We start from the raw sequence: 71,355 nt of genomic DNA on the forward strand, positions 1-71,355 counted from the left end.
AGTTATAAATTGAGTTGTGCTTGTCAATTATTAGACTGATGATAGTTATTTACATTATATTCACAGTCTAATTTTAAAATAAACACCTACATTCTCCATCTTACTAATAGAATAACATTTACATTCCTTATTTTATTTATATTTACTCTTTTTTTTAAGTGCTTCGTAAAATATAATAATTTATTAATAAATAGAACCATATATTTTAAAATATTTATTTATCTTGATATTAAAATAACATCTTAACAGTATACAATTCTTTTATATGTTTATAAAGACAACTTATAATTGGGTGACAGTATTTTTTTATATTATTAAAATATGTTGATTAATTAAATAGTTATTTTCTTTTTATAAAATTTACTTCAATTTTAATATTTTAAAATTGTAATGTAGAATGTTCACAAGTTTATTTTATTTAAATTTCAGCCAATATTTAATTAAAATAAAGGCGTGTTACTTTATTTAAACATAAAAAATATAGTTGTTCTTTTAAAAAGGGGAATATTATTTAACAAGATTTCAAAAGAGATAAATGTAATTTCTATTTTAATATAAATTAATAAAAGTATCATATTATGTCTTTTAAGGTACAAAAATTATGAAAAGTGGTTAAATGATCCACATATTATTATCATATATGATTTCTCATTTATTTATTTATTTTTAAATTAAAACCATCATTTTCCTAAAAAACAATTATCATTTAATCTAATATTTTTAATTCACCTTTTCCTAGTTTTGATGGCTGCCTCTGTGGACGACTCCGAATTTCATAGCAATTAAAATTAGTTTATTTTATCATAGTTTAAATTAATGAAAAATAGTTTAACTTCATTAAAGTTTATCGCTTACAGTCGTGGAGACGAGAGAATGATGTTTGATAAGAATGAAAGATAATTTTTTTTAAAAAAAAGTGAGACATCTGTATTCTTTTTTGTCATTCTTACTTATTATTTTTATTTTGTTCACTATTAAACTAATCAAATTATATAGTTTCAAATTAAGTTATTTTTCTATCTTTATCAAACAACTAAATATTTAATTTTTGTGTGTGTATATTTTCAACTTATTTACTCTAATTTTTTTTATTTATTTTCTATTTCACATAGACCATATATAATTAATACACATGAAATACAAAAAAAAAAAAAATATCTTAAGTCAAGCTGACATTGGACTAAATTTTTTACCGTTGTAAATCCAACTGTATGGGGTGTAATTCCGATTTCATATCTTTCGGATATAATTTTCATAAATTAATTAATTTATAAAAATTCCTAATATTTTTTAAATATAATTTTTAATTAATGTATAATTTGATTTTCATATTTTTTTTATTTGGATACATTTAAAAATATCATATTTCTTAATAGTTGAGATTAAATATAGTTTATATATATTTTTCTCTTTTAAATTATTAAAATATATTTTAAAAACATAGTGACAAAACATTAAATTTCATAGCAAATAATACGTCTAATGGATTTTTTCTAAAAATATGGTTCATTCTAATAATAGTGTCTTAATTCTTATAGTGACACTGAAGAAAAAAATAATAGTTGTAAGGCATTATTACGTCCCGTCTATCTTCTTCATATAGGGAATTGGATGGAATGAATAGTTTAATTGTTTTTCATACTTAATTTATTTAGACAGTTTGGAATGATGATGATAATAATAACTCTTATTTTACAAAAGTAGACATATGTCTTTCTTTGCATGTAAATTTAGAATAAATAATTCATAGAGTTGTGGAAAAAGTTATTATTGAACGAAAACATTTGCAACCCATTATATTTATTAGGTCAGAATTTATCATATAAATCCTAAATTCCAAATTAAATATTTATTGTATATTGCACATGTTAGAATATATTAGTTATATTGGTGTTGTTATTATTATTGATCATGTAATTTAATAGAAACTTAATTATTTTTTAATCTTCATCTTAAACCAAATCGATTATTTATGAAGAAAAAATTATTAAAATAAGAATTTAATTAAAAACTTTAATTAAGGATAAGACATTAAACAAGTTATAGGGATGGACTACAAAAGGATTAGGTCAAAAAAGGATGCATAATATCATTACAAAATTGTATATATATAGATGGCCAAGGGTAGGTAATTGTTAGGTTCAATAACATTTATGACTCATTAATACATTGCACTAATTTAAACATTAGAGTGTTTTTGCAGGTAACTTCCATACTTCCATTTTGTTAAACACTACAAGACTTAGAAGATCAACAATAGAATACTGAGAGTTAAACATCGAGAAAGGAAAGATCGAGAGCGACAAGAACAACACGTGTGTAGGTAGTGGTACTTAAATTTTGATATTGTTAGAATATTTTGGCACTCACCATGGGTCCGAGTGAGATCACAAGAAAAGCACATGATTGCCACAAGAAGAATGACGAGCATAGGAAGACCCCCAATGGTAAGAACCGAAGACAATCACGCAGACCTCACCATGATGATGTTGATGGAACTCTGAAGAGAACTAGAAACTTTGAAGAGAGAAAGTTTTGAAGAAATAAATACTTTGAAAGCCGAAAATGCCCGCATGAAGCAAAAAGTTAAGAACAAAGGAAATACTCCCACTCAACTTGGAACCAAGAGAACCAGTTGGTTAAAGCTGAGCAACTCCCCTGAAAATGTTAGAAATTAACAATTTCGGTGTGTCACAGGAATGACAACTAGTCACCTTCCACACACTTTTCGGAGCATTCAAAGTGACATGGCTTCACTAAAGGGATAATAGAAACGTCACTCCCAACCAACTGGAAAAGTCCAATCTTGAAAAATTACGATGGAACCACCAATCTTAACAAGCACTTAGTCACCTACGTCATCCAGGTTAGCCTATACACATTAGATGGTCATATGTCTTGTGTTTCCCACTCACTAAAATGAGTCATCCTAAGATGGTTTACGTGACTATGAATCCATTTGATAGGTTTCTTTGATACACTCGTAGTAAAGTTCAGGTTCCAATTCGCGACAAGCTGCCCTTTCATCTCACGTCAATAACTTTGGTGAATATTAGGTAGGAGAAAGGTGAATCTTTACGAACCTTCATGGAACGCTTAAAAAATATGGCCCTAAACATACGAAACCTCTGTCTGGATGTCACTATGCATCACATGGTCACCATCTTGAGACTGAGACCTTTCTCGAATAGTTTATGCAAGAAGTTGGAGCGAATTTTGACAAATTATTTCAACAAACCTCCAAAACTGAAGAACTTTCAGAATGACATGACAACCGAGGCTGAGACTGATTTTTTTTAAAATAAAATAAATATGAATTTTATTCATAATAATTATCATATCTAAAGTCAAGTTTTTACCGTAGCCTTATTTTTTTTTAACCATTTTCTCTTTGTCTTTAGCACATGTTCTCATTTTATTATTTTTTTTGCTTTTTTATTTATTTTTATTTTCTATTTTTTGAGGTTAAAATAAAAAACCTTATATATATTTTTTCAATACCTTAAGTTTTTTAGTTTTAAAAGAAAATAATACTACTTCTTAACAAACAATTTTAATGATTTTTATCTTTTATTTTTTATTTCCCAATTTAATTTAATTTAATTTAATTTGTTATTATTTTATATGTTTTAAAATTTTATTATTATTTTTAGTTATCAAATTTTATTTACTCGGACGAAATTGAGTGTTGACAATACCACTTGCAACATTGTAACGATAAGGACATACTCCGGACATGGAATGCGAGTCACTTAAAGTTTTATTTCAGCTAGAGTTGAATTGTAAATCCTTATACAATTTTTTGGCCCAAGATGCTTTTACAAAATGAACCCTCTCGAGAAGACTCAATCTTATACCACTTCTCGGTCTAGAACGTTTTCATGAAAGTGAATCTCCCTCGAGAAGCTCACTCTTATCAATTTTTTCAACTTAGTACATTTAAAAAAAAAAGTGAATCCTTCCTGAGAATCTATATCATATACTACTCCCTGATTCGAAAAAGTTTTTATGAAGTTAACATATAAATATGAACAATTTATTTAACTACCCAATCGATTAGGAAACTTATGCGGAAACCCCTCGAAAATCACATCTCATGATACAAACCATCTCGACAAACAAATGACTAAGGACACAACATACACTTCATAATTAAGTCAGTCATCACAGTATCACAGACAAGGTCCCACCAAACTTTAGAAGGATCTCAACAGAAGAAGAACTGGACATAGGTCAGAGCATCACATGTTCTTTCTTTTGGTATTTTAAAGTCTTTTTAAAAGACAAGTTTATGTAAATAACTTGGGCTCACTTTGGGGGTCCAAATAAAAGAATAAGCTAGAGTAGGGTGTGCTTAATAATTTAAGTAGGGTTTGCTTAGTAATTTGGGTTTGTGTCAAGCCCACCTTTCATGACATGTGCACCTAGGTTTAGGGTATCTTTAACCTACCTTCTAGAAGGTTTCTCACAAATGATGCCCCTACCCCTTTCACTTTTGCTCCTCAAGTCACTCTCTCCTATATAAGGGATGTTGCCTCATGTATTTGGACACATTGAATTTAGAATAGAAAGGAAACTCGACAGGAGTGTTTAGTAGGTTTTGTCTCCTAGAAATTGGGTCTTATCTTGGGTGTTTGTGCACTTCAAGTGGTGGTTCTTCACCACTTATCTTGGAGTCTCTTTCCCCTCCAAGTGGTGTGATTCCTTATTCCATAAGCATCTCACAATCTCTTCACCTTTGTGTTTTTCTTTCCTTTTCCTTACGCCATTCTTCCATAATTTTATTCATTTGTGTTTGGCTTTCTTCATCATCTTATGCTTCTTTTCATGTCTTTTATTTCCGCACCTTCATCATCAGAATCACCATATTTGTGTTTTATCTTTTCCTTCTAGAAGTGCACATTCACACTTACTTAACCACTTGGTTAAGTTCGTGTCCAATGAGCATCTTCTTTGGGCCTCTCACCATAATTGTTAATCTCAAAAGCTTAAACAAACGTGAAACCTCTAAAATGTGTCAATCTAAAATCAATTCACATCATGTGGTATTCAGAGCATGGTTTTAATTGTGCTTATCTTTTATGAGTTGATTTTTTGCTTTAAAATTCCAGCACATTTTAATTATGTCTTTATCTTCTAACAATTTAAATTCTACTTTACAATTCAGCACCTTCAATTCAGTCTTTAAATTCCTTGTCATTTACAATTCTGCTTTTTATTCATTAAGCAATTAAGTAATTTAAATTTTGCTTTGAATTATTTGTGTCAATTTTTTTCCTTACCTATTTTACTTGATTCTTATGTTCTTAGTGTTCTAGGAGTCTTTAAATCCATTCTGCTTATTTTGCTTTTAATTTTGAAGAACTAAAAGTAATTAAAGTTTGTTTAAGTGGTAGTTGATTTAGTTCCAAACAAAGAATACAAGTGATCATATGAATTGAATCCCAATCTATTTGTATTGAAAGTGAATTAAAATATGCATGCCAAGATCATTTTGAATCCACGAAAGAAAAGCAAAGACAAAAAACAAAGTTAGTGCAATTCACTTTTCAAATTCAAAATTACTAAAATAAGAGGATTCTTTTTATGTGACAAATTGTTTTCATATTTGTGATATTTTATCCTTTTTGCTTTTACAATTTTTAAAAGTAAAAAACTTCATAGTTAAAAGTTTAACTAAATTTTTTTGAGTTTTCAAAAGTGCTTTTCTTGTTTGTCTTGTTTAAGTTTTGTTATCATCTTACTTTCTTTTTGGTTTAACTTTCTTTCTTTTAACTTTTCTTGCTTGTCTTTAAAGTCTCTTAAAGTTTTGTTGGAGATTCTTTGTATGAGCAAGTGATAAGAGCTTTGACCTCTTTCACTTGAAGTGTTGCTACCAAGTGTAGATCCTCTGGCGTTTTTTAAAACCTTTCTTAAGTGAGTGTTCTACCTTTTTCATTCATCCTTTACTAAATAGCCGAGTGATACATGTGAGTGAGTGCATTATTTGTTGTTAAATACAAATTGTTTAATTTTTGTTGTTCACAATTATACACAATTTATCTTCAGGGGAATCTTCCAAACCACAATCTCTTCAAAAGGAACGTCTTTTGGGGGAGCTTGAGGATACCAAGAGAAGCTTGACCCACAAGGAAGAGGAAATGCGACAACTAATGGAAATGATGCAAAGGCTAGATGATACACAAGCGAGACAAAACCGCGAGAGGAGATGGGAGCCTAGAAGAGATACAAGACATTACATGCACTATGGAAGTCAAGAAGAAGAAGATTAGAGAGTGCAAAATTATGAAGCTAGGCGCCATCATCAACAACCAAAGAAGACTTTACCTTTTGTAAAATTACCTAGTTTGAATGGGGATAGTGACCCAAATGTATATCTAGAATGGGAAGCTAAGGTATAACAAACTTTTAATGTGTATGAGGTCGAAGATGACCAAAAGGTTAAGTTAGCTTCCATAGAATTTAAGGACTATGCCATGCAATGGTGGCGTCAAACTGTAATGGACATTTGGCTAAACAAGAGGTCAACCATGGTCTCTTGGAGTGATTTAATGTTATGCATGCGCACGCAGTTTATTTCTCTTCATTATAGGAATGAACTCTTGTTGAAACTCTAACGAATTCATCAAAGATCTAGGAGTGTAGACGAGTATTTTAAAGATTTGGAAGTAACTTTGACTAAAATTAATATGCATGAAAGTGAAAAGTCAATGATTGTTAGATTTGTGAGTGAATTACGACAAGAAATACAAGATGTTGTAGAAATATATAATTATACTTCTTTGGAAAAATTGGTTCACCTAGCCATCAAGGTTGAATCAAAAGTTTTGGAGAAAAATTCTTTTAAAAATACTCATAATGATGGCTTTTACAAATCATCTTGGAAGGGCAAAAACAAATTTTAAAACCAAAACTCTCCTTCCCATTTCTCAAAAGAAACCACCCCACATCATAAAGATTCTAGAGATAAATCTTCTACTCCTAAATCATCCACCAAAATCTCAAGTAAAAAATGTTTTAAATGTCTAGGTTTTGGGCACATTTCTGCCAATTTCCCGAGTAAAAGAATAATGATGGTTAAAGGGGGATAGTCGTGAGTGATCATAGTTCCCAATCATCTAGAGCTAGTTCCACTTCCTCTTCAAAAACCCCAAGTGAGGACGAGTGTGAGATACCTTGTGAAGGTGACTTATTGGTGGTAAGGGGAATGTTGGGTACTATTCAAAAACCTTTTGATAACACTCAAAGAGAAAATATTTTTCACACTCGATGCCTTATCAACAACAAGTTATGTTCCATGATCATAGATGTGGGGTAGTTGTGCTAATGTGGCAAGTACAAAAGTAGTGGAGAAGCTTAGATTACCCACTATCTCTCATACAAAGCCCTATAAACTACAATGGCTTAGTGAAGAAGACAAAATTATGGATAATAAACAAGTCCTCATAAGTTTTGTTATAGGAAAGTATAAAGATGAGGTTTTATGTGATATTGTGCCAATGGAAGCAACACATATTCTATTGGAAAGACCTTGGCAATATGATAGAAAAAATTTACATGATGGCCATACCAATAAGATTTCTTTCAACTTCCAAGGGCATAAGGTTATCTTAAAACCCCTCTCTCCCAAAGAAGTTAATAAGGATCAATTAAAAATGAAAAACAAAAAAGAAAATAAAAAGATGAAGACAGAAAAGATAAAACGGGTATGATATGAGTTGGATTGAACATAGGCACTTTTAAACTCTTGAACACAACATTATATGAGAAGGAAAACAACAATTCAAGGATCAAAGAGTGCTTAAACAAAGAAAACGAAATTACATCAACAAAATAACAAGCTGAAAACATAAATGGAATCAAGGAAGCTTAAGGAGTCATCAATGGAGACATAGCCTTCCAAAATGATGATCCAAACTCAATAAGAGTGTTATCTCCTTGTGAACATCCATATAACAAGATATTAAACACAATTGAATTAAGAACAGCAAGGTACCGAACAAAAAATGAAGAACAACACAAGGAATACAAAACCAATCGGTTGAAAAGATGAAGAACACTAAGGAGAAGCTAACTACCGAATGAAATTGCAAAAGAAGATGAAAGGAATGACACTTATGGAGTGAAGCTCGGCTGGAATGAGAATTTGGAACTGCATCACGCCACTTGGAGTCCTTGTCCAAGATAAGTGAAGAGAAGCCGCCACTTGAAGCTCTCCAATGGCACACAAGATAAGACTATGGAAGAAGGAGAAACCAAAACTCACAATTCTCTCTCAATTTGAGTAGAGTTTCTCTATATCCAATTTCCAATTCTGAATTTTACAAGAGCTCACACCTCTATTTATAGTGTGAGGATGCTGAAAAATAGGTGGGAAAATTCAAATGAAACTCATTAGAAATTCCCACAAAAAACAAGTCACATGGGAGGTGTGACCTTTTTCTACTATGACACCTCCTAAAAACTACACATACACCTACTCTCCTAAGTCACATGGACAATGTGACTTTATTTTCACATATTCACACTCCTTTATTTAATATCCAGACCTCCTACAACTATACAAGAGTAATTCAAATGATGCTCTTTTATTTAATGCTTGGGCTTGGCCTTCTTGGGCTTTGGCCTTCTTGGGCTTGGGCTTTGGGCTTAGGCCTCATCCTTTGAAAAGACTAATAAGAAGAACTTTAAATGATTTGGCCCTTGTCCATTCTTCCTATTAACAACATCCTTTTGATTCTCATCAGGGTATCATCACTTCACCTTACACCGTAAAAACAATAATGTTCACCCGTGCAAAAATACAAATTGCACCTCAAATGTGTTCTTTTTATTTATCTTTTTCATTACCTAAATATTTAAATACTTGACATCGATAAAGAAGTTTAAGGGTGATATTCAAAGACCTCCTAAGGTCTCACCCTCTAAGAGGATACTCACCAAAAAGTCAGTTCATCCCCAATTATTCTTTCCAAATATGGCCTGTATATAGATCGCACCCATATGAACTCCCAAAGCTTAATGAACATAAGTTAGCTTCACATCCCAAATCTAGAAATATTTATATCTTATCATCCCAAATTTAGAAATGTTTATATCTTCTTTGTGAACGAACTAACTATGTTATTTACTGAAGTTCTAAATCCGAGGTCGAATTTTTTCCAACTTGGGGGGCATGATACAAACCCTCTTCAACCGACATTTGGGAAACCTTTTTTCCTAGCGCCTTCTTCTCGACCTCACACCGGGAGAGAGCATCATTTGAATACTTTAGATGGATACCCAAAGAAGCATTAGCATTTAGGGCAGCCTGGAAGGAATAACCCGAGTCAGCAAGCTCCTTCTTAAGTTTCTTTACCTTGGCAAGAGAGACATCTTTGTCGAACTCTTCTCTCAATTTCTTGCGCAACAAGATCGTTTGGGCCTGCGAGCTCATTCAACGTCAGCCAAGGCACTTGGAAAGGCCGATTGATACAACTGCCATTCGGAGTTGTTCACGCTGAATGATAACTTCTCTGACAACTTCGTCTCAGTGTCAAAGAAGCCTTACCATGCCTACTCTTTTTTGGTGAACAAGTAGATGGGGATTTCTTTTTCAAGAGATCAACGATAAGATTTTTTTTCTCTCTCTTTTGTGCTTCTTATGCATGTCGAGAGGATGAAGGTTGTCGGCCATTGACTCCAAGAGATGGACATGTGTATGAGCATCGACTACCTCCTTAAATTTCTCGGGCGCTAACCCTCGTCTCTTTAGGTAAAGGACATATAAGTATGTCTTTCCTTTGGATCATTGGAAGCCATGATATCTGCATTAGAAGAAAAAAAATCAGCAAAGTTAAAATCTGCAAAGAAATGAAAAAACTACCAAAAACTATTTGTACTGTATAAATCACTCCATCAACACAGAGACAAGTAGACATGTAAGATTTTTCGAGGTAGCTGATCAAGGACTGATAGAGTTTTAGGTCCTCAACATTCATAATAGATCGAGGCCACAAGTTTTACCTCAATGGGTTTCTTGTCCAGTGAAAAGGAGCTAGTAGCCTTTTCTTAGGCTCTAACTCTCCTCAACCATCTTGGTTGCCTCTTCAACTGCAAGGTCAGGGTGTCATTGACCCGCTCAGGAGGACTTGCAATGTCTTCCACTCGCTCGTTCAGAATAGATGGAACACTCTGCACTGATATCATATCAAACTTGCATCCGACAATAATATAATTCCTGTATCGAAGTCTTGATAACTCTCTCTCAGAAACCCCAACCCCTTGAAAATAGAAACGAGGTTAAAGAAAGACACTGTTACCTTAAATCATAAAACTTCTTGACAACTTGGAAGACAAATGTCAGATAAGAGTGGACTAAGTGTTGATCTCACTCGTTATTTATAGGCTCAAGTCTTAGCAAGGTGGACCAACTGTCGTGAACCCCCAACTGTTAAATCTCTTAGCATCTATCGGTTCAAAAGAATTGACATTTCAAATCTTTTGTAGCACCTATAATTTATTATACACATTGCTCAAGGAAGATACATATCTTAGAAAATGACATGACTTCTTGTTGCTCGAGCCTAGGGGTATACCTGATGCTCGAAATTGAGAAGATCTCAAACCGCCAGCAATTCCAAAAGAAATGGACTTTCCTTTCAAACAAATATGTATGCTCTTCGAACATTTGATTTCGGTGGGCAGTGTACCGACCTCTCAGGATGGGTCCCACCAAGAAACCTTGTCATAATACGAATTCTTAGCCTCTAGGTCAAATTGGCTCGATGAACAACCATCAAATCCCCTTTCGTGTCACACCAATCTTAAACTAAATCGATTATTTAAAAAGAGAAAATCATCAAAATAAGAAGTTCTAATTAAAAACCTTAATTATCATATTGCTAAACAAGCCCTAAGCGTGGATTAGCAAGAGGTATTGAGCATGAATAGGATACATGACAACAAATATTCATCACAAAATAGTATGAATATGTGACCAAGAGATATGTAATGATTAGGTTCAAGAACACTTATGGACTCAATAATACATCATACTAACTTGAGCGTCAAAAAGCTTTTGCAGTTATACCTCATCTTGTTAAACACTACGAGATGTAGAATTTGGATTTGAGTTCTTCCCATACTATTTGTACAAATATTTTTCGTAGATAAATTTAATTTTTCTTTGGAATGATACATATATATTGAGAGAGGAGATGAATGAAGTTATCACGAGAATAATTATAATAGAGTTTTCAATATCATTTTTTTAATCTATCTATTATCTATTGCTTGAACACGAGTTATTTACCAATTTAGTGAGAATAAAAAGTGAAAATGGATATTTCTCTAAAGAAATATTTGATATAAGAGATTTTTTTTCATATTAAAAATGAATTTTCAGTGACTAAAATGGTCCATGAGAATATTTCAATAAATTTTTAAGAATAAAAAAAGTAAAATAGCATTTTTTATATTGCCACAAATTTTTCTCTACAAAAAATAAATAATTTTTCACCTCTCCCATATCACAGGTGTGAAGTTTGCTTAATAGTATATATGAGAATGTAGTACCACTATTTGTGAGAGTTAATGCACATTCAAAGCCCAAACAGCAACACTGCATTCAAAACTTAATACTTGCTTTCCCAAGATATTGATTTGATTCCCAACCTCAACAAAGTTGAGTAACTAAACTAACAAGAAATGTATTTTTGTCTCATGAGACCCTTGAAAAGCCATCATAGGAATATTTATTAGCAAAGGAAAAAAATTATAAGTTAGGTTCTTTCCATTCTCTATACATTTTTGAGTTTTAATGGAGAAGGGATCAAATATGGGTAACTTTCTTACTTTTAAATTAGTTCAGAGAAAGTGCTTCTAAGCTTTTCTGATCTGACTGCCACCAATGCATATCTCATAAAGCACTGTTTTGGATGTGAATGAGATTCCCTGTTCTCACTTTTGTTTCTCCCTTCATTTTAATTTCTTTTTAATCTATCTTCTATCTCTAATTACTAATTACTAATCTCAATTTTTAGTCCTTTACTACTATTATTACAAATTTTCACAAAAATATTTAAATATAAACCAATTTTAGAGATAAAAAATATTATTAACTAAATTAAATATTATTTTAAATTAAAAAAATATTAATATCCAAAATATTTTTTATTATTAATAAATAATTTATAATTTAATATTTAATTAACTATCAATTTCTTAGCTACTAATGTTTTAAATTATAAGTTGGTAGTTAAAATTTGATAATTAATTAGATAAAAAATTTAAACTATAACTACTTTAAGTATTAATAATTTTTTTAAAATAATATTTAATTTAATTAATATAATGATTAATTAATTTTTATCTTCAAAATAAATTTATTTAATGATTCTTTAATGTATGTGAGGTGGTGCCACTCACCGGAAGGAACAAACTATGCATGCATTTCTAAAACTATCTTAGTTTGAGAAGATTTCAAAGAATTCACAAAACCTAAATTCAATTCTATAAATGTTGTTTTCTATCAGAGTTAGAGTTTCGTATGATAAAAAAAGCTACATTAAATAATTATATTTATATATACATATATATTAACAAAATAAAATTTCAATTCCAATAGGGAGAACAATTATAGAAACAACTGTATATAATTTTTTTCCCACAGAAAATCACACTAAGCTTCCAAAATGAACAGCATCTCCACTTTGAGCATCTGTGTAGTGACTAAATGCATTAATCTCTTACTTGACTCTTTAGATCCAGATTTAAGAAACAGTGACACTCACATATGCAATGTCTTTGTGTGGATAAAAATGGTTCAACTTATGCAATAGTAGACAGAAAAAATTGCACCTTCTTCTGTTTATTCCAATTAAGAGCAGTGCATATTTGCCAACACTAGATTTTTGTAATTCTGTGATGGAAGTCAAGCCTCTTTAAAAAAAAACAAAATCATTTTAGAGAGAGAATCCTGATTGTGTGAGCTGCATTATTTATAATTGTTTTTGGTTTTTGAGAAATCAAACAAACAATGCATGGATTATTCTTTATTCCAGTTGTTGGAATGAGCAATGCTAAACCACAAATCAGAATGCTCCCATTTCCGAGTGATTAGTATAAGAAATTCCGAAGATCTAGAATGCACAATTGCGTCTATGGGCAAAGATTATGTTAGATTTGCAGGCAAAGATAGAAGCAAAATAAAGATATCGATGTGCATGGAAAAATCTTGATCATGATATGTGCAAAGAATATTATTGATGGTACTTAGGGCACTGTGAAGTTGTAACTCCAATGGAACCTTTTTGGTTGTATAGTACGTAGTTGTAGGAATGTGGTACATATGCACGTGGGAATATGTGAAGTGTTTTGCTACTTAAGGCCTAATAGTCTTCTGTTGCCCACATTACAAGTTTCAGAACATATTTGCTAAAAGCAGAACAAAGTTTTAGGAAGCTTAACTAGCCCATTTGAAACAATCATTACCAACATATATTATGGTCTCCTAAAGGATGATTAAGTAAACAATTTCCTTGCTTTAATGTAGGATTAAACTAGTAATTAATGGTGTTGTTCCCTCTCCTTTTTGTTAGTGCACCCACCAAGGGGCATTCCACATTCAACTCTCTTGCTCCCTATTTAAATTTAGCTGTAGCCCACTCTCCATATCTGTCTCCATCCATTGACTATATGAAAAGTGACGAAGCCCAAATGTGAGGACTAAAAGCACCACCATTCCACCAAAGTGGTGATAGGTACCACGGAAAATTTGAAATATACGACAAGCTTTTAGCAGCTTTCACCACCCAATTCATCTGAATGTGGTGTTCGGCATTTTAAACGATCGAGCTAGGTTATATTAATCCTCAGAATATGAACAGTATATTCATAAGAAAATAGACAAGCACACACGATTAATCATGTGCCAATGGTGCGTCTTAGTGATCATATATAGGGAAAGAAAGTAGAAAAAGTAGAAAGTATTTTTTGGTCAAGAGTTCATCTCTCGAAATTGAAATCTATTTAAGGGAAGTGTGGCGGCTTTGACGTTGTTTCCTCGGATTTAGTATATGCCACTTAAAATACTTGGAGGATTAAGTTAGATATATATGACTAAAAACAATTGGTTCAAGGGAAATGATACGTCATTCTTGAGACCCATTATATAATTGGATTTTGGCAGAAAAGTTACTTGGAGTTTCTATATACATTTTTTTTTATCAGTTCCAAAATCAAATCAAATCTTTAACAACGTGATCGAGAAATAAGATTATAGGATTTAAGTTTCATATATATAATGTAACACCATGCTAAAAAAATATAAGTGTTCTTACCAGTTACTGAGATAAAGTTTCTCTTAGTTGTTGCATATATTCTTTCAATTTTCGATTTTATTGTTCTTTCGACTTTTTTTTAGAAAAGATATTTGTGATGACACTGTAATGTTTAAGTTAATTTTGAGGTTAGAGTTTCATTACTTTTTTTAAGAGATGATTTCTTATTTATAATTATAATTTTGGATCTTGGGTGTTATAGATTGATGCGACCTAATTGAGTCGTTAATCGTAATTTTCATATGATTATCGTGTAATTATATCCGGTGGTTATGTGTATACGTGTGTTTGGCCTTCGGGTATTTAAAGAAGTATGAGCATGAAATAACATTTGGAGAAACATATAAGTATGGTTGACTTGGGGAAAAGGTGGAGAAGCTGATTTTGAGCCATGCAGGGAAATATGTTGGCAATGTGCACATGCAAACAATCACCATCTTTTCTTTGACGCAATTATGTATAGTCTTATAGAATAGTAGAGTTGACTTAAGTGTTGTGCGTTAAAGCCTACAAGTTATTGCATTTCATCATCACCCTGTTGCTATTGGGTGGGGTACACCATCACAACACCTCTCTCGTCGCCAAATTTAAAAAGGGCTCTCCCTGCTTGCATTTCCCTGCCAAGACACGTATATTTCATGTTCTCACTTCCAATCTAACTGCTCATAGCAAGAGGAACCACTCTTTGTACTTGTCATGGCCCTTAAGATCAACACCAGTTCTTTCCTTCTAATTCTTCTCTTGCTCCTCGTTCCCTTATCTTCAGGTGACCTTGTTCTCTATATTTTAATACAATTTCAAACATTTAACTCCTCCTACACACAAACATAACAGCTTTTATTTCCTTATAGGCTTGGCTGATGGCTTCAGGGAAAGCATGCATCCTACTCATGGCTTACCTTCAGAGGTAAACCCTACTGTGTGTTTGTCCTCTTGCTTTAGAATTATGAAGAAATATGAATGGAGCTACATTGAAGGAAACATAGATGTTTGCTTTTGTTTATAATGTGTTTCCACAATGATTTTGCAGTTGTGAAAATTGAAAATGTTGTGTATATAATGCAATATATATAGTTCTTTAAACTAACACGTTGTTTCTTCTGGTATTGGCTTTGAATGAAGGATGGTATGAAGGTGAAGTCGAGGAAGCTATTTGGTCATGATTTTGTGTTGGATTATGATGAGGCAGGACCCAACCCAAGGCACGCTAAGAAACCTGGGAAGGGCCCTTGAACGCACACCTTCAAACCTAACTAATAATGAAATAAATTAACAAATACACTGTCATCTCTCTTCCTACTCAATGTTTTGGTCGTGTATGAGGAGATATGTAAACGAGTTTCTTCATCGGAGCCACTACTTGTGTGTATTATGAGGCAATAAATTAGTATCATACTTTATTTTATGTATGTGCACCAGATGCGTATCAATGGGCTGTGGACCATTAAACCAAGAATATTATAATAAAGTTTTTGCCTTATAATTAGTAATCATGTTCCTGATGTTGGAAGTTGTTATCGTCTCATTATAATCAATCTCCAGGGAAAGAAAAGAAGAAGGTGCATATGGTATTACTAAAAGATATTTTAAATTTACCTCAATCTTATAAAAAGAGTTAATAACATAATATTTACATTCATTTATATATAATAATTATAAAATATCTTTATGGGTTTATTATTATGTACCGAACCTCTTGCGGTAAAAGATTTCAATACGATCTCTCTGTAACTGCAATTGTTTTTAGATTTCAATATTATTTCTGTAAGTGCAATTTAGAGTATTAATATCCATTTTTGAAAATTAGTTATATTAATATTTTAGTTACATTTTTTTATTTTTAAATTGAATTATTAATATTTAGTATTATATTATTGAAAGAAAGTTATCAAATGGGGATTTATTTAATAAAGAGTGTCAAAATATATTTTTTCTTATTTTTAAGTCTTCTTACTCTTATCTTCATTACATCAAATTACATTACCGTATAAATAACACGAAATTAGATATGGTTTCATTTTCAATTCTCTTAGAAGAAATTCATTTATAAGTTATTCTTATGTATTAAAATGGATTGTATCAAATTCATTTAAGTAATAAGTTGTGAGAAGGATTATCCAAAGTTAAAAGAATTATTATTAAGAAATATTTGTAAGTAATATGTGAGACATCCTATAACACTACTTTTATAACTCTATAAATAACCATGTAAATAAATAGTGTATGGATTGACCGAGTTAAAAATTTCACCTAATAATCTAATTATTGATTAACTTTTACCTTTATTCACTAGAAAGTCAAATTAACAGTGCATAGCTAGATATTAAACTTTAACAGGGAAGATAAAATAATTTATAAACTAAGAGCATCTTTAATAAAAGTGTATTGGTTAAAAAGTAATTGTGTATAAAGAACTGATTTACGTAACTAAAAGTGTTTTTTAAAATTTTAGCTGCTTCTATAAAGAATAATGTTTAACATGAAATTATAATACTTAAATTATTTGTTTAAGTTATTAAAAGGTAAAGTATAAATAAAAATTATAAAAAAATTATCTATATAATATATAAAGAATTTAAATATATAAAAAAACACATGAATAATTTAGGTGATGTGATATTGTTTTTGCTTAAGTTATGTTCACAAGTTAGAGAAAAGTTATGCAAATTAACTCTTGTTATTTAATGAAAGGTCATAATTAATGCATTCTATTTTTTCAATATATAATTTTTTTAACGTTGAAAAGAATTTTTTCTTTGCAATCTATTACTTATCAAAAAATTATAATTTTTTAAATTAAATTTGATTTCAAGCATTTAGACTCCATGAAATGAATTTACAATTGAAATTTGCATTTAACTTGTTGAAGTCCAATCAAGGTCACTAAAAAATAAATAATATCTCATATGGAACAAATTTAATATATTAAAAGAAACAAAGAGCAACTTGATGACAATGAGTGTTGGGTGTTTGCATGAATTGACTAAGGTGTTATATAATAAAGTATATGTCTAGTCAAATTGTGAAGAGACAAGGGGACAACCATTAAGGTTGTTGTGATATGGTTATGTTTAAGAGTTTGAGCATTAAAAAGAACTTTGTTATATGAAATTATAAGAGTAAGGCATGACTTTATTTGAACGAGTAACCTTAAAACTAAAAAAATATTTTAGTTTGGGATTAGTAACAACATGGGAAAAATTTGGCAATTTAATATGTACAAGTTTAATGTCATGGAAATAACTAAAATAGGTATAATGTGAGTGAGATGGTTGATGTTGATATCTTGGTTCGCAATGTTGGTGTCTACACTTATGTTATCTGAATTGTCATTTTGAATAGATTGTGATTGACCAACGAAGAAGGTGAAGATTTTGTTAATTTTGTGTAGATGGTTTCCTTTGGATTGTTGCAACAAAGCAAGAAGTTGTTACAATTGTCCAAAATTGAGTCCAACATTTGAAAAAAAAAACACTTATGGAGAAGAGTTGTTGTGAAAATAAATTATCCTAAAAATCATAATATTATTAACATTGGAACTATTTCTTGATTACATATTCCTTTATTTTTATAAAGGTGAATTTCATGCTTATAACAATATTGTGTTATGTGGACAATTACAAAATGTGAAAATAATCTTCCTTGATATGATTTTCGTTTTGCTCTTCCATTATTGAAGTTGTTTACTTTTTCTTGGGATATCTGATTGTGTTATGAGAATGAAAACTATTAGATAAGGCATTTAGTTCAATCAAAACTTTTTTAGTTAATTGTCTTACTTAATAGGCAAATAAAGAGAAAACTAGTTCACAAAAGACAATAATTTATGTTTATAATTTAGGATTTAGAGTTTAAAGTTCTATCAATTTTTGTCTTTCACAATGCAACTAGTGCAAAATAAGACTTTTTATAACAATTCTACATAACTTTTATGACAGATCTTATTGAGACATAAATTTAGGCGACATAGAAACTTTGCATTTTCTATGTAGGTTAAAAAACTATAATAATAAGTTGAATTTATTAGTAATGTTGTATATAAACTGTTAAAATGAGCAAAATATTTGTCATAATATATTTAGATGAAACTTTTTATGATTGATATTTCTAGAACAATCATAGAAAATATGACTTACTATGATGATTCTCATCAAAACTATCATAATAAGTGATTTTTTATGACAAATATAGCTCTAACACTTCTCATAGTAAGTGATTTTCTATAACAAATATTTCTACCACCTATCATAGTAAATTAAATTTTTAAGTCTGCTATTGCGTTTTAAAATGTTGGAGATCTCACATCGACTAGAAATGAGAGTCTTTCATTGTATATAAGTGGGTGCAAATCTCACCTCATTGAATCAGTTTTATAGGGTTGAGTTCTCATTGAGTCGATTTTATGGGGTTGAGTTAGGTCTAAAGTCCACTCCGTAATATACAAAGAAAACGTTTGTTTTATTAATTTTTCGTCATTCATTATAATAACAATAACGTGCATGTGCACAACCCATTAATTTATAATTCAATGTGTTCCAACAAAGTCTTTAAAGCGAGAGAAGAACAATTATTGAATTTTCTCTAGATGAAGATAATAGGCGATGAGGAATTCTAATGCTAACTTACAATTTTTTGCATCTGCATAAAAGTCATTAATTCATTTGTGGTTAAATCATTCATGGTTACAAACTTAAGAAAAAAAAGAAAGAAAGGGTTAGAAGAAGCAGAGCACAGAATATTTAGATTATAGTAGTGTGGAAGCAGAACATGAATTTGTTACAAGAGAGTTTGTATCTCTTTGGACATGTTTCTCAATAAGTCTTCTTTTAAAAGAAAAATAAGAAAAAAAATGTAATTTCTCCACAAAATAAAATTATCTTATACCCAGGTTAAAAATAAAAAAAAAATGAGATGAATTATATAAGAGTTTCTATAAATTAATTTATGCATAAGTTTAATTTTAATTTATAAAAAATATTAATTTTATTTTTCTCTCCTAAAAGAAGTTTCGAAAGAAACTTATCCCAAATACACAAGAGGGATATTTCTAATTACTGAAAAAATTCAAGGGATAATCGAAAATAATAGAAACATTTGTTTAATATCCATCAAGATTTTAAAAAATATATGCAGACCATTTACTAATAAAATTTAAGAATCTCTAATTAAGAACTGAAAAAAAAAAGTTCATATTAACAGCATGTTCAAACTCATATCTGTGTGGAATATGAGTCCACTCATTAAAAAAGTTCTTTGTCATTATGATTAATACATTCTTTTACAAAACTCCAAGTAAAAGTTATAATCGGTCTTCTTTCATAAGAAATAATTAAAAAAATCTCCTGCATTAATTATATTTACAAAAGAAATATCTTTAATTAAAATTATTTCTAAATTGAATAGTGATTTGTGAAATGTTAAGTATTTGTAAGTATTTTGAGAATGTTAGGGATAGTTTGTAAGAAATTATAAATTTATGATAGCTTTGAAATGAGTTCATTAGATGTTATAGAAGAAAAAAAAAGTCCATTAGATGTTATAGAAAAAAAAGAGTTTAACCTTAAAAAAAAATTCAATAAACACTTATTAGAATAGATTCTAATTTAAAATCTATCTCAATCTTATAAATTAACTTGTATATCTAACCAACATAAAATAAAATAGTAAAATATGTGATTAAACAAGGAAGCATGTTAATTGCGATCCATTTTGTTTACTTATTTGAGAAACATCAACGTCAAAGAAAGTGAAGTCTGTGTTTCCAATTCCTGTGGCTGACATAGCGTTTGGAAAAGAACTTGATTCATAGACTAAAACAAGGAAAAAAAGTTAGGTTCCTGATGTTTCTAATTGTGCACCTCCACACACGCATTTTTAGTGGTAAACATTGACAATGACATCACATATTTCTCTTAATTTTTGTCAAATAATAGCCAGTTTAAAAGTTAGTATGTCCTACTTACCCAACACGTTGAAACCCACCATTTCTCTCATAACCCACAAATAGTTAATTTGGACTTTGCATAATGATGTCAATTCCTTCAACAATTTACTCAAAATATCAGAATCCAAAGTTGTGAAAATTAGAACAACCCTTCGAATTGGATCCAGTTAAGAACACACACACAAAAATCTAAATCTAGATTTCTCATATGCATTACAGCCAGGCTTTGTAAATAGGTGAGGCTCTTGGTCATATTGTGTAAGGATGAACATCCAAAATTGTGAAATTAGAACAAAACCCTTTTGCCTATCAAAGTGGATCAAGTTAAAGAACACAAAAGAAACAGCAGCCAAACTTTGTAAATAAGATTTTTGGTCTACAGTGTAAATACTGTAGGATCCTTGTAGAAGTCAAACAGATACTTGTATTACTTTATTTTACATTAAAAAACGATCAAATGTTGAAGAGAATTTTTTTGGGTAAAAAGTTATTTGGGTAATTAATTAATAAACAACCAAAGTGCTTAAACTGTTCGGTTTCAACTTGAAGAAGTCAAACCTCATTCAGATGGTGTAATTAACAATATAATCTTGGTGATTGTGGACCAATTTCAAAGGTCTTAAGAAAATAAGAGAAGTTAGTCAAAGAAGTGTGCTATCAAATTTAGGTGGAAGAAGTAGTTGATCCACTTGCACAGGGGACAAACGGTGCAAAGCAGTAACTGAAATTTAGAATCAGAATAAGATGAATCCTTAAAAAACATTTATTTTAACCATTCCTTGGTGCCCTAAACCAAGTAGATTCTAAGATGTGAGGCATGTACAATTAAGATAAGATTATACAGGCAATAAGTTGAGAAGTATATGGCTGTTATATGTACATGACTGGTGGTATTTTTTGCATCTATAAAGAAAGCTGTGATGAAAACCAGATTCCAAAAGACACAATTCCAATGGTAGCAAGAGCTTGAACCAGCTCAACTATAGAATTTTGTTGCTCCAGTGGCACATTCAGCCAGTCTGTCCGCCTGCAAGCATTCAAAATAAGACACAGCACAATCAATTAGGGGTAAAAAGTCAAATTTGGCTAACAACAAATTTTTATTTTATGTCAGTGATATTTATAAACAAACACCTATGCAACATTTCCATAGTAAAATTGTATTTTAGAAGAAGAAAAAAGGCTCAACTACACTGAATTTTACTGTATGGTAGTCCCAGAGTGCCAGTTCTATTGTGCACCAAAGTGCAAAATCATAAATATATATACATGAGAAAACACATACCCTAAATCGGCAATTATAATGCTGACATTATCCTGTGAACGTCGGTCCTGCAGAGAATATCATTATATTACTAAAAACTTTGAAGTGTGGATATAATAAGTTCAAAGGTGATAAATGCCATGAGATTTGTTAAAACTTACCAAAGCGGCTTCTGCAAGCGATTCACATGCTAGCTGAATTTGAAACAAGAAGAGCAAACAAAATATTATAGCTGCAACTTCGATGGCTTATTGATACTAGCGTTGTGGTTTCAAATATAAAGCATTGTGCATACCTGAATGTTTCCATGTTTTCGTAGTTGATCCCTAACTAAAGAAACTGCTTCTGAGCTGCAATTGTAAGAAGAATGTGTTACAAACCAAAAAATAAAGAAAGGTGTCATAACTGATTCAAGGGATCATGTAATAGACCTGCTGATGTAATCCCATAAGCCATCGGTTGCTAATACTATAAATTCTGCATCAGAGCCAAGAGCTACCTGATAAATATCAGGGTATGCTACAACCAAGTCATTGTTGAGCTGTACACTGTGTCGTGAACCATCCTTACGTTAAAGTTTATAGTTTTGTTATAAAATTACAGAAAGGTCAATTTGAGTGTGACAGTGCAACACAGTCCAAAAATATCATGTCCTCGTTGTATTTTGCATAATCAGGCAGGAGCCAACAAAAAATAGGAGCTTCATTCAGATTTTGATTATGTATTTCAGAAATAATCAGGACCACCAATTCTCTTTCTAGTTCTTAGAATGCAGGTTTAGACTTATTTTAATCCTACAAAACCAACTTTAAGTAAAATTTGATCACTTTTATACACTCTAATTTAGTTATATGTCTATATGAAGTGAAATCTTTAATAAAACATTTAACCTCATGACTGGAGCATGAGATTAAATACTTGTAACAAGTTCTATAAGAACTAGCACAATAGATTCAACAATTCTAGTTAGAATAAACTTTGAAATCATCTTAGAATTTGAAATTAGACTTAAAGTAACCTAAAAAACCAACTTAAAATAGGTTTGTATGTACTCATTTATTTTATCATTTTAACCATATATCTAGACAACATCAAATCTCTAACACTTGTAGTTATTTCTAGCTAGAGATGTGAATCAGGGCAAAACAACTTATCTCCATTCTTTTTACTAAATGCTAATGTAAGACAACCCACATTGGAGAAAATGTAAAGAACTTTAAGACACATAAGATTACCTACCGAGAGATGAACTTTGCTGACCATTTTCCTTCCTGAACTCCTTTTTGCAGCATCCTTTTCACACGCAAAAGGTAGATATCCTTTAGGACACAAAACTAGGAGAAATTTCTTTAGACTGGGAAGAATAGTGAGGAGATTAAGGACCGTACTCATTCTTCTTCGTTTTGAATCGCATGTCCCCAAATGCACGAGATACAGCAATGTCTCCACAAATTCTACCATTGCTAATCTATAGACAGCATATATCTGTGTTATCATTAACCATGTAATGGGCGTTTCTTTATAAAGAATGGTGATAAAGTGCAAAAGGAAAACAATTGAGCCACTTCCAACCCAATTGAAAACAATTTGTTCAATAAAACCATAATTTGAAAATCTTAGCTACAATTGAGCCTGAAAATTAACACTTGAAAACATCAATGATATTCGAAAGTGACAATTTCTTACACATGACATGATATAGTTGGAAGACACTACTACATGTGGTTTCCAACCATAAAACCACCCAACATAAATTATTAAACTAGAAAAAAAAATGGTTATATGCCCCAGAAATCACTACTTAGTTCACATCCTAAGTTGTCAAAATTTTCAAATCAGAACTTCGGTTTTTATTGTATAGAATATTGTCATATTGACTTGGGATGATGGTCAAAAGGTATGTAAAAGATGAAGGAACAAGGAAAACACACCCATCCACCTGCTTCTCTGATTCTTCTAATTTCATTAAGAGAAGTTTTGTTGCTCCCATATGGACGGTGAGGACTAGTCAGAACTTCTGCTTTTCCAGATCTGCATAGAACCTACAAGAATATAACAAGCTTAAACAGAAGTCAGGTAATTTTGAAGACATTCAATCCCCTAGTCTAGATACCCTAAGTGGAAAATGAATATAAGAATAGTCCAAGTGATAGTTTTTTTCTTCATAATTCTAGTACATTTCTTTCATGTACAGAGAAACATGTATAAAGAAGTTCTTTCTATCATCTTGGGACACAACAGGATAAATAATACATACCGCTGAGGAGTCACCGATGTGTGAAATTAGAAGCTCATCACCTCCGATGAAAACGGCAGTTGCTGTAGCACCTGATTCATCCTCCTCTCCATTCATTTCAAGCCTTTAAAAATCAAATTCTACTGTCTAAACCTCTAATATAGTTATACCAAATCTAGAATCATATGAGAACTATTTAACCAGAGAAATTTCATGGAGATTATCCATTGGTGGAGACTAGTGTATTGCCTTACCGTTTTAGTAACCTCGTGTCTGCCTTGAGAAATGCCTCCTGCAATGCTCCTTTAGCGGCTTTGAAATCTTTCTGCACTAATAGTAATCCACCTTGTAAAGCTTCAACACACTCCTTGTACAGCTCATCCCTGTAGTTAGCACTTGGCACACCAAATCAACAATTCAGATTGTGTAAAGAACAACAATTCATTTACCAGACTCCATCCAGAATAAAAGGAAACGATGAGTGCAAGGGCAGATAAACTTCCCAATGTTAGGATTGATGAAAGTGATGGAGTGGAACCTAATGAATTAGTTGAGAAATTTTATCAAAACAAAAAACTTTGCCTCTCACTGTTTGGATTGTTTAACATAAGATTAAATGGAACGGAGCTTGATTGAAATGTAAATGCATTTTATCCCATTCAATCCAACTCCTTTTCTTCCCCCCTGATTCAGAAGGTCGTGAACTGGAACCATTCTCTTCTTTGTTACATTTCATCATAAAAAAAAGCCCAAACAAGATAATAGTAACTTACTCAACTTAATTTCAATTCACTCGATTTCATTCCACCCAATCCACCCCAATAGACACACTTCCACTCACATTCTCCAAATTCACTCATTATGAACATCAACTAGAATCCTGAGCAAGTAATCATATGAAATTATATTGTGCAGCATTTCAATTATCTTCAAGGAAACATATCACAGTAGAACGAAAATAACCATCATTTCACACCCCATTAATGGATATAAAATGAGGAAACAAAAGAAGCAACAAGACATGAAATAGTGCATCAAAGCATGCGTACATGATACAAACAACACCTCAGTTAAAATCAATGTGTTGAAAGACCTGAGGAACTCGACAGAAGAAAACCCTCCATGGCCATCGAAGACAGCCGCGAAAGAGAAGCCCTGAAGGCCATCGGGTCGAACAATGATGTCGTCCTCCATCTCTTCACGAAGACCCTGCAAGGCTATGGACCCCCATCTCACACCGGGCACCTCAGTCAAAGACGATGGAGCATCGATGGCTATGGCAGAGCAGCACCGGCCCCTGGTGGTGGTGGTGAAGGTGTTTTTGTGTGTGGTCTTAGAGGTGGAGCGAGTATGGAGCTTGCATAAGAGGAATCTTTGCATGTGTGGAGTTGACAGGGCCATGATGGAGGATTCGGACAGTGAAGGGAAGGAGGAGAAAGAAAGTGTTTTTGTGTTGAGTTTAGGATAGAGAGATATAGATAAGCGAGAGTTAATAGAAGCCTCTAACTGCTTTAACGGATTGGATTCCACGATGGGATGAGATGAGATTCTTCACAAGCTTCTTCAACGCGTGAAACCTTAAAAATGGGCCCACCCACAACTGACGTGGCAAGACAGGAACGTGGACCATCATGGTCCTGGCCCTACTCATGTAACACAAACACTAATGTTTGGATTTTTTATTGGTCAAACTATAATACCTTGCTTATTTATTTCAACATGATGTGCGGTTGTGGTTAAGATCAGATTAAGTAATGGCTGCTGCTGGAGTCAAGTTGTATTTTTTATTAATTTGGTAAAAAAAATTACCTCTTAATTATTAAAATTTTAAAAAATTATTAAAATGAATAAATCATGTTAAAATGTTACGTGAAGAAATCGTGTTAAGATAAATACAACTTAATTTTAGAATTAAAGTTGTAATTTTAATTAAAAAGTGTCAAAGTATAATCACTTACCTATTTTATTAATTTTAAAAAAAATATTTTAATGATTAAGAGATAAAATTACACTAAATTAATAATTAAGACTTAAGATAATAATTAAGAATAATATTTTATTTTTTCATTTTGAAAATATATATTTTTGAATGAGAGTGTAAATCATATAAGACCCTTCCATCTGATTAAAAATGGTAAGAGAATTTTAAAAATAATGTAGCATAGTAAGATCCACAAAAATTATATTAAAACCTCGATGCTCTCAATAATAATGAGTTTGGATTGAAATATTCAATTATTTTAAGTTTTCATAGAAGATCCTAATAAATATTTGATTTAGTAATTTTTATTTTTAGTAGGGATGATTTAAAAAATAATAAATGTCAAAATTTCAAGTTATGTTTAATAAAATTAGAATTTTAACTTCTTACTATTTTATTTTACAAATTATACAATAGTTTTAAATTTCTTTCTTTCGTATTCTCTTTAAAATTATGACTGTAATCTTTTATTCAATCAAAAGCTACCCTTTAGAAGACAAAAGAGTTTATGGCACTTTGACTCGATCAAATTGTGTATTTTCCTGATTTATCGATTCCTCAAATCTATTTTTGTTTCATGTGTAGATTTTATGCATGTATATGATATTTTAGCTGAATAGATTAATCTCTACCAGTTTTGTAGTCATATGTTCTATTGTGAATCAGGTTGCTTAAAAGCAAATTAGGATTTTCTAACTTTACATAATTTTTTTATTCTTGCTAAGAAGAGAACATGAATAAAGGTAGGAGGAGTTGATAAATTTTCCTCCATTTTAGTTTCGTCGAAATTCGGTATAAAATTCAATCTTTAGTTAAAATTGAATGATAGTTTGGAATGATATCAAATTTGTTTTAGATTCTGATGATTTAAGTAAATAATTAAAAATGATTTAAATATAAATTATATTATTTGTGTAGTATAACTTAATTTTTTATCAGAAAAAAAAAATAAATAAATATGAACTTCAATCCTTATACAGAAGGATAATACATCCTCTATAACTAAACATACAAACCAAAGACACCTAACAACGCCAGTCAACATCTAACCAAGCAACTAAGAAGAAAGTAATACTCAAAAACAACATTAATTCATATTCATGCTAGTTAGAATCCATTTTGAACTTCTTTGAAATGAGTAGAAAAATACCCTTTAATGTTATATTATTTTGGTTTGAATATGGCTCTAATTTGCATACATACAAACAAACAACAGTAGCTAGTTTAGAAGGAAATAGCTTGAGCTAAGTGAAGAAAATAGGTAAATTCCTGTCCCTAGTTTAAGATAGCAGCATAACACTTCTCTGGCACTTAAGTAAATTCTTCCCTCAAATAATGGGGTCCGGGCTTAAAATGATCAGGTTCGTAATATGCCTCTGGCCTGTAAATTCCAGCATCGTTCATTCGGTTGCTCAAAACATGAAGAATGGCTTTCTTCTCACCTCCATACTCATCCCTGTTGTTCTCAACATATTCATTGGCCTCAGCTGCTATCTCATTCACAAATTCAAAACGATTGTCTTCCGATAACAGTAACCTCTCTATGTCCAACGTCAACATCTTTCCCTGTTCCCTAATCTTCCTTACCTGCTCCTCCATGAAAGGAATGCGCTCCATTTTGGGTTCCATATACTCATCCTTTTTTATCTGCAACAAAATGAATTTTTGCTTAGAGTAACATGAGATTAGAGAAGGCTGTGTATCAATAACATTCCCGTTTGGGTAAATAGCTTAGCTAAGCACTTACTGAATAAGTACTTACCGTGTAAGTACTACTTACGTATAAAGAATATTATATGATCAGAGAAAATAAAGTTAAATTATTTTTATCAGATATTATGGAGGGTTTATTGAAATAAGATCAAAACAGTATGAGCATATCATAAATTATTTTCGTAAGTTATCCCAAACACTTACATAATTACTTCAATCAAAAGATAAGTCCAAATAAGCTTTTCCGAACACTGACATAATTACTTTATATCATAAGATATAGGGGTGTTTAGTGGGTCAGATATCCCACTATCCAACTCAACCCAATTAGATTGAGTTTCATTTATGATTGAGTTAAACCTAAATCACTCTTATACGAGTTGGGTGATGAGTTTAGTTTGAGTGAACTCGGACTCACTCTTATACTAGTGTAATGGACAAATTGTGTTATGTTTTTCTTCTTCATGCCTTAAATTAGTTTGGACAAACTTATTATAACTTAACTTATTAATAACTTACTTGAAGCCTTTAATTAATTTTTGTAAAGATTATGTTATTATTTAATTAGGTTGATACTTGAAAATTACAGCTTTAAACAAAAAAAAAAAAAGTTTTCAAAACATTGACCCAATTTAATCCAACCCACTAAAGAGTGGGTTGAGTTTAACATAAAAAAATGTAGAAACCCAACCCACCTCATTCTTTTAGTGGGTTGGATAATGGGTTTGCCCAAAATCTTACCCAACCGGTGAGACAAGTTCAAATAAGCTTAGCTAAGCACTAATGAGACAAGTTCAAATAAGCTTTTCCAAATGCATCAATTACAAGTACTAATGTTCACCACTATGGCAAACATAAAAATCATTGAAGAAGCTACATGTGCACCAAGATCGATCAGAAGATGAGCATGCATCGAGAGTAGAGACTAATGTAACAATATAGGAAGATGTGCAAGGAAACCAAGATACAAAGAAGCAAAGACATGGATTAAATTAAATTAAATTGGCTTATATTTATCTCAGGAGATGAAAAAAAACAGTTATCTTTTGCAAACAATTATGTTCTTAAATAGTAATATACGTGTAAATGTCATAGCATTGACATCAAGCAATCATATGCAATGCATAAAAATCTAGATTGCTAATTCTATTTCACTTTTCCAATCAGTCTACTTTCAAATCCTACAATGCAATAAATCAGTCTATGATAACCTCAACTCTCTCATCCATCTAACTTACAAAAAGTTTCGAATGGTTATACTAAAATCCTTATTTTATAGCAAATGAACAACCATGGGTAAATATTTAGTGGGAAATACCCATCTCCCGACTCATCATGTTGCACTTAAAAGCAATACCTCTTCCAATTGAGGTTGGTGGCCAAGAAAACCAAAAATACAAATTAATCTCACTCTAATATCCTAACTAACCCTTTAGGCTAGATAAATTCAAACATCTAACTAACACTTAGCACAACAATACTCCCACAACTAAGACTTTACATATTGAAAAAGCTTTCTAAACTGGGAAACAAGTACAAATACACAAGCAAACCCCTTCATTTTCACCTCTTTCAATTTGGGAATTTAGACAAACAGGTAAGAGGCAAGGGTGGAAAGCAGTAATTGTAAGAAAGAGAAATCGGGAGCAAAGATACCAATTTTCTTCGCCTCCACACTCGTCGTCCACGACCCTCCTTTCGCATTTGATGCATCATCTTGCAAATCGAATGAACCCATAAACAAGTTCAGTTGAGCACAAACAAAAATTTAAACTTTTCGAATTTCTTTTACCTGCGAGCAAACCCAGAGTCCCGAATTTCCACCTCTTAACTCCATCTTCTGCAAACAAAAATAATTATAGTGAATTTGAATTTCAGAAAATAAATTGAATTATAATATTAGTGGCAAGAGAAATAAGAAATTACAGGTAAAGTGGAAGAGAGAGTAAACGAGTTCATAGGGAGAGCCATGGATGAGTGTTCCACTTATCTGAAAACTAACAAAAATATTTTATAAGACAAAACTGTACTTTTCTTCAAACATTACAAATAAATTTTTTTACAGACTTAAATATTTTTTCTCTATTTAAAATATATTGTTAAATTAATTGATATTTTATTTTCTCTAAAATCTCAAATTAATAATCTCTTTAGTCTTTAGCTTATGTTTAGACTTTAAGTAAACAATGTAGTTAATTATTTATGAGTTTGATTTGTATGTATTTTTAATGTTTATAAATTGAGTTAATTAGAAATTATAATTAATAAGATTTTTAATATAAGTAAAATTATTAGTTTGCTATAGATGATAATTTATGATTAATAGTAATATAAAAATATTTTAGTCTGACAATTATACATATAACATTGAATTAATTAATTTCCATTATATGAGGATTTGTAGTATAAATTTAATTAATTTTTTTTAAAGAAATTAAGAAATATTTTAAAGATTTTCAGGAAAAAGTATATTTTAAAAACCCAACAATAAAATTGCTTTCATAAAATTTGTAAAAATAACGGATGCCTACTAATCTTTTATCAATAACTGTTAAAAGAACTAATTATTTGTTTAGCAGTGTTAAATCGTCGTGTTTGTGTGTATTTTTAATCAAAATATTTTAGTGATAGAATATGAAAACTAAATATAATTATATATAGATACAGATCTTTCAATAAAATGCATTCTTAAACTGATTTTTTTTTTTTAAATTAGCATTCCTTATAATAACTTTAAATATTCATATTGTAGCAGATTAAATATTTTAATAGCTTGGCGTTAGGTTTGACACTATGCAACTCATAAATGTAATGGTAAAAAATGTATAAATTTAATCAATATTTTCTTAGTCACCATAGTATTGGTCAGGAAATATTTGATGTATTACAAATTATTTTATGTGATTTATCCGATGCAATCAATAATTTAATGCATACCAAACCAACTTACTAATATCACAAGTTTTATGCGATAACTTTGTTTTCCAAGTCTTTTATCTTATAATAAAAAAATTAACAATTCTTATCATTCAAGAAATATAACTTAAGTGATTAATATATTGTTTAAGTGATATTTGAGTACTAAAGTAAGTAAATGGGGGAATTTAAATTTTTTTATTATTGATTTGGGATTTTTTTTTACAAAATTGGGTTAAGTTTTGTGAGGATCAAAACGATTTTAAATTAAAACTCGTGTGTCATATGGACAATTTTGATTAATTATGTTAATTAACTGAGGGTTGTGCTTAGTGATCCAGTTTAATGCAGAATAATACATATAAAGTTGTGTCACCAATGTACAATTTCAATTTTATTATTTTTACACTAATGCACAAGTTCAATTTGGTGTTAAATAAAAAATAGGTTTAATACGTAAAAGACTTTGAATTTTTTACATATATATTTAAAGAGAGTGGTTTATAATTGTTCCTATTGTGTCGTTCATTTATACATTAAGAACACTTTTTTGGTTTGTTTTGATTTGGGTTATTCATTTTGTTATGAATGTGTCTAATATTTGGTCTTCCAGATTTTTTACGTCTCATGTGAACATCTGGCAAAAATTGAGTCTAGTGTAAGCAGACTAATCAAATTAGGAACAATTGCATAACTCCGACAAATTTACATAATATCGTAATCTACAAATAATTACAATTAACAAATTATTACAAATCCAAATTTTTCCACTCTTTAAGATAATACAAAAAGTAACTTTTTTAAATTTATGAATATATGTGTAAAAAAAATTAAAGTCTTTTTTTTTCATAATATACCTATTTTTTTCATAACCAAACTCAATTTGTTCATATGTATCACAATTTTCGTGCATAATAGTAAAACTAAAGTTGTATACAGGTGACACAAATTCAGTTGTATTGTTATGCACTGAAATTGTGTGACTCATACACAACTTCAGTTAATTAACATAATTAAATAAAGTTGTGTAGATAACACACGAGTTCTAACTTAAAATCGTTTTAACCTCTAGAATTTAATCCAATTTCATAATTTTTTTATACAAATTAATAATAAAAGTTTTACATTGTTCTATTTATATACGTTAGCTAATATTTGAGTGTTTAAATAAAAAAAAATTGAGATATTCACTTTTACAAGAAATATTCTGAAATATATATATATATATATATATATATATAACAATTATTCAATAATTGTTTTTCAAATATTTTCAAGTTGTAAGTCAAACTAAAGTTAAAATTTATTTTTGGTTTCTAAATAATTGACTGCTTAGGAAATTTTGGAAAGGTTGATTTATAACATGTTTGATTTGATGAGAAGAAGTGATTGAATCATTAGATGTTAGCTATTTGTGCATTAAATGTAGTATTTTAAATTTGATATAATATGCTTATCCTTTGTGTGTATTTTATAATGTTTTGAAATGATTGAGTATTGACACATGAGCATAAATGTCTACAATACAAATATTATCACAAAACAAATTAAAAAATGAATGAAATCAAAACAGAAGAAATTTAACATGTTTTAGATTTTTTTTTCTCACACAAGTTACCCGATGAATTTATAAACCATTACAACTCAATCACAATTATCTCAATTTACATGAAAGTTAGTTCACAACTTTAAGTAATGCACTAAGATTACTCAAATTACTTTAAGTTCACCATTAATGTCATAACATGTCTATTTAGTTATACAACTTAGAAGTATGTAACAGGATCTGAAACACATGTTTGTGTTTAATAAAAGATGCAAAATAATTAGCTGCATTAGATTGTAATTGATGTATATGGTTCTACAAGATCTTCTTTCATCAAAGTTGTCTTTAAGATACATTTCATTATACTATATACTCTTCATCATACACACTTTACACTTTATTTGGTCGAGAGACTTTCATAAAAAAAAAACAAATAATAATATATACATTAGACAACTTTATTCATCTTTTTTTAAATAAAAAACTACACTAGATAATTTTCTAAACGGTGACATAAAATCATGTTTGAAACATTATTCAAATTACCTTTTTATCATAATTTGAGACAGAGGTATAATATAAAAAATAAAATAAAATTTAAAAAACTATATGTTTCTTTCTTTTTATGTAGAGAGAAAAAGATTCAAATTAAAGTCCGAACAATTATAATGATGTTATGAAGGAGAATAAATTCATCTTATAGAAAATTATAATAATCAAATTGTGAGTAGCTGTTGAGAAATAGAGATATAATGATATTCTAGATAAAAAATGTTCCTATCATTAATATATTATTATAGAAGTTATATAATCATCTCACTTCAATTTTTATTTCTTTGTCTTCCATTGTTTTTGAATGAAAAGTAGTAGTAGAGTGAAGCAAAAAGAACATAAGATTGGATGACACGTGTATCCACAACAAGTGAAAAGTATATTTTAAAAATCTAAGTCAGTCTTGGTAACAAGATAAAAAATTAAGTGTAAAATAAAATATAATAAAAGCATGCTCTGACCATCCTATTAACTTACTAAACAATTAATTAAAAATGTATCCACCTAAAACAACTCTGAATACCAATAGATAACATGATTAGTTTTAAGAAAATGATAATCACTCCTAATTACACTATATTTACCTCATGCTAAACAATATTATAGTATATTGCATGCGATAAATAAATAAAATCGAGGGGGATACGAAAAAATAATCTATAGCATATTAAGTAAGAAAGCATTCTATTTACCTTTTATTAACAAAAATATTTTTTTTACCGCAATCATCGATAATAGTATATTAAACATGTTAGTAATTAGTTGACAATACATTATATATAGTTTATATGTATTTCATTTGATATCACGTAATCATTTACAGTAAATGTATTAATTTTTGTAATAGTTACCTTCAAAGCCATATATATATAACTAGTTGGAGCACATTGTATATAGAAATTAAATTCATAAAAACAGGTTATTTAAATATTATATAGAAATCAATTATCTTAAAATCACGTATTAAGCAACGTATCTGATTAATCAATAATAAATTATATATAATTTATCTTCTTTTCATTCAATCACTCGTGGTATAATTAAATATAAAAATATTTAAAAATAAGTTTGTTTATGCATTTTTCTAGAACAGATGGAAGTTGAAGCTTGACTGTTGAGTTGAATGGCAGCGATAGTATCCTATTATTTTGGTATATTTATATAATAATTATAAATCAGTATTATTATTATTATTGTTATTATTAATAAAAAAAGCAGCATAAATATATATATGTGTGTATATATATTATATATATATATAGGAAAGCAGTAACTCAGTTGGTTCACGTTGCTGCTGGAGTGTGCAAAGGAAAGATAGTGGAACTTGTTTCTAGGGTTTGCGATGGAGTTTGCAAAATCAAATAAGTCAACAAAATTTCTGTAATCCCATGTTTTTCTCGACAACAATGCCAACTGAATTCTGTTGATTTAGATTGATCACGCTGCTGCGGATAAGCGTGCGCAGCCATAAAGAACTTTGAAAGAACTCCGAAAAAACCCAATCCATCACCATGGAACGTTCTAGATCTAAGAGGAACTACTACTATGAACAAGACTATGATTCTGAGACTGTGGCCAGGACCAGGCCGCGCTATAATCACCACTACAGCGCCGGCGCCGGGAACCACCGCCACCGTGGCGGAGGCGCCCGCCACGCAAAGGCGCAGGACTCGCAACTAAGCGTCACAACCAGCTACCGCATTCTGTGCCACGACATGAAGGCTGGCGGCGTGATAGGAAAGTCCGGCAGCATTATAAAGTCCATAAGGCAGCACACCGGCGCGTGGATCAACGTGCACGAGCTCATGCCGGGGGATGAGGAGCGGATCATCGAGATTTCGGACACTCGACGGCGAGACCCCGAGGGGAGAATGCCGTCATTCTCGCCGGCGCAGGAGGCGCTGCTGCTGATCCACGAGCGGATTCTGGAGAGCGACGCGGCGTTCGGGGTGGTGGAGGAGGATGAAGAGTACGGCGGGAGGGGTGGAGGCGGTGGGAGGGACCGGGTGGCGACGAGGCTGGTGGTATCGAGAATGCATGTTGGGTGTTTGTTGGGTAAAGGAGGGAAGATTATTGAACAAATGAGGATGGAAACCAAGACGCAGATTAGGATACTCCCTAGAGATCACAACCTTCCCCGTTGTGTTTCCATGTCTGAAGAGATTGTTCAGGTGCCCAACCAGAAAAAATAAGCTTGGACTGTTTTTCATCTCATACTTAAATTGCATGCATGATATGCTCTGAGCTTTAAAGACAAACGAAACCCCCTTCATTAATTTTGTTGAACATCGGTTTGGACTGTGAGGGAGCAAGTTACTCTCATCCACCCTTGCTGAATTTGGAGGATACTAATTAAAATTCGAGAACCGAAGATATTAATGACCTTTTTTTTTCAGTTTCACTCTTCACTTTGCATATTTATCCCTTCATTGATCAGCTTCGCCTAAACTAATTAAGTAATGTAATAAAGCATCGATTGTAACTGATTTATGGTAAGGCTTGAAGGGCTTTTGAAGTTCTTCTTTTTGAGATTACTTTCAAGTTTCAGCTAAAAAGCTGGAAAGAAGGAATGATGTTGTGGTTCAAAGCAATATTTCTTTTCATTGGGGGTTCTGAGTTTATTCTGTGTTGGATCATTGGATTTGTGCTGCATTTATCCCAGTTTTTTAGTAATCTGTTTCTGATGTGCTTCTGTGATTATGTGGTTGAACTTGGCTAGATCTAGTATGTATTTATTGGTTGATTCTTGCGTGAATTTAGTCTGTTTATTGAGATAGAAAGCAGGCAGTACCATGCCTATTTGAAGATAACATCTTTTATACTGCTTTCATTCATGATGGTGATATGAGAAATATGGAGATGTAGGGTGTTGCTTGGCCATTCTATAGATCTGTGTGATTCATACATTTAAAAAATATATGAACTGAAGGTTTGCCAATTATGTTATGTTTTCTGCAGGTTGTTGGTGATGTAAGTGCTGTAAAGGATGCTATAGCTAATATATCATCACGGTTGAGGGAGAGCCAGCACCGCGACCGAAGTCATTTCCATGGGCGTATACATTCACCAGAGCGATTTTTCTCTCCCGACAATGATTATATTCCTCATGTGACTGGTGGATCTCGTAGATCATCTGTGGATGGGGCCGCTTTTGGATCACGAGGTTCTAACACAACTAGCAGAAACAATAACCACTCTGCAATGAATTATTTGATGGAGCCTGGGGCTGCTCCTGTTTCTGATGATGTGCATGGCTTTTATGGGGAGGAACTGGTTTTCCGTGTACTCTGTCCAGTTGAGAGAGTTGATCGTATAATTGGGGAATCAGGTGGAATTGTAGAGTTCCTTCAGAATGAGGTTGGTGTAGATGTTAAGGTCACTGATCCTGTTGGTGGTTCGGATGAACAAATAGTTATCATTACTTCAGAGGAGGTACTTTTCTTCCCCGTTCTTTTTTGTTTCTCTATCTGATGTGTACGGTGTACTAGTGCAAATTCTTTTAGGGGACTAGTTCAGGTTGCAAGTGTTTTGGGCACACTGCTTTCCCTGCTTAACTTCAACAGTTTTTTTTGGTGCAAGTTGACATGTGTCCACTTAGATATGATACATCACATGTTTAAAGTTCTAACTGTTTCTAATTATGCACTCTAGGGTCCTGATGATGAGCTGTTCCCAGCTCAAGAAGCTTTGTTACATATACAAACCCGCATTGTCGATCTTATTCTAGAGAAAGACAATACTATAACCACCAGACTTGTTGTCCCATCCAGCGAAATTGAATGCTTAGACGGAAAGGATGCTTCACTTTCAGAAATAAGGAGGTTGACTGGTGCTAATATTCAAATTTTGCCTAGAGATGAGCTACCTCCCTGTGTTGCAAAAACCGATGAACTTGTACAGGTTTGTCATATATCCTACAGCTGGCTGATGTATTCTATCAGATTCCTTTGATAAATGTAGAACTTAATAATGATGACAGGTGTTATTCCTCAAAGCATCATACTGGGTGCATGTGTACTTACTTTACAAAAAATTGACAAACTAAAGAATGTACTGTTTTCATTATTAAAATATTTTTCCAATACATGGTATAAAGAGGATCCAGATGAGAGTGAACTTAGACACAATGATAGGCTTATTGTCCCGTGACTTAAGCCTCTTCACTTGTGGGGGTAACGCTGTGGACAGATTTACCCTCCCTCCCTTGAGCCCCCATTAGGCAGAAGCCTCATGCACCCAGTATAGAGAGGATCCAAAGCCTTACCTTCCAGTTCTGTAATGTTAAAACAAAGACCTGAATATTCAAAATATGCTTTTTCTGTTTCTCAATTGCTTCTTTATTGGCATTACAGATTGTAGGAGAGATTAAAGCGGCCCGAGATGCTGTTGTGGAGGTGACATCAAGATTAAGAAGTTACTTGTATAGGGATTTCTTTCAAAGGGACATAGTACCACCAGTTGCCTTGCCTGGTGTGGAGGCATCTTCTTCCAATAATTTAGTTCCAGTTATTGAAACACTCACGACCTATCAAAATATGCAAACTGTTGCAGCAGCCTTTCCATCAAAGGTATTCTTTGATGCAATGAAAGTTGCTTTATTATCTTAAGTATATTGCTCATCATCTTTATTTATGTTATTTAAATGATTAGCATTTGGGAGATTTATTAGTCATCTTCAGTTTATGTTCCTTGTCTTCTCTGAAAATAACTTTTGACCACAGGAATTAAGAAAGTTATTTTTTCTTTGTCCCATGAAAAAATTCTTATTTCAACTAGTAACGGGGAAGTATTTTCATTGGTGGTATACCCTTTTTCTTTGTTTGGGATGGGGAGGAGGTTCTGTTCTCATACTGTATATTTTTTTTTACTGTTGTAAGCACCCACGCACATCAAAAGCTAAATATTAAGGGGAAGAACCATATACTTAAACACTCCACTAAGCGCCCATACTATTGATGTGAGATTTAGGCTTCTTATAATACCAAATTCCATATCATAGAACTCTTTGTAAGAGTCGACTTCTCAGTTGATTTTACTTTACGACAATTTATTCAATGACACTTCACTATACATTTGTCAGAATCTTCCGTAGGTAGTGAGAGACTGAAATCAGTTATGGTACCAATTGATAAGCACTCAAGCACTTGGAGAATCTACCTTAAAAAACTAGCTATTAAGGGGTGTGAACCTAAAACTTGAATATTCCACTGAGTAGTTCTTACTCAACGTGGGACTTAACCACCCCATAATACCTAAGTTCCTATAACAAGTAGTTAAGTTGTATCATAAAAATGGAATTTATCTGGTACTGTTGATATAGAGCAAGTAATATATGAAACATATAATGCTATCTATCGATCAAGCAATTCTTTTACTATTTTGCAATGGCTATTTAAGTATAGTCTTGTATCTAAGGTGTTCTCAATCGGTGGCCAAACCATATAATTAAAGTTATGGCTTTATTATCTACTTTATACAGAACGTTGTTTTTTTGATTTGAAGATACAAGGAAGTTTTATTCCTTTTCTATTTTTTTATCGAAAGGAACCTGGAGGAACTAGCACTGAGATAGGAAAGCAGAAAGAAAGTGATCGCCGTGATGACGTGCTTAGTGGTTTGAATAGGTAACTGGTTTTAACCTAATTTTACAATAGGAAGTTGTACTCTGTCTTGTGCCTTTCTAATGTTTTATGTTCCCACCTTGTGGGTAGGATTGCTGTGCCTCTTGTCACAAGGAGTACACTTGAAGTTGTTATACCAGAGTATGCAGTACCAAAGCTTATAGCAAAATCCAAAAGCAAGCTTGCCCAAATAAGTGAGGTGTGTTGATTTGATCTTTTAGTACCTTACTTTGATATTTGGATTGTGAAGTGCTAGAAAAAGCATTCTTATACAAAGTTGTTAAACCTATTTGTCCATGTTTACCTTTTATCTACTCCTTGCGTAATTGAATTGAGTAGCTCCCCACTCCCTCCACCAAATTTAAAAAACTGAGCAATTCAATTACTCTCAGAACAACAACAATGAAATAATTTTTTTCTTTACATTGCTTGACTTGTAGATTGTATCTATAGATCATACTAAATTTATTTTATTTTTTGATTTAGCTTCAAGAATGAAAAACAAATTACCCATTATTTTTGGATTTAGATTCTAGAAATTGTTATCGTTTTATTCTATAAATAAATCCGTTATATTCACTAATGTTTTCATGGTAACAGTTATCAGGAGCCAATGTAACACTAGTAGAGGATAGACCAGACGTGACACAGAAGATTATTCAGATATCTGGAACTCCAGAGCAGGCAGAGAGAGCCCAGAGCTTGCTCCAAGGATTTATTTTGAGCAGTAAGTCCTTATGTGTCAGACGTAATTTTTATTCCCGGAATGTATTTGTTGTTGTCTTGATTTTTAAAGAGAAAACACCCATGATTTGTAAATAAAAAAATTTGAATCGATGTTTTCTTTTGTTTTAACAGCACAAGAAGACGGTCCTTAAACTACTGAAATTCCGAAAGCTGGTTAGACTAAAGGGAAGAATGATTAATTTAGTGCTTGAAGCATTTTGTTCCATGCACTGATGATTGGATTTCCATGTTTACAAGATTGTTGTGGCCAAGGGTTGAAATTTTCAACAGAGAGAAGCATCTCAGTGTAAATGTTGTACTAAGAGAGCTTCTTTGTTAGTTTTGTTAGTCTTTTTAGCTAGTGCATGGGAGCAATTGTTAGCCACCCTAGATGGTGTTTTTCTAGTTGATCTCTTCTATTAATTTGAGTAAGTAAATCAAAAGGTTTTATTATTCAAGCCTGAAAATGGGGAGGGGGCTTCACCCTCGCAATACGGGGTTTCTGTTACACGATGCTACCTCATTTAACAAATTCAAGTCACAAGTCTGAACTCTGAATTGCTGATTTCAAAGTTAAATATTTCTGAATATACCTACTATAATCACCACATGGATTATGTAATATTTCTTGAAAGACAAAAATTAAAAAGATATACTGTCTTTAAACAATTTAGAAGGGTGAATTAATTTGTGATCAGAAAATAATGTAGTGAACAATAATGTCGGTGGTAGAGTAATGTAACTAGGAGTTATGAGGATTTCAATTTTGGTTTAGAGTGCCAATATGTTTAGTCTCACTTCACAATTTAATATATTAATATTTATTACTATATTATTGGTAGAATAGTTTGTAAAGTGGAAATAATTTGTTTTATAAGGTGTCAAAAAGTATATTTTTTCTTCGGTTCAGGATGAACATTAATGATGTGCCTTACGGTTGCAGATGCAATGGGTTTATAAATACCTTTCTATAGACGCATTTTCACCCAGTGGAACAACTTAAAATATCTTATAATACTCTTTCATATAGTTCAAAATGATTATAACATTTAAATTATAGAATTGAACAAAATTACAAATTAAAGTGGACTATTTTAAAATTAAATTAAACTTTAAGAGTGATTTAAAATTATTAAATTAAATTGTATAATATGTTAAATGAATTGAATTATACTATAATTTAAGTGAACGGAATCAAATTTAACTACTCTAAATTAATTTTAAGCTATTTAAATAATTTAAATTGTTTAAATAAGTACTAATGGACATCTTAATTTAAAGTATATATTTTTTTTTAATTTCATAAATTATAAAAAAATTTATTTAATAACAATTTAGTTCTTTAAAATTATATTAGTATAAAAGTTTTGGTCAATTTTTTTAAACAAATCAATTTTTTATACAATTTTATTTAATACAAAAATTAATTCAGTTCAAATATTGAGGTAGTACAACATGCTCCTAGGTGTGAAGTACATAGTGGATTCAATATTGTGTAACAACATGGTTCTTTGCTCCAAATGGAGTTATTAGCATAATAATATCTATATCTATTATGCTGTAAACTTAAAAATCATAATACAATTTTTTTAATCAATAAAAAAATCAATAAATTAAAAGTCAGAATTGTTCCAATCCCTTTCCAAAAATTACATATTACCCTTTATCTTAGATTGATATTAAACCTTTCTCTCTATCTTACACCACAACTACCAGGCCAAATTCTACATGTCAGCCTTATAACAAAAAAGACATATTAAATAAAAACTAATTTTAAAATTTTAAATAATTAATTATTATTTAATTAATTTAGAAACTATTTTATAAATTAGTTCTTTAATAGTTTTTATTATTTATAAAAGTTTATAAAATAGTTTCTAAATTGGTCTCTAACCTTTAGTTACCAAGATTTTAACTACCAATATTTTAGATTTTAAATTAATACTGATAATGACTAATTTATACCCTAAAATATTAATAACTAAAATATTGATAGTTAATTTAGATATTAATTTAAAAATTATTTAATAAATTTTTATTAATAATAAAAATTATTTTAAATATAAATAATATTTTTAATTTTTAAAATAATATTTAATTTAATCAATATAATAATTAATTATTTTTTATTTTTAAACTTAATTATTATTTAATAATTTTCTTATAATAATTTGACACATATACCCTAAACACATATACCCTTCACGTATACACTCGTCTCATGAATCATACCATAAAACAAAATGCACTTTTGATGTCTCTTTTACATCTTATTACCCTTTCCTAAATTATGTGAAGTTATTTTAATACTTATTATAGCACAAGTTCCACACCCTAACTAACAATTATGCACTTAATGTTTAGAGATGTTGAGTAGATTCTACCTCTTCCAAACATAGTTGACAAAGATTTGAGGCTAGATGAATTTCACTTTTTTCTTAATTACAATCCTGTTCTTGCTTAGTTTCCATACAAAATACTTTCGTTTTTCAAATTAATGTGAAAAACTTATCATTCTCATTGTTTCTATTATTATACAGAATATTATTTGATGATTTTAGTATATAAATCTCATTTCTCCCTTTCTATCTCAAGATTAATTCCATCATAAATGCCTTCACGAGTGGTAACTCCCACTCAAACCAATGATCTCTACCTCAATGCTCATTCCCATAAAATCATAATACAATATTACTTTAAATTGTAACACTTTATTCATTTTCTAATTTCTTACAATATTGTGTTACAAACAAACACAGTAACAGAAGAGTAATTATGAAAGTGTCTGAGGAGAGCCAAGATTTCTTGTGCAGCAACATAGATTTTTGCCATCAGTACTGCAACGACTACCATCTCTAAAGCCAAAAAATGAGCAATACGAGTTGCAATTTTTTTCATTTGGACAACGTCCCCCCTTCTGACAAATTTCTATGGCAGATCCTAAAATCAATGCAATGCAATGTCATTACAAATTGTATGCAAATCATAGTTTTATCTTTAATAAACTCAACTATCACAACTTAATAGTTTGTATTATCAACCATTCCATAACTACCAAAAATTATATAATAAGTATTAAATATTTACCAAACTTAAGACAATTAGAAATAACAGATGATTCATGTGTTCCATGCTTAAATGATTTTTCTTTTGTTTTGATGAAGATTAAAAGTTCAAAATTAAGTTAACAAGATTTGTACTAGAAGCATCTTAAGTATATTACCTGGAGCCAAAAGAAAAACAATGCACACAATTGCCAAGACAAAGCCTAGGTCGATGATTCTTCTGTTAGCCATTATGTGAAGATGAGTCTGTGTGCTCTTGCTTTCTTCTGTCAAAATGATGAAGATCTTGGGTTTTCTCAGTGATGAGCTTATAAGCATTTATACAAATAGATATACTATATTAGTAGTGATTATAATTACTAAGTAATTTACTTACTGTAGTTAATAAAACATATTTAAAATAAATAAAATTAAGAATAGTAAATAGTTATAAAGAAGGAAGAAAATCCTTATTAAAATCTTTCCATTTTTTGTAACTTTCTAAAATCGCAGAAAAGCCTCCCTTGCTCCCAACCTTTTCAAAACTTTTTATTTTTGTAATTTTGAAATCACCTCTGAAGGTAAAAATATATAGCTGGCTGGTTTATTGTGAATACCTAACTCATCTAATACATTAATTAGTTATTTAACCAAATAGTCAAATACAATTTAATGTGAACGCAAAAATATTCCTTGTATATTTTCTTATTAACGTGTAACAGAAGTTAAAATATATTTTAGATAATAACTTAATAGACAACATGAAATAAAGTTTTACATACTCCTAATTTTTTCTTACACAATAAGCTATAAAAAAATTAAAAAATAGTGTAAGATTCTAAATTTAAAATTCAAAGAATATAAGTCACATATAATCATATAAGTTCCATAGAAAACTATATCTTATTTTCATGATAAATATAAATGTAAATAGTAATTCACTACAAGAAAATTATTAAATAGAAATTAATTTTAAAGATAAAATTAATTAATTGTTATATTGATTAAATAAAAACTATTTTAGATATCAATAAAATTTGTAGTATCTAAAAAATTGTATCTAATTTAATTAATATAATAATTAATTATTTTTTGTTTTTAAAATTTGTTTCTATTTAATGATTTTTTAGTAGTGATTGTTTTACAAAAATATTTTTGCCAACTTTTATGGATACATTTGAGTCAATATTATGCAATATTTTTTTTTTATTATTGTTCTTATATTTATTTATTTTTTCTAAAATGATGTTTCATAAAAGCGTAATCGAACCTTAATGCATATGGTTAGAAGCATATAAGTAATTCATCTGTACCTATATCATTGTAGATATATGCTTTAAAAACTGTCATGTATCAGTTGAATAGTGTTAGTAAGGCAGTTCAAAAGGCACCTTTTGAATTGTGGACAGGTAGGAAACCTAGTTTGAGACACCTGCATGTTTGGGGATGTCCGACAAAAATTAAAATATACAATCCGCAAGAAAAGAAATTGGATGCAAGAACAATTAGTGGATATTTAATTGGTTATCCAACAAAGTCAAAAGGGTATGAGCTATAATACTTTCATGATTTAATAATTACATAAATCATAATGCGCATTTAAAGACCTTATGTGAATTAATAAGAGTCATGGCGGTTACATGTCATTTTTTTTTATCAACAAAGAATAAAGTAAATTAAACGAAACACTTCAGGGGTGTCCCAACCCTTATACCAACTACCACAGCGTACACATAACACACCCAAAACAAAGCATCCAGAAAAGTTGGTATGTGGTGGTTATTACAAAAGAGAAGCATGATGCAGGGTCTACCACACAAACACCCAAGGGTTACAAGCAGAATACAACTGAATCCTTAGGTACAGGGACTAACACTCGCTTATAACAGCTGCTGACAGAAGCACACCACCAAACTAAAGCTATCAGTCCCTATTTTCCTCTACAAACCAAAACAGAAACCATATGATAAACAATGTTTCCTTCATAATTGTGTAGCAACTCTAGAGCATAAAAAACATGTCATTTAATCAACACATTTCCTTCCATGTACTACTATATCATTCTTTCTCCTTAATATGACTTTATCATGAGAAATTCATAATGGGTTCAAACATAATGTCATTTTTCATCAATAATAACATAATTTGTTTTCCATAACATAATTTGCATGCATATACATGAAGTAGAAAACATATATTTTAGAAACTTTTATTTATCAATGAGCTCAGAGTGTCAAATAAGCATTGATAACAATATTCATCATTCACTAGTAGACATAATGCCCATATTTTCAACATGACCAGTAAATGTTTTGGGCGACAACCCTTTTGTTGAAGGGTCAACAATCATAAGATCAATGCTAATATGTTTTATTGACACTCTATGTTTCTGAATTTTCTCTTTAACGACAAAGTATTTCAATTCCATATGTTTAGCACATTTGAATACTTGTCGTTTTTAGAAAAGAAGATAGTTGCAAAATTATCGCAATAAATTCTCAGTGGTTTGGAAATACTGTCAACAATTCCAACTCCTGAAATAAAATTCCACAACCAATTAGCTTGAACTGTAGCCTCAAAGCATGTCACAAATTCAGCCTCCATGGTGGATGCAACAATGACTGAGTGTTTCGCCACTTTTCCATGAAATCGCTCCTCCGGCTAAAAGATACACATAACCAAATGTAGACTTTCGTGTATCCACAGAGTCAGCAAAATCTGAATCAGTATATTCAATCACCACAAGATGATCAAATCTTTTATAAGTAAGCATGTGATCCTTCGTTCCTTGCAAGTATCTTAAGACTTTCTTCACAGTTTTCCAATGATCCAATCCTGGATTACTCTAGTATTTACCAAGCATACCAATTGCAAAGCTAATATCTGGTCTTGTATATGTTTGAGCATATATTAAACTCCCAACAATTGATGCATAAGGGATAGTCTCCATCTGTTTTCGTTCCAAATCATTCTTTGGACATTGCATGCGACTAAATTTGTCTCCTTTCTGTATTAGAACAGGAGATGTTGAACATTTATCCATTCCGAATCTCTCTAATGCCTTGTTTGGATCCAGGGGTGGTACTGTTGTCGACGACGGAAGTCACAACACCACCCCATTTGGTTCCATGGTTCGTTGCGGGTGAGAGTGCAGCTGAAGAGAAAGTTGAGGGAATGTTGTTTCTTCTGAAAGCTGAAGAGAAAGTTTCACTGTGCAGTGGAAGTGCCAAATCATCACCACGCATTTCCAATCTTGCCCTTACTTTTTTGTTGGATTCAAGAAGCACAGTGCCTCTGCATGCATGCCAAGTGAAAAGCAAGAGATTCCTGACTTGGTTCAGGAATCTATTGACCATGTGAAAGTTTGAAACCTCATCAATGAAGTGGGTGAGAGGTAGGTGTGTGAGATTCGTGGTTTCTTTATAAACGTTGCTTCCTCCATTCACAATTCACAGATAAGCGAAGCCTAAGCAATGAGAGCGAAGCATAGAGTGTGTAGTTGGAGAGATTCGTAAGTCATAGTGTGTGTTAGGGGCTTCATTAACGTAGAGGTTATTCATCTGAAAGTGGTGTGTTCATCTCTGGATTCATCTGTGCCTTCATCTGGTTCATCTGAGGTGAGTTTATATGTTTCATTCAACGGTTAATCGATTATGGCTCAAATATCACAGGCAAAATAATCGATTATGGTGTAATCTGCAAAATTTTCCAGGCATAATCGATTATGTATAGTGTGTAAAATGGCTCATAATCGATTATGTGTTTGGGATAATCGATTATGCTTGTTTTTAGCCTAGCAGCATAATCGATTATGCTTTGATAATCGATTATCTGATGTGTGTGAAAGGGGTCCTAATCGATTATGGGATGTGATAATCGATTATGCTTGTTTTTTGCCTACTAACATAATCGATTATGCTTTGATAATCGATTATCCTCTTTGTGTAAGTGATGCCATAATCGATTATGTTCTTGAATTTTTGAAATAAAAATGTTTGTTAATTTATTTGTTTTCTGTTATTTTCAGGTGTGTTGATCTTCCTATAAGGCATCCTATTGCTGTTGTTGAGTGCTTATCTTCAGGTTTTAATTTTTTTTATGTAAAATTATTTTATTTAATTTGTGTTTTATATTTATGATTATGGTTTTGTAATATAATTTGTTTAGAATTTATTTTAGTTTATTATGTTAAGGCTGTTGTTGTAATATAATTTTTTTAGAGTTTAGTTTAGTTAATTATGTTAAGTAGTTACTAGATAGTTAATTAAATATGTTAAGGAGTTTAGTTAATTAAATTAATTTTTTCAGTTGATTTATTGTTTTAATTTTCGTAGACAGTTATTAATTTTTTAACATTTAAGAAAATTTTTTATTTCTATGAAATGAATTATTTAGAGAATCGAAACAGAAATTTGTAAATTTTATGTTTTTTATTATATTAAACATAAATTATTAATGTTATAATTAAATCAAATAAAAAAATGTTGTTGTGATTAAAGAAAAGTGAAAAATTTAAGATAAATATTGTTTATAAGAGAATAGATATTGTATAATAATAAATATACAAAGTTAATAAATATTGTATAAGAAAACTGAAATATTGTATAATAATAAATATACAAAGTTAATTTTTTTTAACATTTAATTTAATTGTTTATAAGAGAATAGATAATTTTTTTAAATGAATATTTGTATTCTGTATGGTTAATTTTTTTTTTAATTGGACATAAATTATTAATGTTATTAGTTGAAAAGATTAAAAAAAATGTTTTTGTAATTTTTGTTATAAGATTTAATTGTTATAAGAAAAAAATAAATGTATTTAAAATGAATATTTTTACAAGTGGAATAATGTGAAATGTGTAATTTGTAGGTTTCTTAAAAAGTAATTGATATTTTAGAAGTGCTATTTTTAATTGATATTTTAATTATAAATGTTGAAAGTAATTATTTATTTTAAAATGAAATGTTTATGAAACAGATTTAAAAAAATTTATTTTGACAGAATGGAATTCAAAATTTTAAAAATATTTTGATAGGGTTTTCAGTTTTGTAGATTAAACCTAATTTATTAATGTTATAATAAAAAACATTATAAAAATTTTGTATTAATTAAAAATAACAGTAAAATTTTAAAGTAGAAATATCATTTTGAGTTTTTTTTTTAATTTGTATTTCACATAAATTATTGGTGTTAGAATTAAATGTTAAAAAAAATGTTATACTAATTTAAAAAGTCAGAAAAAATTTATTTTAGATTGATAATAAATTATTACAAAGAAAAATAAGTTTACAAAATCCAAATAAAAATTAATAATCTGTAGTTAATATTATTTTAGATTGTACATAAATTATTAGAAAGATAAAAATAAATGTATTTAAAATGAATATTTTTACAAGTGGAAATAGAAATTTTTAATTTGTAGGTTTTTTAAAAAGTAATTGATATTTTAGAAGTGCTATTTTTAATTGATATTTTAATTATAAATGTAGAAAATAATTATTTATTTCAAAATGAATTTTTTATGAAACAGATTTAAATTTGTTTTTTTTTGACAGAATGGAATTAAAATTTTAAAAATATTTTGATAGGGTTTTTATTTTTGTAGATTAAACATAATTTATTAATGTTATAATAGAAAACATTATACAAATGTTGTATTAATTAAAAAAACAGTAAAAGTTTAAAGTAGAAATATCATTTTGAGTTATTTTTTTTTTAATTTGTATTTCACCCAAATTATTGGTGTTAGAATTAAATGTTAAAAAAAATGTTATACTAATTTAAAAAGTCAAATTTTTTTTATTTTAGATTGATAATAAATTATTACAAAGAAAAATCAGTTTACAGAATCCAAATAAAAATTAATAATCTGTAGTTAATATTATTTTAGATTGTACATAAATTATTACAAAGATACAAATTTATGTATTTAAAATGAATATTTTTAGAAGTAGAAATAGAAATTTTAGGTTTTTATTTTATTTTATTTGTTTATATTTATTTGTTGTTTGATTAAATTATGTTATTGAATGATATAGTAATTTTGATTAATTTTTTTATTAAAATTAATTAAAAGTACGTTTTAGGGTAACTGTATTGGTGTACTTTTACACCGATACGGTAACCGCGTTCGGTATGAATTCGGAAAGAAATTATGACGAGGCAGAGATGATACACTTTGAGGAAACAGTTGCAATTTATGACGATCTTGTTGCGACAAACATGAACTTAATTTCACAAATCGAAGAACAAATAAAAAAAAATAATGAAGGTGCATCAGTCATGATTCTTTGTATGATTGCTTTTGGATTGAAATTGTTACGCACAATGCCTACTACAAGCAACTGTATCAGTGAGTCCCAACCACAAAAAGAGCGTCGCAGACAAGAATTGATGGAGTACTTGGTTCACACTGAACAATCTCGTCACATTATTCGCATGGGACCAAAAGCTTTCATTAAATTATATGAACGAATACGGGGAACTGGACTTGTTAAAGATGCATATCGATCAACCGTGGAAGAACAAGTAGCGAAATTTCTGCACATTATTGGGCATAATGTGAAGAATCGAAGTGTGTCATTCTTTTTCCATCGGTCTGGAGAAACAGTTTCCCGTCACTTTCATAATGTTTTGAGTGCCATTTTAAGGTTGGAGGGAGAATTTTTAATTCAACCAAATGGAACGGTTGTAGAACCACACATCCTTAACAACAGTCGATTTTTCCCCTACTTTAAGGTTTGTTGATAAAAACATTACTTCAAATTATGTGTAATGTCTTCTTTAGTTTGTGGTTAATTAAAGTTATGAATTTTTGTTTACATTAGGATTGTTTAGGGGCCATAGATGGGAGTCATGTACGTGCTAAGGTTGCACGTGCTGATGCGCCTCATTTTCGAGGGAGAAAAGATTGGCCAACCCAAAACATATTTGCAGCCTGTGACTTTGACATGAAGTTCACATATGTCTTAGCCGGTTGGGAAGGAACTGCCTCCGATTCAAGGATATTGAAAGATGCTTTGGTACGAGGCGATCCTTTGGTTATTCCAGAAGGTTAGTTATAGGGGATTGGGTGTGCAGAAAAATTAAAAGGTTGTAGTAATATATACTAACCCAGTTTTCCACAATCTTTGTAGGAAAATACTATCTTGGTGATGCATGTTTTATGTTAAAACGAAATATAATAACACCTTATCGCGGGGTGAGATACCATTTGAAAGAATATTCGCGAAGAGGGCCACAAAATGTAAAAGAGTTGTTTAATCATCGACATTCATCACTTAGGAACGTAATTGAGAGAACCTTTGGGGTGCTTAAAAAACGTTTTCCAATTATAGCCAGTGGGACTGAGCCACATTATGATGTGGATACTATGACAAAAATTGTTTTAGCTTGTTGTATTCTGCATAACTTTCTACGCGGGGTCGACAATGATCAGTCTCTGCTTGAAGAAGTAGATAATGAATTGTTAGAACAAGATGTCCAACCAAGCACCACCCATGCTCGTGAACATGATTACAGGATAGGGTGTGATATTAGGGATGCTATAGCAAACGAAATGTGGCAAGATTATGTAAACAATTAATTTAATGAAATAATTTATTTTCTACCATTTTTCAATGTTTGTCATCCTAACTTTATTTAAGTTAATTAGATGGATCGCGGAAAAAATGTGGCTTCAAATTCATCAGGTTCTTATCGAGAGTTCACCAAGTGGACGGCGGAGATGGACCTAATTTTGCTCAATGCAATGATTGACGAGGTACGAAAAGGGTGTAGAATTGATGGTAGCTGGACCACTCAAGGATACACTAACATAGTTATGGCTTTAAATGAGGCTGGTTTATCGGGTCTTAAGAAAAATAATGTGAAGAACCGGCATAAAAGCCTGAAGGATAGGTGGAGGGAAATCCATGATTTGTTTGGTGGATTGAGTGGTTTCGCATGGAACCAGACCACTAAACTTTTTGAAGCCGAGGACGAAGTTTGGAGTGAGCTGATTAAGGTACAATGATAAGTACTTTTTTACGTAAGATGAACATTTAACTTCACATGTCGAATGATATACTAATATGTGAGATGTATGTAGGCCAAACCATCTGCGGCAAAATGGCGTTTCACTCCCATTCGCCATTATGACCTCATGGAGGAGTTGTGGTCTAATGATAGAGCCACAGGAAGTCGGGTGAGGACAGCCCGTGACATGAATTCACCTCCTGACATGACCAATTTCAATGTCAACCTTGGGGAGAATAATATGGATTATATCCCCGAACCACCGAACTTTGAGGAGGCAGATGACTACGTCCCACGATCACCAGCTGCTGAATTCCAATCTGGTGACACTCCTTCAGACACACCATCAAACACTCCTTCTATGCCGTCTGCTGGCTCTGCGGGCACATCCTCATCCCGAGGATCAAAGAGAAAAGGCCCCACTATGTACGACATTGATGAACAATTTGCAATGTTGAATACTAATCTTCAACAATGCGTGTCATCAATGAAGGATGGAAATGAAAATGCCTCTCAGTTGGTTAATATTGCTCGTGCACAGGCAACGGCAGCTCAAGATATAGCTGCCGAAATTAGACGAAGAAACGACCTATATGCTTAGCATGTACACCACCATCGACGCCATGCCTCGTACCAGTACTCAGAGTCTGATATTTGGGCAATGCTCGTGGAGCTAAACATTCAAGATGAACAACTCATGGATCAATGCTATGAGTTTTTATGTGACCATCCCGGAAGAGTTAAACAACTATTTGGGATGCCATATGAGCGTCGAATGACAAAATTGTTTGGCTTTATGACTAGGCATTGATTTCATATCTCTGCGTGGGGTTACCTTTAATTATTATTAATCTAATATTTGACTGTCTTTGTTAGTAGCTGGACATGTAATATTTGACTCTCTTTCTTAGTTATTGGGCATGTAATATTTGACTGTCTGTGTTAGTTATTGGACATCTAATATTTTGTTTTGTGAACTCCTACTTTCATTTGCAATGTAATATTTTGGTTTTTGTCATTGTTATATTATTGCTTTATGATATTATGTTAACTTCTGTTTAGTTATTTATTGTAGTAATTGCATTATAGATGGCATCATCATCCCACAAACGTAACAGAACCCGTAAGGGTAAATCTCCAGCAGAAGATGTTGACGTTCCTCCTCCACCAACGAGGATTCCAGAAGTTCTTGATTATTCAAGATACTTCAGTACCAGGCGTCAAATGGTGGTTTTTGAAAAGAACTTTCACGCAAGAGCAGTATTACCACCAAAAGTGATGCATACTCCATTTTTTGCTGGTCCAGGATTTCAATTCCAAAATCTTTTGAATTGGCAAGGTTTACAACCTTTCCTCGGAATTAATCTTCCGTATTATGAGGATTTGGTAAGGATTTTTTATACAAATGCAAAATTCACACCTGCTGGTCACCTTGCCGTTGAGATTTGCGGCAAAATGATACACATCAAAGAAGTGGATTGGATGACCATTGCTCATCTACAGTATGACGGTCTTAAGTTAACCCCCGGAACGATCCCTGAGGAAGTGAATTTTGATCGAGCACTAGCACTATCCACCATGATTCGTGAAGATGTTGAAGGTCAAAATCTGAAAAATGTCGGTAGTCTGAACATGAATGACCGACTGTTGCATTACACATGGGTGCATATCTTGTGCCCTCGAGGAAGCAATTATGCACAACTGCTGAATGAAGATATTTTCATGATGTGGTTAATCAAGAATAATGTACGCATTAATTGGCCTCATTACATAATGCAACAGATCATCAAATGCCGGGATAACAAGATGCCTCTCCCATATGCAAATTTGATAACGAGGATCTTGCAGGTGTATGGCTTTGACTTGTCCAATGAACAAGCAACAATGCTAGGCTGGAATAATTACTTTGGCAAAAAAAGTATGACAAAATTAAATATATTCCAGGTCAATGGCATATGGCAACTTGGTAGACCACAACATGCAAACGAAGAAGATGATGAAGAGGATGAATTGCCACCACAAGATGATGAAGGTGGTCAACCTGAGGAGGAAAACCCCACTCAAAGGGAATTGTTAAATCAGATTTTGTCCGGCATGGAAAGGATGAATACCCGATTGGACAAAATGGAGGTTACTCTGGCTGACATTCGACGTCATCAAGGCCATTGAGTGTGTTATTATTATGTTATTGTCATTGTTATTTTTATTTCTAAGTTTCATGTTGAACATTGATGAATTGTGTTTGTTATTTTTGACGTTGACATTGTTATTGTTAAGGTTTTATGCTACTTTTCATGCTACTTATTTACATAATCATATTGTTTTTAATGCAACTTTTTTACCATCTTATTACTTCGACAGCATTGGTTAAGTGTCATTAATGTCTGCGTATCACAACACGTCGTCATCTAGTTGTACTGGTTGTAGTGTGCAAAAACGTGGTACTTTTACCCATGCTACTGGGACCACAAGTGCCTTCGTTGATCCTATTTGTCATTGTGGACAATTTGCTGTTTTGAGAATAGCGACAACACAAAAAAATGCTGGAAAAAATTTTTGGGGTTGTCCCAACTACAAGGTAAAATTTATTTAATTAGGTTTCAAACAAACTTAAGAATGTTATTTTAAACTTATTCATTGTTCAATTTTATTGTTTTCTTCAAAATAGATTAGAAGTGGCATGGTTCTAGGCTGTAATTTTTTCAAATGGTGCATTGAAGATGTTGCCGATGAAAAAGATGAAATTATTATCATACAACGGAATAAGATATGTCTTCTAGAAAACCGTTTGAAGGTCTCCACAAGAAGGATTCAAATGTTATTACTGGGAATGTCTTTTCTTTTTCTAATTAACATTATTATGTTCTTCATGTAATGACTTTATATTATATATTTTGACACCTACTTAATTTTCATGTTATATTCGAAATTTCTATTTTTTTTAAAATATATTCATTTTGCTATTCATAATAATGAAAATTATTATTAAAATTAATTTTATATATATAACATAACATAATTTATAAAATCATTTATAATATTAAAATTATGTAAATAAATTAATTTAAATAAAAAATAATTCTTAATTAATAAAATGTTAAATAATATAATTATACTTTAATTTTAAATTATAATTAACTAAAATATGAAATAGGATTAATCATTATTTATTCTTTTTTATATACAAGGGTAAAATTGTAATCTCACAAACTTTACTCTTCAAAATAATTTATAATATTCTTACAACTATCACATCACTCACAATTTCCAATAAACTTTCCTCACACATCCACTCTAACATACCCCAATCCAAACAACCTCAACTTTCTTCACACTTTCTTCACACTTCCACTCCCACTCACCCTCAACTTTCCACTCCCCCACACCCTCTAATCCAAACACACCCTACAACTTTATTAATATATGCTTTATGAGACAAGCCTAACAATCTTTGTGATCTATCACGAAATATTTCAATTCCTATCACATAGTATGCCTCACCCATATCTTTCATTTCAAAGTTATTAGAGAGAAACTTTTTAGTCTCACTTAATACACCAAGATCATTAGTTGCAAGCAAGATATTATCAACATACATAATCAAAATATAAACTTGCTCCCACTGACCTTCAGATATATACATCGATCAACGATGTTTTCCTTAAATCCAAAGGACACAATAATATCATTGAACTTAAGATATCATTGTCTAGAAGCTTGTTTAAGCCTGTATATTGGTTTCTTAAGTTTACACACCATGTGCTCCTTTCCTTCTTCAATGAACCCCACTGGTTGGTCCATATAAACATCCTCTTCTAAATTCTCATTCAAAAAGGCAGTTTTAACATCCATCTGATGCAACTCAAAATCATAATGAACTACTAATGCCATGATAATTATAAAGGAGTCTTTCTTAGAAACAAGTGAAAATGTTTTTTTATTATCAATGTCATCCTTTTGAGTAAAACCTTTTACAACAAGTCGGGCCTTATAATGTTCGATATTGCCATGAGAGTCACGTTTAGTCTTAAAGACTCATTTACACCCAACTCTCTTGCATCCTTATGAAAATTCCATAAGGTCTCATACATCATTTTGTGTCATTGATTTAAGCTCATCTTTCATGGCATCTTACCACTTATCAGAATTATGACCATTGATGGCTTCTGAAAATGAAATTGGATCATTATCAATGCCTAAGTCATTTTATGACTCTTGTAACCACATAATCATTCGAAATAACATATTTTCTTTTTGAGATTTTCTTAATACTATTTCTTGTGGTTGTTCTACTACATGTTCATTCTTAACTTCATGATCATTAATTTGTTGTTCTTCATCATCGTTGAGTGGTTCAACTACATTAGGAACAACAATACTTGAAGTAGAGGTACTAGTTAAAGGAACTTGTACTCTAACTTCCTTAATCTCCACATTTCGTGAAGCATCAATCCCACTGATTTCACCATTTTTAATGAACCGTGCATTTCCAGTTTCAACAATTCTTGTGCTATGAAGTGGGAAAATGTTAGAAATTATGTAAATTAATTTCTATAATATTGTAAATTGATTTATATAATGTGACTCATATTAGCTTTGGGCCTGAATCTGATTTAATAATAATAATAATAATAAAATAAAAAGTTCATTGGTTAACGTGAAATATATATATATATATATATAAAACCTAATATGATGGAGATTGAAAAATAATAACAATAGAATTTTATCTCTGCAAATAAAGTTGTCTCACAATTGGTCATCATGAGATAGATTGTATTTAGTAAAGAAAATAAGTTACTTTATAAATTTGATGAATGTAAAAGGTGTTTGGTAATGAACATTTATTTGTTGAAGTTTAAAAGTTATAAAATATTTAATATAGTTTATAACTTATCTTATTTAATATTTTAATATATTCTTTTTTTTTGACTTATTATTCTCTATTTTTAGTTTTAGTTTAATTTTTTTTTAAATATTAATACTTATTAGACGAACTCATTTAAATAAAATAACTTATACAAATAAAAACTACAAATATTAAAAATTTAATTATTTTTTAGAAAGTATAAGATTGCAATTACGTAATATTTTTTTAAAAACACAAATTTTATTTATATTTTTTTTTGTAATTATGTTATTTTTATATTATTTAAATTTACTAACTATTTTATTAATTAATTTTATCAAACACTTATAATTCAATTAATTAATTTATCAATACAAATTAAGATATTATAGCAGCTAACTTAAAGAAATTAGCTTATTAGTTATACACTAGCTTATAGTTTTGTCAAACACACGCTTAGTTTATAGAAAAAATAAATATAACCTTATCCAATTAATAAAATAAATCTACAAATTTATTTCAATTAGTCACAGTAGAGTCTTAATTCAAAATGCATATTATTGTTTCTAAAGGCAATTTATGCAAATAGTTGTGGATAGCCACTGGGGATCACCAAGTTAACTAATGCAAAATATTTTATACTATTAAACCAAAACATACTATGACATGAATAAAACAATTTTTTTTATATTTACTCATTAACATGAATACTACTACTAATATCATTAAAAAAAAACTATGAAATAAAAATTAATTTTAAAAATCAAAATAATTACTATATTAATTAAATTAAAGACTATTTAATAAACTAAAAAATTATTAATATCTAATGTAATTTTTATTATTAATCAAAATTTAAATTAATATTTAACTATTTATTTTAGTTACTAACTATTTATATTTTAAATTAGTTTTTATTAATTATAAAGACTAATTTATAATATAAAGTACTTATTTACTTAAAATCTTATAACTAATTTAAATAGTTATTTAAAAATTATTTTATAACTTTTTATTAATAATAAAAACTAATTTAAATATTAATAATTTTTTTTATCTTAAAAAAAATTTAATTTAATTAATATAATGACTAAATATTTTTTATTTTTAAATTTGATTGTTATTTAATGATTTTTTATTAATAATAGTAATAATAATAATAAATAATAATAATAATAATAATAATAATAATAATAGATAACGTGAAATCAATTTTGCAGATTCCTAATTTTTTTATTAACATAACAATCGAATTTAAAATTTAGTTTATTTCAGAAATCTTTTACCAATTTTTGAGACTGAATAGTGATAAAAATGATGCAACGATATATGAGTTGAAATTGAAATTGAAAGACTTTATTTATATTTTTGTCCCTTTGATTAGGAAGATACAGGAGTATTATTTATGCAGCAACATAGATTAAAGCGTTTATCAGTGCAAAGACCACCATATTGTTTAAACCCTAACTGATAACAGTAAGCGTAACAAGCTATTGGATTTGGACAATTCCCCTCCTTATGACAATATACGTTCGCAGATCCTGAAATCAATAAATTCCATGCAAAATCATCGTAACTTTACTTAATATAAACTCAAATATCATAACTTAATATTCATCGTAGCTTTACTTTCAACAAACAACCTAAGTTGATTACCTGAAGTGAAGAACAAAGCAAGACACAGAATTCCAATGATAAAGCTCAGAGTGGAGATTCTTCTGGACATCATTTTTTAGATCAATTTCTGTTTTCTCCTCTAGCTTTCTATGTTTATGTCTCTACTTTACAATATATCAGTACTCTATATATAGAGAGGAAGGGAAATATTATAATTTGTACTCATTATTTTATTATTTTATCTAATACTGAAACGTGTATATATTTTATGTAAATAAAAAAATTCATTCAAATGGTTAAGAAGGAGTTTGTGGAAAACATCAATTACTTAATAAATATTTTTTATATATTTATGAATTAATAACAGCAATATATAATTTATAATGATAAGTTTATTTAATGATATTTGTGTAAAATATTTCAGTTATAAACCTAAAAACATGTTAATATAAATATTCAAACACTTATCTATCAATGTAATAAAGGCAATATAGGTTATATATCAAAGTTAATTTTACTTCTTATCTTGTTTTTGACTAGCTGCTGGTGTTTGTTTACCCGGAAGTATCCCCTAATTTACTTAATTTTTTGTTAATAAAAAAAAATCAAAGTTAATTTTACATTAAATAAGTTATTAATTTAATAATAAATCTTTTATATAATATTAATTATATTATTAAATTTTGTACACACCCACATGCACATAGAGTCTCTCACACACATCATCCCTTATTAATAGACACCTCTCTTATCTCAGGAAACTATTAAATTTATTATGATATATCTCAGGAAACTATTAAATTTATTATTATCATAGTATAAAATGGAAAGAAAATTATAAGTTTAAAAAATAATAAATAAATAATTAAAGTGATTATTTAATTATAAATTATCCATTGAGAGATAATTTTGAAAAATATTAATTTTGTTTAACTTTTTTATTCTATTCTTCAAGTGAAAAATAAAAAAAAAGTGAGAGATAATAAAAAAATATACCAAATAAAAATATTTATGGTAAGTTTAATAATAAATAAGAAAATGTTTTTCTTATTTAGTAAAATAATAATGTCATTTTTTATTGGGTCCTACATGTTGTATTTCCCACTTATATATGAATTGAAAATGTAAAATTTTTAAAATGTACTATTGAATGTGACTCGACCTAATCAATCAATTGAGTATTTGATGGATAATTCAACTTAACTTACTAATGAGTTTCATAAAAAAAATAGTACAATTTCATTCATCATGTATTGATGGTTAAATGAACCGACTCACTTATGTTGTATTTATTTATAGGTATGTACAATGAGGAGGGAGGGGCGGGTGGGTTCTTGTGTTTGTTTCAGTGGTTTTGAGAGTATTTTTTTTTTATTCTTCATACAAATAAAGAGATTGACAGTGCGTAGGATTATTCCATTTAACTAATTTAAAAAAGTTAACTATTCAAGTTTTATTTTACAAGAAATACCATATTTTTCATTTGTTCTTTCTCTAAATTTTTTAAATCTAAAATAGTTTTTTTAATATATTGGAGCGTAAAACACATTTTTCAAATCAAGAGATATTTTTGTGTAAGTTTCTTTTTGCCATTTTCTTTTTAAGTTGGTTTTATGGGAAATGATGCATGTATATAGTCGGTCAAGGTCTTTCATGTGATGTTTTGGGAGCAAAGATGAATCTCGGTTAGTCTAGGAGTGATTGTGGATATGATCTGGCCACAATATTGATTATTTTGAGGGATTGTTTTGTTTGAAAATATTCAATGTGTTGAATTTTGATATGAATATCATATGCGATGATGAATTTTGAAATAATTGTGACAATATTGTTAATGTTCCTTACAAACATTACTAGTGAGTAACATATTGTATGAATGACACGTTGGATTGTTGAAAATGTGATGAATTTGATAAATGATATAATTTGTCTCGGTAAAATTCTAAGTGAGATATATTGTATGTTTAGTAATTAAAAATATAGAATGTTGCGAGTCAAATTGGTTCAGGATGTTATTATTTAAAAAATGAATTAAATAATTTTATGTAAAAGATTTTTTACAATTTTCGGACCAATTTGGTAAAATTGTAAAATTATAAAAAATTTCGATTTATGTAAAGTTGCTAGGCGAGAAACTTCTTGTGAGGTTAAAATCTTTTAATTGAAAACTCGATATGCTTAGGTATTGAAAGAAATTCATTTAATTGAAACCTGAGAGGTTTGGTGGATGGGTGAGCATACCTTTACTCGAGTGAGCGGAATGGTAACTAAGCAAATTCACTACAAGAAAATCATTAAATAGAAACTAATTTTGTAGACAAAAAGTAATTAGTTACTATATTGACTTAATTAGATATTTTTAGAGACTAAAAAAATTATTGATATCTAAAGTAATTTTTATTATTAATAAATAGTTTCTAAATTGGTAAACTAATTAGTGAACTTAATTCTATAAATAAATATAAAATATGAAATATTAAGTAGGTCAATAAGATAATATTTTAAAATAAATTATCATTATTTAGAGACCAATATAGTAATTATCTTTTGATCTTTACATATTTGGTCACTAAATTGGTTTTTGCATTCTCTTGATTTGTTTCTATATAATATAGTACTAAATTGATTTTTATATATCTTGGTTACTGATATGGTTTTTGTATAATACTCTAACTAAAGTGGTTTCTATATAACTGGTCACTAAATTGATTTTTATATTTCTGTATGTACAATAGTCCAACATTGCTTAGAAGTCGAGGTTATGAGGAATTTAATTACACCTTCATCCCTTAATCCTCTAAGACATCTTTTAAGGACAAAACTATAATAAAGCTCCAAATTCTAAAGCGGACAATATCTCAAATGTGGTGATTGACTCTAGTGATGGTATCTCAATATACTTAAAGTATGAATGTTGACGACATTTATGAGAATAAAAAAGTGGTTTTAAAGACAAACTCGCATTAGCCCAAGACCTTTTTAAGCACAAAATCATTATAGAGCTTCAAGCTCCACAGCAAACAAATGAGTTGTTGATTAACAATAAAATGTTAGTTTTAACATCAGAACAATAACTAAATTGTTTTGCAAATGAAAATCTAGAATTGGTCTTTAACATTAACTATAATTTTTTTTTAACTACTTATTACTATTATTTTCTAAATTAATGACTAATTTTATAATTTTATTCTTGTATTGTTTAGCTAATTACTATAGGCTTATATATGAAAGATAAATTTATAAAATAGATGTTTTCAATAACACTAATTGAGATTCTCTCAAATATGAAAGATTTTCTTTTTTTTCATTGAGATTCTCTCTTTTTATTGGAATTTTTAAATATATGTTATATATAGTTATTAAATATATTGGATTATTTATATATATATAGAAAGAGCTTTTCTTCAATTCATATGCTTCTCCCATTCTCCTATTTTCGTGTCAACATTTTATTTTATTTTATTTTCTCCCGTGAAAATTTTCATTTCTTTTTAATTCAGGTTGTTAACCACATCTTGCAAGGAGGAGGGTTGTTTGTATTCAAAGAAAAATTGAAAAAACTTAAAGCAGAAAAATATGAAATAGAGAAGTATTTGGGAATGTTAATATTGTTGGTGAAGATCTGCAGAAGAGGATTTTTGAGTTAGATGAAAGAGACGACGAAAATGAGTTAGATGAGCTTAGAAGGGAGGAAAGAAGGTTACTTTTAGCGGAACAAAGCAATAATTCGTTTAAACAAGAGGAGGTTTTGCTTCATAAAGCTCATTTAAAGTGGTTGAAACAGGGTGACCGTAATACAAAAAAATTTCACTCGACATTGAAATGGAGGAGGGCTAGGAACGAGTTACATAACATTGTAGAGAATGGTCAATGGTGTGTTGATAAGGAAGTGATTAAGGATAAGGTCAGAGATTTTTTCAAGTCTAGATTTGTTGGGGAAGAAGATTTTCAGATCAGGATGGACAATGTCAGTTTTAATTCCATCTTTGGGGAAGATAACGAGATGTTGGTAGGAGATTTTTCTGAAGAAGAAATAAAGGAAGCGACAGTTTGAAAATTCCAGGTCCAGATAGTTTCAATTTTGGGTTTCTAAAGATTAGTTGGGACTTTATTAAAGATGATGTTATGTCAACTCTGAAAGGCTTTGTGGTCAGAGGTAAATGGTCTAGGGGGTCAAATGTGTCATTCTTATGCTTGATTCTGAAAGTTGACAATTCCAGCAGCTCGGTGATTTTAGACCTATTTTGTTGGTTGGGTGCTTATATAAAATTATTTCAAAAGCATTATCTCTTAAGTTGGAAAAGGTGATTAACAAAGTTATAAATGTCAGGCAGTCTGCTTTCTTGATGGGAAGGGTTTATTGGATAGAGAGCTTGTGGCCAATGAAGTTTTAGAGGAGATGAAGAGGAAGAAGAAAAGTTGTGTTTTCTTTAAAGTTGATTATGAGAAGATTTATGATTCTATAAGTTGGGAGTTTATTTACTATATGTTAGAAAGGGTTGGCTTCTGTGATAAAGGGATTGAGGCTTGCTTAGAATTTGCCTCGATGTTTGATGACTTTTTACAGCAAGTGCACTGTGTTGTCAGAAGTAATAATGTGTCCCTAAGGATAGATATTGAACCCATAAGGAACAGTTGAATAATCAAGTAAAATATTATCTAAATATAAAACAAAATTATAAAAGTTGTTTGGAATTTGTTGGGATGGCAATGATTAACAAGAAAATAAAGCAAAGAGTTGTTGCTTCAATTGGAAAAATAGGGATTGAGTTTCATCTTTCTCACTCTTTTGTATTTAGATTAGTCTGATAATATTATGTCATTTGATTGATATTGATGCCCGTATAAAAATCATTTATATTGATTCCTCGCATATATATAAAAATAACTTAGTATCAAGATCAGACGTTGATAGCAATTAACATTTCAAGTCTATTCCTAGCACTCAAATATGTCAAGTATTATTGATTAGGCCAGAATCCTAAAAATACTTTCAAGTCAAATTTAAGATTCTAGATCAAGAATTAGAAGCAAAACAATAATACCAATAATCAATCAATAACAAAATATTATGTTCATAGATTACCTCAATACATAAGAGTTTGAACATAATGCTCTTAATCCTAAATGGTAGAATTAGCCACACATCTTCTAACACCTTTTATTCTTCCAATTAGATTACAATTCACTCAATGGTGTTTTCTTCTCAATCGTGCACACTAGGATTGTATCTCAAGCATCCTATTTAACCTAATTTGCTAGGGTTAAGTGACTTCTTACGTGACACTAATGGGCTAGTTTAGTCAAGTAAAATGTTATGTCTCTAGCGCTATCTCACTCAAGCGAGGTATAACTCGCTTGAGCGAGCAAAGAGTCGATTTTGTCCAATGATGTCGGAGCATTCTCACTCAAGCGAGCATGGGCTCACTTGAGTGAGTTGCTCTGATGTTGAGTTGGACTTTTTGTGCGCTTGTACATTCCGGGTCTTCCAACTTTCTCCTTTTAACTTATATTATTCTTCTTTAGCCAGTCATCTCCATTTTTTCCTAGAAACATGAATTAACACCAAATTTGGGAATAAAATGTTCTTATTCAAATAAAGATCATAAAATATGTAAAAAGGTATAATTTCATAAATTATGGAATATTTTATATTTATTTGATCAATTAATACTCATAAGTGCCTATATTTGAATATGAAATATTACTAATATTTTACACTTATCAGTGTTCGTGCTTGAGAATGGAAGTCCTTCTAAGGAGTTCATTCCGATGAGGGGGTTGCGTCAAGGGGATCCATTAGCACCATTTTTGTTTCTTATTGCGGCTGAAGGTTTGGCAGGTGTGTCAAGGATGGCGGTTGAGAAAAATTTGATTGATAGTTTGGAAGTCGGGGATAAGAAAGTTAAGGTAAACATGTTACAATATGCAAATGATACCTTATTTTTCTATGAAGCTAATACTAAAAGTGTGTTTAACATTAAGGGATCTTTGAATTGTTTTGAATTATCTTATGATCTTAAGGTGAATTTCTTGAAGAGTAGAATTGGTGGGTTGGGGATCGATTAGACTATGATTTAGTGTTTTGCAATTATTCTTAATTGTGATGTGATGACAACTCCATTTAAGTACTTGGGGTTGTTGGTAGGGGGTGTCATAAGAAAGGTGTCTTTTGGGATGGTGTGGTTGAAAGATTGAAGAATAGACTGGCAGGTGGAAAGGTAGGCTTCTTTCAATGGCCGGGAGGATCTGTCTAATTAAGTATGTTCTTTCTTCTATTTCACTATTTTATTTGTCTTTATACAAAATGCCTTATGTGGAGTTAAAGGAGATAGTGAGAATTCATAAAAAAATTCTTTGGGGGTGGGGGTGTGAAGGGAGGAAGATTGTTTGGGTTTCTTGGAAAAATATTTGCGAGTCTCGTGAGGCTGGCGGTATTGGAATTATTGATTTAAGGGTTTTTAATGTAGCTTTACTAGGAAAATTGATTTGGCATTTGAGAATGGACAAGGGCAGCTTATGGAAGGAGATTTTGGAATCAAAATACGGAAGGTGAAGAAGTTTGAGAGTGCGCGATAATAATTATAAGGTGTCTCTCTGGTGGAAAGATTTGAAAGAGGTATGAGATTTGGAGGATTGGGAAAGGAGGTTTGAAGATTGCTTCAGTTGGAAGGTTGGGAACAAGAAAGAAATCTCTTTTTGGGAAGATAATTGGGTGCGTTGTGGTGCTTTGAAGAGCAGTTTTTCGTGGTTGCGTTCTTTGAGTTTGTCCTCTGATTATAAGTTGTTTGAGTGTCGGGATTGGAATAACGGTATTTGGTAGTGAAATTTATCTTGGAAAATGAGACTTTTTGAATGGGAAAGGATTTGGAGAGCCAACTTCTTCAAAAACTTCGAGGGTTGAGGTTAGTATTAGAAATGGAAGATAGCTGGGTTTGGAAGGATGGTGTGTTTTTAACGTACTCGGTTAAATTTGTCTACGTTTCCTTAAGGGGAGATTCTAAGGGGGAAAGTTCATCTATGTACGAAAGATTTTGGAGGATTAAAGCTCTGCCTTTAGCCCATGTCACAACTTGGAGGGTGCTAGAAAATAAGATTGTCACTAAGGTCAATTTGGAAAGGCGAGGGGTAGTGGTTGAGAGCATTCTGTGTAGTTTTATGGGGGTGGAAGAGGACTCATGTCGACATTTTTTTTGAGTTCAGAGTAGTTTGGCTTGTTTGGAGTCAGTGTTATGCTTGGTTAGGTATGACGTTCGTGGATCATTTTGAATGTTGTCATCACTTTTTGTTGTTTAAGTTCTGTAGTGCATTTGAATATGTTATTGATGTAGTAAAAGAGATTTAAAGGCACAAAAATAAGGTAATTTTTAAAGGTGGTGTGATTGATGCTTAAAAAATGTTTGTTTTAATTCAATTAAAAGTTTGGTCTTGGGTAACTTCTAAGATACTATCAATTTATTTTTCTTATTATGACTGGTGTCTCGATAATCTAGTTTGTATGAGTTTGATTTTGTGTTGGGCTTGGATTACAAGTTTCTCTTTGTTGTAAGTTGGATGTTCTTTGTTTTGCTTGAGTTAAACGTTAATGTTTTATATAACATCTCAAAATATATGTTGTGATTTCTTGTTTATAAATATTTGAATGGAAAAAAAATTTAAATTTAAAATTGAACTATTGATTTAAAGTATATATATTTATTAGTTTTTACACCTTAAATAAAAAAAAATTATAAAAGAGTTATAAAAGTTGAACCTAATTTGGAATTGGAATTGATAGAAGACATTGAATCTAAGTAAGACTATAACAAACTACAATTTGATAATTAATTAATCATTTTAGTGATATGAAATGTTGAAAAGACATGAAGGATATCTTTTATCTTTTAGTAAACTGGAAACCAAGAAAGAGAGAGGTTATCCACACAAAACCTAGTGCGATATATATATATATATATATATATATATATATATATATATATATATATATATATATATTTAAATTATTAAAAAAATGTAATGAATGAGTCGGTTAAAATCTTATAAAAAACATATAATATAATATTTTATTTTATTTCTTAAAAGTAATTTTTATATAAAAATATTTAAATTAATTAAAATGTTAGAACATATATAAAGAAAATAAAGAAAAATATAAAATATAATTATTTAAATTTTTATACTCCAAATATTTTTTACGATAAAAGAAATTGCAAGAAAAAAAAAGTAAAAAGTTATATTTAAAAAAAAAAACTGTGTTTTATGCAGGTTTTCAGATTTGTATTGTGGTACTGTGTAATAATACAAAATACGTTTTCTCGCCCATAAAAAAAAACTTTTTTTTATATAGTGATTTTTTCTTACATCAAGATTATGTATATCAATATCATTATCCATAATGAGATAGAATGTATTTAGTAAGAAAATAAGTTACCTAATAACTTATAAATTTATTAAATTTGATAAATGTAAACTGTGTTTGGTAATGAACATTTATTTATTTTATGAACTTCTAGTTTAAAAGTTACAAAATATTTAATATAGTTTATAACTTAACTTGTGTAATCTTTTTTAATTATTTTTTATATATTTCTTTATTATTCATATTTTTTATTTATTATCATCTATTTTTAGTTTTAGTTTAAATTAAAATATATTTTTTTTAAATTAATAAAAAAATTATTAATACTTATTAGATTAACTTGTTTAAATAAAATAACTTATACAAATAAAAAACGTATACAATTTTTAAAGAATAATTATAAATATTAAAAAAATAGAAAATATATAAGATTACAATCATAATATTTAAAAAAACAAAATTTATTTATATAATAAATTTTTTGTAATTATGTTCTTTTTATATTATTTAAATTTACTAAGTAGTTTATTAATTAATTTTATCAAACAGTTATAATTCGATAAAGTAATTTATCAATACAAATTAAGATATTAGCTTCTAACTTATAGAAATTAGCTTATTAGTTATATAGTTTTTCCAAACAAACGCTTAAATGATAGAAAAAAAAAATATCACCTTATCCAATTAATAATAAATAAAATAAATGTGTACAAAATTATTTCAATTAGTCACAGTACCGTCTAATTCAAAATGCATATTATTGTTTGTAAAGGCAAGTTATAAAAATAGTTGTGAATAACCAGTGGGATCACCAAGTTAACTAGGCAAAATACTTTAGACTATATAGTAAACATACTATGACATGAATAAAACATTTTTTTTTTATATTTACGCATTAACATGGATACTATTACTAAAAAAATAAAATAATTTTAAAATCTAAAATAATTAATTATAAACTTAAAAAATTATTGATAATTAATTTAATTTTTATTATTAATAAAAATGTACAAGATAATTTTTAAATTGATATTTAATTATTAATATTTTAGTTAGGGAATTAGTTTCTATTAATCTTTTAAAAAATAAATTTAAAATTAAAATATTAATAATTAAAACTTTGATAACTAATTTAACAATAAAAAAAAATATTTTATAAATTTTTATTAATAATAAATTATACATATTAAAAAAAATTATTTACTAAAAAAGTATTTAATTTAATTAATATATTGATTAATTATTTTTTATTTTTAAATTTGATTATTATTTAACGATTTTTTAGTATATTAATAATAATAATATTAATATTAATATTAATAATAAATAATAATAAAAATAATAATAATAGGTAACCTGAAATCAATTTTGCCAGATTCTCGCTTTTTTTATTAACATACAAGAAGAAATAAAATCAAGAAAAAAAATAGTGTAAGTTGATGTCCAATAGAATGAAATGAAATGAAATATTTTGCTTGTTTAATATCCAAAGTTGATGTCCAGGTGGATAAATAGTCAAACATTTATCTATCAATGTAATAAATGCAATATAAGCTATATATCAAAGTTAATTGTACATGAAATAAGTTATTAATTTAATAATAAATCTTTTATATAATATTAATTAAATTATTAATTTTTGTACACACCCACATGCACATAGAGTCTCTCACACACATCATCTCTTATGAATGGACACCTCTCTTATTTGAGGAAACTATTAAATTTATTATTATCATAGTATAAAATGGAAAAAATTATAATTTTAAAAAATAATAAATAAATAATTAAAGTGATTATTTAATTATAAATTATCCATTGAGAGATAATTTTGAAAAATATTAATTTTGTTTAACTTTTTATTCTATTCTTCAAGTGAAAAATAAAGAAAATCATTTTTAAATAGTATAAAAAGGACAGATGTTGTTTAAAATAAAATGGTTACTTCTACTTGTAAGAATTATTCAAAATAAGAATAAGAATTACTACAAAAAGGTATTTTTTGAGATAAAATAAATGAATTCATCTATTTCACAACTTTCAAATTTAAATAATTTGATACCAATTTAAAAAGCTTTTATCAATAATAAAAATTAATTTAATCTCTAAAATTATATTTTATTTAATTAATAAAATAATTAATAATTTTTTATCACTAAAAATAATTTGTATTTAATAATTGTTTTAGTAGTGACATAAATATTAGACCTTAATTCTAAATTGCATATAAATAAAACCAAATTTGAGTTCAATATATTCATCTCAAAACTTAAACTCTTAAACTCCTGATAGGAAAATACAATCCAAAATCATCTTAAAATACAATCCAAAATCATAAAAATACAAATTACTATTTAACATCATATAAATTCATATAACTTATGTTTGTTGTTCTTATATAATATTAAAGTTAGAAGTTGGAGTCTTGAATGAAGAAATTCAAAACATATTCATCTCCTAAAGCATCTATAACTTTATTGTGTAAGTATAATAGTGAATACTGAAATGAAATTATTCTAATGAGGATATGTTTAGATTTGTTAGTTGATATGATTGTGTGAAAGATAGTTAGTTAGGTGATAATATAATATAATTTAAGTATTGTGGTATTGAGTTTTGAAAGCAATGTGAGAATGATATTGTATCTAGGTATCAAATAGTAAATAATGAATAGATATTTCTGTATAACACTTTATTGAATTTGTACAAGCAACTAAACCCTAAATATCTAATTAATTGTTAATTTAAGGTGAACTTACTAAAAAGTTTTTGTTTTTTTTAGAAATGGTAATGTTTTATATTTTGATTGTGATTTTTTAAAATTTGTTGAGGTGGATAAATGTATTTAAGACATTATGTGATTTCTTGATAATATTTTTTGAGACAAAAGATATGTTATTTTTTATAATTATATTTTAAATATATATATATATATATATTATATTATATACTTCATCTTCTTATTCTATTAGTTTAGGTGTTTTATTTTATCCACAAATAAATAGAATAAAAAAAAATATTTTAAGGATGTTTCAACACTTATAAAAAAGAAAAATTAAATTAGTACATTGAGTAACATTACTCTCATCCACTTAACATTCTAGCCCTAAACTCAAAATGGATTGATCTCATAACCCTTTATCACTAACCACTTAACTATTACAATAAAGGTTAAAAGAAAAACTATTATACATATACCAGCTTTAGGATCCAAAAAAACATATGTTTAGTAGTACATGGGATTGAGCTTGAACTCCATTCCATAAGTCATCTGACGAGTCAAGAGTTTGACATACCACCTAAGACAGAACATGCTTCAAAAAGATATTACTTTCCAAAAAGTGATAGTGATGATGCAGGTGATGGTGCTTAGTGATAGTGATAGTGATAGTGCTTAGTATAACTGCAAAGATTAGCATGAACACAAGTGCTACTCGAAAAGTGGATCTGATAAAAAACAATTTGCCTCACCTATATAAACTAAAAGACAGAAGTAGTTTATGTTCTTTGTCTATGCTTTAGTACTCCCACCATCAATACAGAAAAAAGTTTTGATTAACAAATCCTTTAACACACAGATTTCAAGCAAAATAACGGACACACACATCATTCAACATAGGAAAATTTTGCTTTAGGGAACTTACTCTTAATCCATTCCCAGCTTTTGAACTATGTCGTGGTAAAAATCTCAATAGCATCCACTGCCTCATTCTTAAAGATATACTCAAACCATTGTCATCCATGTGTCTTTCCAAATATTATTTAGTTTTTGTTTAGTTCCATAATACGGAATTGTGTGAAATGTTGCACAACCATATCATGCATAACAATAGTGATGCCAACCCATTTATGACAAATAATATAATTCTTACATTATTTTTATCTTTATAGAAGTTGTCAAACTTTTTAAAACAAAATATCAACTTATTGTCTATCCTAAGCATAGGAGTACAAAAATATTTTCTTTACACCCCTATTTTTTTAGGTTTTTAATTTTTTTTTAAAAACCACTTTTCAAAATGTTAATTTTTTAAAAAAGATTGGAAAGTAATTTTGTGAAATGTCAAAAATTTCAGAACTTTTAAAACATGCTCTCTAAAATGTTAAAATTTTAATTTCGGAAAGTATTTTGTGGAAGTCATTTGTTGGGAAAACTTAGGAAATCAGTTTTCTTTAACAGACCAACAACCTTTACACTATATGAGATAGTGTATATTAGTAAAGTTGGGAGGTGTAAACAACAATTTACTTTCAAATTAGAATGGAAATGGAGGCCCAAAATATCATAACAAGCCCCGAAAAACACATGCGCTTTATCCGTTTCTAACATTGCTGTATGCTATGCTATGCTAATTGCTAAGGTTTGATCCTAGGAGGAAGAGGAAGACGATGAAAGGTTCATGTCTTCTTCCTTCGCACTCTTTCACCGGAATCAGGTTCTCTTTCTGTTCTTTCCATGTTTAAGTTGTGTTGTGCTAATGCTTTGCTTCTCCCAACTATGCTACTTCCGTTCCATGCCACTTTTTTCTTCCCTGCAATGAATCACCACAGGATAACAACTTCAACTTTATTAATTGAAATTTATGCACTTTAATAACTCAAAACCTACCAATAATTAAAGAAATGAATATTGTTCACTGCAGAATTTCTTTTAATAATTCAGGTGAGTCTTCGGCTTGGATACATGTTTAATCTGTGATGCATGGTTTCTGGTTATTTTATCCTCATTTTTTTTGTTGTCTACTCTTCATTGTAATGTACATATCTGATTACAGTAATTTGTGATGGCTTGGTTTAATGTCTTCTGGTATATATTACTAGGACAAGCAAAGAGCTTCCGCATATGCTATCTTTGTGTGAGTTGAAAAGCATAGCATGCTTCTCGGTTTGTAATCAAAGGCAAAATTACAATCAAAAGCTTTACATTATTCCCATTAGGACTGCTTCTGTTCGGGTCCGCATCGCAAGATCTTCAGTTGGGTCATTGGAATGTGATGGGACAGGCCCACATAGTGATGCTTATTCAGGATTTTCAGCTCCAAATGACCATCAGAGGTGGGAATTGGTTCAAATGATATTGTTCTTTCCCTTTTTTTCTACTGTTTATGCCTGTTGTATTTTCAAGTATTTCCAAATTTCAATTCTGTGCCTTAATTTTCTTACCAATGTATTGGAATTTTATCCTCTAAGGATAAAACATCTTTATAACTTAAATTGTTCATTTTCTAATTGGCAATGTCCCTTGGCTTTGGAAATTTCACATTCTACAGAATTGGCAGTTTAGAAAGAGAATTGGAAGAGTTATTTGATGAAGTGAAGAGAATGATTAGGATGGGAAACAAAAATGATGCTATAGACCTGCTAACTGCTAATTACGAAGCCGTCAAAGAGAGCCTGAATGCAGGTACTAAAGGCATAGAAGAAGCTGCAATTTTGGATGTCATAGCACTAGGTTACATGGCAGTTGGAGACTTAAAATTTGTTGGATCTTTGTTGGATATGGTATTTCCCCCTTTCCTTTTGTTCCTGTTCATTCTTTTGTCATTTTCAATATATTGTCTAGTTGGGTAACTTAAATTATGTCTGCATGGTATGCCATTAGTTGAACTCTCAGAATCTGCACGAATTTTTTACTGTTCTAGAGTAAGACTTCAGCATACCAATTTATGAAGAACTAATAGCACCCAGATTTTACTATAATGAGATGGTGTAAGAGTATAATGAAGAAGTCAATTGTCGGTTTATTTTTGTTTTCTAACATGAGTTAATGATTGTCATGGTTTCTGGAGCTAGAATGAATAAATGGTCATTGCTCGCCAAAAATGTATGCAGTAAAGTTATTTGCAATCACTCTTCTTGACTGACATTCTTGCATGAGGCTGAGGGTTTCCACTAGTGGTTACTAATTTTATATTGGTATCACATGTTTGATTCCCTTGTACTGAAATAGTTTCCTCTGTGTATGTCTTAGTTTGTATATACCCAAATGAAAATCGAAAGTAGTTATATGTTTCACATTTCTGCTGAAATGCTAGTGTTACATTTGCACACCTCTTTGTGTTGTTCCCTTTTCTCTGTGGAGTGCATTCTAATATTTTCATTCATGGCCAGATGAAAGAAGTTGTTGACAATTTGAAGGATGATGCACCTCGTCTGGATTCAATACTTATGCATATGGGAAGTATGTACGCAACATTGAACATGTTTGAAAAATCATTGGACACATATCAGAGGGCTCTCTACATTATGGAGGGGACCTACGGTGAGAACATTTTTCAGTTAGTAATGTTAGTTTTATTTAGTATTTGATTTTATTTACCTGTTATGAAGGACTATGCCTGTGGTTATGTTGTGTTGCTTATCTCTTTGATTGGAAATCTGGAGCTATTTTCTTGAGATTTTTCAGTTGTGCATGTCTAGTTACAAATTATTTTTAACGGTTTCAATCTCCAGATACCTTAGAAGAAATTATCTGTGGTGAAGCTAAATTTGCTTTTAAATTCGTTTTCATAAAAAAATTATATTCTCAATAATATAATCTCTTCTTTTAGGTAAGGATAGTACTTTACTTGTCACGCCTTGTTTGGGTATGGCAAAAGTTCTTGGCTCTTTCGGAAAAGCAACAAAAGCCATAGAGATTTACCAG

General features: G+C 29.9%; 7 protein-coding genes and 2 long non-coding RNA genes across 10 annotated transcripts in view; 5 read left to right on the forward strand and 4 right to left on the reverse strand.

Annotated features, from left to right (window-relative positions):
- Nucleotides 1-14,654: 14,654 nt before the first annotated feature.
- LOC137821185 (uncharacterized) lies at nucleotides 14,655-15,807 on the forward strand. The gene is made up of 3 exons (XM_068625656.2): nucleotides 14,655-15,087; nucleotides 15,173-15,228; nucleotides 15,444-15,807. The coding sequence occupies exons 1-3, from the start codon at nucleotides 15,018-15,020 to the stop codon at nucleotides 15,552-15,554; spliced, it is 237 nt and encodes a 78-aa protein (XP_068481757.1). The 5' UTR covers nucleotides 14,655-15,017; the 3' UTR covers nucleotides 15,555-15,807.
- A 5,203-nt stretch (nucleotides 15,808-21,010) lies between these two features.
- Nucleotides 21,011-25,250, reverse strand: TAP38 (thylakoid-associated phosphatase 38). 2 transcript variants are annotated; one of them, XM_068624725.2, is made up of 11 exons: nucleotides 24,859-25,250; nucleotides 24,020-24,148; nucleotides 23,787-23,889; nucleotides 23,461-23,571; nucleotides 22,918-22,997; nucleotides 22,769-22,822; nucleotides 21,961-22,077; nucleotides 21,825-21,879; nucleotides 21,691-21,723; nucleotides 21,551-21,597; nucleotides 21,011-21,292 (listed from the first exon to the last, which is right to left on the reverse strand). In XM_068624725.2, exons 1-11 carry the CDS (start codon nucleotides 25,164-25,166, stop codon nucleotides 21,169-21,171), a joined length of 1,161 nt encoding a protein of 386 aa, XP_068480826.1. In that variant the 5' UTR covers nucleotides 25,167-25,250; the 3' UTR covers nucleotides 21,011-21,168. The 2 variants fall into 2 exon arrangements, with proteins under 2 accessions (XP_068480826.1, XP_068480825.1); XM_068624724.2 differs by having other exon boundaries at nucleotides 24,020-24,160.
- A 1,631-nt stretch (nucleotides 25,251-26,881) lies between these two features.
- On the reverse strand, nucleotides 26,882-29,501 carry PTAC7 (plastid transcriptionally active7). Its single transcript, XM_068625531.2, has 4 exons — nucleotides 29,386-29,501; nucleotides 29,252-29,299; nucleotides 29,116-29,175; nucleotides 26,882-27,393 (listed from the first exon to the last, which is right to left on the reverse strand). Exons 1-4 carry the CDS (start codon nucleotides 29,428-29,430, stop codon nucleotides 27,058-27,060), a joined length of 489 nt encoding a protein of 162 aa, XP_068481632.1. The 5' UTR covers nucleotides 29,431-29,501; the 3' UTR covers nucleotides 26,882-27,057.
- A 4,226-nt stretch (nucleotides 29,502-33,727) lies between these two features.
- On the forward strand, nucleotides 33,728-39,328 carry RCF3 (RNA-binding KH domain-containing protein). Its single transcript, XM_068625807.2, has 8 exons — nucleotides 33,728-34,644; nucleotides 35,432-35,905; nucleotides 36,125-36,373; nucleotides 36,826-37,041; nucleotides 38,018-38,097; nucleotides 38,185-38,293; nucleotides 38,695-38,821; nucleotides 38,953-39,328. Exons 1-8 carry the CDS (start codon nucleotides 33,985-33,987, stop codon nucleotides 38,970-38,972), a joined length of 1,935 nt encoding a protein of 644 aa, XP_068481908.1. The 5' UTR covers nucleotides 33,728-33,984; the 3' UTR covers nucleotides 38,973-39,328.
- Nucleotides 39,329-41,511: 2,183 nt separating this feature from the next.
- On the reverse strand, nucleotides 41,512-42,189 carry LOC137821875 (uncharacterized). Its single transcript, XR_011082888.2, has 2 exons — nucleotides 42,044-42,189; nucleotides 41,512-41,760 (listed from the first exon to the last, which is right to left on the reverse strand). It is a non-coding gene; the product is annotated as an uncharacterized LOC137821875 (long non-coding RNA).
- A 6,006-nt stretch (nucleotides 42,190-48,195) lies between these two features.
- LOC137822203 (uncharacterized) lies at nucleotides 48,196-50,485 on the forward strand. Its single transcript, XM_068627101.1, has 5 exons — nucleotides 48,196-48,606; nucleotides 48,696-48,921; nucleotides 49,005-49,441; nucleotides 49,523-49,873; nucleotides 49,958-50,485. The coding sequence occupies exons 1-5, from the start codon at nucleotides 48,196-48,198 to the stop codon at nucleotides 50,483-50,485; spliced, it is 1,953 nt and encodes a 650-aa protein (XP_068483202.1).
- A 5,578-nt stretch (nucleotides 50,486-56,063) lies between these two features.
- Nucleotides 56,064-56,500, reverse strand: LOC137822897 (uncharacterized). The gene is made up of 2 exons (XR_011083022.2): nucleotides 56,390-56,500; nucleotides 56,064-56,274 (listed from the first exon to the last, which is right to left on the reverse strand). It is a non-coding gene; the product is annotated as an uncharacterized LOC137822897 (long non-coding RNA).
- Nucleotides 56,501-58,577: 2,077 nt separating this feature from the next.
- Nucleotides 58,578-62,419, forward strand: LOC137822204 (uncharacterized). The gene is made up of 6 exons (XM_068627102.1): nucleotides 58,578-58,613; nucleotides 59,979-60,359; nucleotides 60,446-60,577; nucleotides 60,681-60,939; nucleotides 62,079-62,260; nucleotides 62,375-62,419. Exons 1-6 carry the CDS (start codon nucleotides 58,578-58,580, stop codon nucleotides 62,417-62,419), a joined length of 1,035 nt encoding a protein of 344 aa, XP_068483203.1.
- A 6,577-nt stretch (nucleotides 62,420-68,996) lies between these two features.
- Nucleotides 68,997-71,355, forward strand: part of LOC137823198 (Tetratricopeptide repeat (TPR)-like superfamily protein) — a 4,227-nt gene continuing 1,868 nt past the window's right edge. The window contains exons 1-5 of the mRNA XM_068628363.1: nucleotides 68,997-69,145; nucleotides 69,531-69,764; nucleotides 69,980-70,211; nucleotides 70,821-70,971; nucleotides 71,261-71,355. The exon at nucleotides 71,261-71,355 is cut by the window's right edge and continues 128 nt beyond it. Coding sequence (XP_068484464.1) covers nucleotides 69,099-69,145; nucleotides 69,531-69,764; nucleotides 69,980-70,211; nucleotides 70,821-70,971; nucleotides 71,261-71,355 — 759 coding nt within the window. The 5' untranslated portion in view covers nucleotides 68,997-69,098. The remainder of the gene's footprint in view (nucleotides 69,146-69,530; nucleotides 69,765-69,979; nucleotides 70,212-70,820; nucleotides 70,972-71,260) is intronic.

The sequence above is a fragment of the Phaseolus vulgaris genome, chromosome 9 (genome assembly GCF_051622355.1).
Source record: "Phaseolus vulgaris cultivar YP4 chromosome 9, ASM5162235v1, whole genome shotgun sequence".
Lineage (NCBI taxonomy): Eukaryota > Viridiplantae > Streptophyta > Magnoliopsida > Fabales > Fabaceae > Phaseolus > Phaseolus vulgaris.

Excerpts from the sequence above, each read along its gene's own strand:
- LOC137821185 (XM_068625656.2), top strand. The coding sequence starts at position 15,018 with ATGGCCCTTAAGATCAACACCAGTTCTTTCCTTCTAATTCTTCTCTTG. Across the intron at positions 15,088-15,172 it reads CCTCGTTCCCTTATCTTCAG|GCTTGGCTGATGGCTTCAGG; the intron begins GTGACCTTGTTC and ends ATTTCCTTATAG. Across the intron at positions 15,229-15,443 it reads CTCATGGCTTACCTTCAGAG|GATGGTATGAAGGTGAAGTC; the intron begins GTAAACCCTACT and ends CTTTGAATGAAG.
- TAP38 (XM_068624724.2), bottom strand. The coding sequence starts at position 25,166 with ATGGCCCTGTCAACTCCACACATGCAAAGATTCCTCTTATGCAAGCTC. Across the intron at positions 21,724-21,824 it reads GAAAACATGGAAACATTCAG|CTAGCATGTGAATCGCTTGC; the intron begins GTATGCACAATG and ends TTTCAAATTCAG. Across the intron at positions 21,598-21,690 it reads CGCTTGCAGAAGCCGCTTTG|GACCGACGTTCACAGGATAA; the intron begins GTAAGTTTTAAC and ends TATTCTCTGCAG.
- PTAC7 (XM_068625531.2), bottom strand. The coding sequence starts at position 29,430 with ATGGCTCTCCCTATGAACTCGTTTACTCTCTCTTCCACTTTACCT. Across the intron at positions 29,300-29,385 it reads CTCTCTCTTCCACTTTACCT|AAGATGGAGTTAAGAGGTGG; the intron begins GTAATTTCTTAT and ends TTTTGTTTGCAG. Across the intron at positions 29,176-29,251 it reads GACTCTGGGTTTGCTCGCAG|ATGATGCATCAAATGCGAAA; the intron begins GTAAAAGAAATT and ends TCGATTTGCAAG.
- RCF3 (XM_068625807.2), top strand. The coding sequence starts at position 33,985 with ATGGAACGTTCTAGATCTAAGAGGAACTACTACTATGAACAAGACTAT. Across the intron at positions 34,645-35,431 it reads TGTCTGAAGAGATTGTTCAG|GTTGTTGGTGATGTAAGTGC; the intron begins GTGCCCAACCAG and ends TGTTTTCTGCAG. Across the intron at positions 36,374-36,825 it reads AAACCGATGAACTTGTACAG|ATTGTAGGAGAGATTAAAGC; the intron begins GTTTGTCATATA and ends TTGGCATTACAG.
- LOC137822203 (XM_068627101.1), top strand. The coding sequence starts at position 48,196 with ATGCCTACTACAAGCAACTGTATCAGTGAGTCCCAACCACAAAAAGAG. Across the intron at positions 48,922-49,004 it reads TCCTTTGGTTATTCCAGAAG|GAAAATACTATCTTGGTGAT; the intron begins GTTAGTTATAGG and ends CAATCTTTGTAG. Across the intron at positions 49,874-49,957 it reads TTTGGAGTGAGCTGATTAAG|GCCAAACCATCTGCGGCAAA; the intron begins GTACAATGATAA and ends AGATGTATGTAG.
- LOC137822204 (XM_068627102.1), top strand. The coding sequence starts at position 58,578 with ATGGGTGAGCATACCTTTACTCGAGTGAGCGGAATG. Across the intron at positions 60,578-60,680 it reads TTGACAATTCCAGCAGCTCG|GCAGTCTGCTTTCTTGATGG; the intron begins GTGATTTTAGAC and ends TATAAATGTCAG. Across the intron at positions 62,261-62,374 it reads TCGGGGATAAGAAAGTTAAG|GTGAATTTCTTGAAGAGTAG; the intron begins GTAAACATGTTA and ends TATGATCTTAAG.